The 72,089-nt window shown below is 41.2% G+C and overlaps 1 long non-coding RNA gene across 1 annotated transcript; it reads left to right on the top strand.

Moving 5' to 3' along the window:
* The first annotated feature begins 32,250 nt into the window (after window positions 1-32,250).
* On the top strand, window positions 32,251-70,254 carry LOC137096716 (uncharacterized). The gene is made up of 2 exons (XR_010909646.1): window positions 32,251-32,343; window positions 65,479-70,254. It is a non-coding gene; the product is annotated as an uncharacterized lncRNA (long non-coding RNA).
* Window positions 70,255-72,089: the final 1,835 nt, after the last annotated feature.

The raw sequence follows: 72,089 nt of genomic DNA, 5'->3' as shown, positions 1-72,089 counted from the left end.
TAGCAGTTCATTTTTACCTGAGCCAATTAGGAAGAACAAAATTCTTCTCTCTCCTCTTTTTTGTCCCCTGCTGAAATAAGTGCAAACTGCCTTTACACTTTTGATTCAGTTTGAACAATAGTAGTAAGGTGATGACAGGGGACATTTACCCACTGGGAGGCATCATATATCTGTGCCTTATGTCCTGTTGCATTAGATAACACATCATATCATTTCTTAGATCCCATTACACATTCTTTCTTGCATTTTCTCCCAAAATAATCTATTTTCAGATTTATTACACAAGTGAGTTCATTTCCTGCCAACTTTATTTATTTATTTATTTGTTTCAACTTTGGGCATTTAGACAGATCTCCTTTGAACAAGAAATGTCATTTACTTAACAGTGACTTTCTCTGATGGGAAACCAGTCTTTTGTGTCTATCTACATGATGAGAGTGTTGACTCATAGTTCACTGAGTAATTAGATAGAACCATGTGCAAACCTTCCTGTATATAAAGATAAACATTCTGTGTGAATTTATTGTTCCTAACTGAATTAAGGGTTAATACATCATATTAACCCTTAATTGAGTTAATACATCATATTAACCCTTAATTCAGTTTTAGACTTGCTGCGACTCTTAACCTCCGCAGGGGTGGAGGACAGATTAAAATGGAGACTGATGGATCCGGATGGATTCCTGAGGAATCTTGGGGTTCTTCCTGCCCTGGAGCCTGGCGATTCCATCGACGCCTTGGTGACTCTCTATAATGGGGAGATGTCCAGGGCGTTAGATGCGATCGCACCCGAACACCCCATCTCGTTGCGTCGCGACAGGCCATCTCCCTGGTTCACCAGGGAGCTGACTGTGATGAAGCATGCGAGAAGGGGGCTAGAGCGCAAATGGAGGAAATCTCGGGTCGTGTCTGATCGAGCACGGGCTAAAGCCTCTCTGAAGGCATACTCCGTGGCTATACGGGTGGCCAGGAAATCATTCACGACCACCCGTATAGCGTCTGCAGCAAATAGACCGTCGGAGCTGTTTCGGGTCGTGGGGGAACTCCTCCACCCACCTGTGGTGGAGGAGGTCACTGATGACCCAGCAGCTCGGTGTTGCGATTTCGCACACCATTTTGCGGATAAAGTCGCTCAGATACGCCTTGAGCTTGACTCCAATTCCATCACAGTGCCTGAAGAGGTGACAGAGGCATCTGCTTGTCCAATTTTGTGGGATTCTTTTAGGCTTGTTCTTCCTGAAACCGTAGAGGAGGTTCTTGGGGCTGTGAGGGCGACCACCTCACCTCTAGACCCATGCCCATCTTGGCTCATTAAATCAGCCAGGGAAGGGTTGGTTGACTGGTTTGTATTGATTGTCAATGCATCATTGGAGCAAGGGATTTTTCCATCTGGTTTGAAACAGGCAGTGGTTCGTCCACTCCTCAAAAAAGCTTCCCTTGACTCCACGGTGCTGAATAACTACAGGCTAGTCTCCAACCTCCCTTTCTTGGGTAAGGTGCTGGAGCGGGTGGTCGCCTCGCAGCTCCAGGGCTTCCTAGACGATACCAACTACCTAGATCAGGCACAGTCTGGTTTCAGGCCTGGTCATGGCACCGAGACAGCCTTGGTCGCCTTGGTGGATGACCTCCGCAGAGAGCTGGACAGGGGGAGTGTGACCCTGCTGGTTCTCCTGGATATCTCAGCGGCTTTCGATACCATCGATCATGGTATCCTTCTGGGTCGTCTCTCCGGGATGGGCCTTGGGGGCACGGTTTTGTCGTGGCTCCGGTCCTTCCTGGAGGGACGCACCCAGATGGTGAAGCTGGGAGACGCCTGCTCGGACCCCTGGCCTTTGACCTGTGGGGTCCCGCAAGGCTCTATCTTGTCGCCCATGCTCTTCAACATCTACATGAAACCGCTGGGAGAGGTCATCCGGAGTTTTGGAGTTGGGTGCCATCTTTATGCGGATGACGCACAACTCTACTACTCCTTTCCACCTAATTCCAAGGCGGCTCCTCGGGTGCTGGACGAGTGCCTGGCCGCTGTGTCGATCTGGATGAGGAAGAACAAGCTGAAGATCAATCCCGACAAGACAGAGGTCCTCCTGGTCGATCGTAAACCGGATCGGGGTATAGGGTGGCAACCTGTGTTGGACGGGGTTACACTCCCCCTGAAGCCACAGGTCCGCAGTTTGGGTGTCCTCTTGGATTCTTCGCTTACACTTGAGGCTCAGGTGTCGGCGGTATCCGGGAGGGCCTTTGCACAACTGAGACTTGTGCGCCAGCTGCGACCGTACCTCGTGAAGGCGGATCTGGCCGGGGTGGTCCACGCCTTGGTCACCTCTAGAATGGATTACTGCAATGCGTTCTACGTGGGGCTGCCCTTGAAGACGGCTCGGAAACTACAATTGGTCCAGCGGGCAGCAGCCAGGATGCTAACTGGAGCTCATTATCAAGAGAGGTCAACCCTCTTGTTCAAGGAGCTCCACTGGCTGCCATTTATTTTCCGAGCCCAATTCAAGGTGCAGGTGCTCACCTACAAACCCCTGAACGGTTTGGGACCACCCTACCTGCGTGACCGCATCTCCATCTACGAACCCACACGCTCGCTCCGGTCATCTGGGGAGGCCCTGCTCGTGATCGCAAGCGCGTTTGGTGGGGACGCGGGACAGGGCCTTCTCTGTGGCGGCCCCCCGACTTTGGAATGCCCTTCCAAAAGAGCTTCGTCAGGCCCCTACTCTGGCAGTTTTCAGAAGGAACCTAAAAACTTGGCTGTTCCGATGTGCATTCGCAGATTAGGAATCCCCATCCCAAGTCCTAGAAGCACTTTAACATAACTAATGTTGCTGCACACCGCACTTAATCCTACCTTCCTCCTGCCATCTCAGCACTTTTAACTCTGTACCCCATTGCGCTGGCCGAACCAGTTTTAATAGTGTCTTGAGGTATTGTCATTGTGGTATTTTGCTTAACTGTTTTGATTTGCTCTGTTTATTGTTGTGTTATGTTTTTATTGTATTGTGTTTTAAGGCTTCGGCCCGTGTAAGCCGCATCGAGTCCTACGGGAGATGTTAGAGGGGTACAAATAAAGTTAATATATATATAATATAATAATAATATAATATATAGTCATCATTTGAGAACACTCTAAAATATTCCAGAATTATACCATGATAAAACATGTGCTTTACAAAGAGGTCCCATGAACAATATGTATTACATTAAAACAGTAGTGATGCATTCCACTTGGACTCTTGCTATTATATCTAAATTTGATCTGCATATGGTTTGAGCATGAAACTAAAGGTCACCATAGATCAGAAATTATTTGAAGGTACACAATAACAATATGAACATCAAGAAAGTACAGAATGAGATGGGGAAGATGGTTGAGTTGATTGAGTTGGAAGCTGTGGAGTGGATGGCAAGGTGTCTGAAGGGAGAGGAGGTATTAGATTATGTATGCAAGGGTTGTTGCATGAAGGAGGAGCTGGATACTTCCTCCTGAAACAAGTATTAAAGAAGATCCATTAGTGTAATATTTAAATGTGTTAGCAGTAGGATTCCAGGGTCCATCTCTCCTGTAGTTTGACAATACTTTGTCATGGCTCAGTATTATCAAATCATAGGTGTTGTAATTTTACAAGGTCTTTAGCCTTATTTGCCAAAGAGTGTTGCTTCTCATCAAACTACAAAACTCATGATTCCATAGCACTGAGGTATGGCAGTTAAAGTGGCGTCAATCTGCATTAATTCTACACTGTAGAGTTGGCCCAGATTTATGTCTCATCTTTCCCCTAGGACTGGGATTTAATATGTCAAAACATTCTTAGAGTAGAAACACTAGATGCATCTACAGAATTAATGGAATTTCATACCACTTTAGCTGCTATGGCTCCATGCTATGAAGTAATGGGAACTGTAGCTTTGTTGAGTTATTTCAGCTACCAGCTAAAATGAGGGTCCAGAGTCCAGCACGCTTCACTTCTTCAAAGGCCAAATTAAAACATGAGTCAGGTTTGAAGGTAAAACAAACAGAGGTTTATTATTTCTGGCCAGAGAAAGAATCTGCATTCTCAAAACAACCAAAATAAAGCATGCATGGACACTACATAGCATTTTATCTAATTTGATAGCTATTCCTATACCTGTGCCCTCCCCTGATTGGTCGAAGAGTCCAGTTTGGATCTGGGTTCCTGTTGGCTGGGGTTCCTCCTGGTGTCACTGGTTTTAGGACTTTCCCCTGTGGTGGGAAAAAAACAGCTGAAGTTGGATGGTGTAAAATCCAAATCCATGTAAAGGTCTGTCCCTGTGAGTGGCGCAAAACCAGGAATGTGTTGCATCAAATGCAAATGGTCGCATGATTGACCTAATGTCCACTCCAGGTAAACACAAAGGGATAGTCCAGAATACACAGAAGTGTGATTGAGATCACTTGATGAAATAATGGGCTGGTCTTTTCCCACAGTCAATAACGTTGATCTCATCAATGGAAGGCAGGGAGTGCCCCAACACATGTAGGATGATTAATCAATGGGAAAGAGGTTTGTCAAGGGGAAGGAGTTCTGGTTCACAGAAGCACAATGGATATCTGATCAATGTGATTTGGGTGCCTTCAGGCTTGCATACCTTACGAAGCTTTAGCCCATTTCCTGTCCCAAAGCATAGGATTAAGCAAGGCAACTTTACAGATCTGGAGTTTTAGTAACACTTTAAAGTTTAATTTCATTTAATAGAGTTTATACAATTTCATAAAGATGGATTTCATAAACAATGGGAGATATAGCTGGCTGGACATTCCTGAAGTTGTGAAGGAGCAATCTTTTGACAGTTAAATGAAAATAAAATCAATTCAATTTTAATTCATATCTGTCCATTTGTGTCTAATTATGAGGGGAATCAATTTCTCGATAGCAGTTTTAGAAGTTCCTTATCCTTCTTTGCCAAAGAGTGATAATGATTTACCAAATTACAACACCCATTTTTTCAATCTGCATTAATTCTACAGTGTAGAGACATCCTTTGTTTTCAGTGGAAATTAAATTAGTCATGACTAATGATGATTTATGTTTGATTTCAATGGTTCTTCTCAATTCATGGATCACTTACTCAAACTCCTCTCCCATTTGTTTTGCTTGTGTTTTAAAATCATGCTACATAAAACCAGGAAAATAAGGCATAATATCCTGTACACAGAATTTAAAATAAGAAAAAAAAATTCAATGAGGAATGGCAGCACTCTTTCACCACATCACCTGTTGAAGATTGGTTAGGACACTTTGCTCTGGTTGCCTGGCAACAGGCTCCACTATTACCTTTATTTGAAGTTGGTCACAAGCTTATTGCTGCTGATAGTTTATCGGCCCTGGAGATTTTGCTTATACCAAGCAAAAGTGTTTTATAAAGAAATGTTATTTCAGTATGGAACTACTAACATCTATACAATATAGTACTTAATCCTATGTTATATTTTAAACAAACTTTGCATAGACCACAGTAAGAAACTATTGATCTAACAACATTAATCTTCCGAGGAAAAAAACAAATAGAAAGTTAGACCAGTTGTGACTCTTAAAATGGCCAGCTTTTTTTTAAAAAAAGTAGAAATCATACGCTATTTGATGGATAAATATTTATCCTGTATATTTAGCAGTGGTCCCTTCTTGTTTTCTTAGCAACATCAGCACTGGCAGTATGGTATAAAAAGACTGGGAAGCACATCCTTTATGTGTCAATTGCAAAAGCATGTCTGCAGTAAATAACACAATGTCAATCCTATTGTTGTGGCAGGATTCAGGCTACAGTTTCTGTCTACAGTTTCTGCCTACAGTAAATAAACATCAGCAGTTTTCAGAATCCCTACTGAACTTGTAGGAACAAGAAAATGGAGAAAATATCTACCTGAACTTGCATATTGAGTGCCTCTACAGAGAAAGATACCTTTTTGATGGCCTCCATGGTTAAATGTCAGGGTTTGTTGTGTGTGGCAAAGAGCATCAGGATGCAGCTCATAACTCTTTGGTGAAGAGTAACAACAACAACAACAACTACTACTACTACTACTACTACTACTACTTTATTTTTGTGTCCCACCACCATCTCCCCAAAGGGACTCGGGGCGACTGACATGGGGACTAAGCCCAATCAAACAGAGTTAAAATATACACATATACAACACCATAAAACATAATTTAAAATATAATTCATCATACAACAATCAATAGCTGAGCATAATGGACATTCCCAAATTAAGGGGTGTGGGAAGGCTTGTGCAATACAACTGCCTGAACAAGGGCTTATGGTAAATTGTGAGAGGAAGATAATAAATTAAGGCTAAAAGGGCCAAGTCAGATGAATACATTACAGCTCCATGGCAGGGACAATAGTAAATTGCAAGAGTCAAGAATGAGGTTATGGCTAAAGGACTAGAAATTATGTCTAAAAAGGCCAATTCATTTAGTGAACCAATTAATCAAAAGCACATTGGAACAATCAGGTTTTTATGTTTTTAGGGAAAGTGGACAGGGTGGGCACTAATCTAATCTCCCTAGGGAGAGACTTCCAGAGCTGGAGAGCCACCACAGAGAAGGCCCTCTCCCTCATCCCCACCAATCACACTTGAGAAGGAGTTTGGAGTGAGAGAACGGCCTCCCCAGTAGATCTTAGAGGTAATGCAGATTTGTAGGGAAAGATGTGATTGTGAAAATAGGCTGGACCCAAAATGTTTAGGGCTCTGGAACCTGGAGGGTGGGGCTGGAGTCAACTTTGAAGATTTTGCTCTTAACCCTAAGGTTTTGGTTTACTTTGGTTTACCTTTCAGTAAGCGGCTGATTAAGCAGAAATCCAATTATTGCAGTGGTTCTCAACCTGTGGGTCCCCATACATTGTGTGACCTAAATACCAAGAGGAACTACCATTGGGTCATGAAAGAAATAACAACAACAACAACAACAACAACAACTTTAGGAGAAAAATTGCCTCCAGAACATGGCCATATAGCCTGGAAAAACCTACAACAACCACACACGGCACATGGTGCCTAAAAACAGAACATAAAATGAAAACAATTTTAAAATACAATTAAATAAAACATATGGAAATTTAAAACAACAACTAACACTAAATTAAAAACAGCACTCATCAACCAATGATGGTAAGTTACTATAAACATGACCAGGCAGTAAGCAATCGAACTGGGAATAGGATAAGTGCAAAGCTGTAGCCATGGGAAGAGGACATGGGATAAAGTGCAAGGTTGCATACCAATTGCTTAGATAGTATGGACTAGGCATTCTCAAAAACTTGTTTGACAGCTAGGTCTTCAGGTCCTCATGGAAGGAGGACAGTATGGAGGCTTGCCCAATCTCCCAGGGAAGGGTGTTCCAGAGTTGGGGGGCCACTACCAAGACATCCCTCTCCTTTGTCCCCACCAATTACGCTTGTGACGATGGTGGGACCATGAGGAAAACCTTCCTAGCAGATCTTAGAGCCTGCACCAGTTCAATGGGGGGTATGCAGTCATGAAGGTAGGTGTGAGCTGAACCGTTTGTAGCATAAGCTTTCATAGGCAGAAGCGAATACATGTCCAATCTTCTTGGACATCAGACTTCAGAACAGTAGTCTCTGAACAAAAACCTTAAGGGAGGACTGAAAAAGGAAACAACAAAACTGGGATATATCCATAAATTTCAGTCCATTGAAAGTTGGCTGAAGAGAGACAATAAATTCTTTGTACACTGCACACACTAGAACACTAGTTAATAACCCAGCTTCATAAGGCTGGATGGAATTACTAAGTTTAAAGTCCAACAAGAGCTAGAGAGCAAAGTACCACTTCCACTGAAAAAAAGCAGCATGGGAGACAAGTCTGATTTTTTATGAAGTGTTGATTTTGCATCTTCTCAATATAAGCACATGGACTCTCTTCCTGTTATCACAGATGCTTCCATTCACATTCTTATTTCTGCACTAGATTTGTTAGACTGGTGATTTCAAAAGCCTGTGTTGTGCTGTGTAAAAATTAATTGTGTCTCTCAAAATTAATTCATTGTGAATATTTAATGAAATGAAACAATCTTTCATTCATTTTTAATTAACTTCTCCACTATCAAACACACAGTCCATATCTCACAGTTCCCAAAACAATATATTTATAGACTATTTAAAAAACCTAACCAGCAAACTTCTTTGCTTAAAGTTTAATCCAATGACCTAATGCACAGGGGCCATGGGTCATTGAAAAGTGTGTGCATAACCCAGTACTGACCCAAGAAGTATTTCAAGCAGATTCAAAAATGTTAATTTTTATTTTAACTAATACTTTTGTTTCCACAGAAATGCTCATCTGTAGTAATGTGTTAATGAGGGTCTAATGATATGCCAATCAGCTGCAAATTAAGTATATTTCTCCAATAGCCTCTTGTAGATCCAAAAGGCATAATGCTGCAGAAGCATTCTGCAGAATATTAGCATGGTACCTTTTCAAAAGTTGACTTGCTTTCCTCCAGGACTAAAAGTTAAAATGCGTTTTCCTCCAGTTCCAGAATGAGGAGCAGCAGCTCAGTTCTCTCACTATCTTTTCAAAATTACCATGTCAGAGGGACCAGGGAATCCCTTCTCTTCCACTGACTAAATTATTCTGTTCCACTGAAAGGCCAAGTAAAAAAAATAGTCCCTGGTTTTGTTTTCATTGCCTGTTCCTATTCTAAAGCTATCTGCTGAAGCCATTCTCCTGGTTTCTTCAGATTTTCCTATGGAATGAACCACATTGTTTGCTATAATTGAGGCATCTTTTTCATTGATGGCACCTCATCTGTGTGTTTTCTCTCACAGAAAGATTGGCTGGGATTAATGTTTTAGTATTTTTCCATGCTGGATGAAGTCTTTTTTTTATTCTTCTAGGTGTTTTATTCTCTCAGAAGAAAAGAGATGTCAACCCAACTAGCATGCCCCAAATCTAGTTAAAACAAAAGAATAAAACCCAGAACTTTAAGAATTTGAATATTTCTCTTTCTAGTCTTCCTTGGTAATTTTCTTATTTAAGGAAACATAAATACTTGATGAATACACAGGCATTTTGTTATCTTTAGCACTTTAAGTCGTCTGTCTGGATAGATAATTTTGCCAGTTCACTTTCTCATACGTTCATACCCCCTACGCCCAAGGGTAGTTTCCATAATATGTATGAAGATATATACTAACTTTTAACCAATTCCTTATTATTAGTAATAGTAATAAATCTGTGCTAAGTTGAAGTAGATTCTAGAACTTGTATTTTTGGACTCTCTTTTGGGACATAGCTATGAGAACACTCATTAAAAGCACATTGCAAACTTTTCTGTTGCAGTATTAATGCTGATGCACATGCCTGCTTTCCAGGATATAGCAACAGATAGAAAAGGATGGCATTTGGTCACAAAAGATCCAGCTTTCAATTCACAATTCTACTTCCGTTCTTAGTTATGAACTGCCAAACCTGCTTAGGCTGCAATCTGGAATCAATCACAATTGCCCCTGTCTTGGTAAGATATATGTGGCAGCCACCTTGATGTAAAACAGAAACATTTCACCAAGGTTTTTGACCCCATTTTCCAGGCAAGCATGCTTTACTTTGAATCTTGATAATGTTTTACCCTAGAGTTTTTGCTGCTCTGGGTAGCACTTTCCATCAATGTTAATGAATATTTTTACAATGCCACTTTCACAGAAGTGCTCCAATTCATTAAATTAGACAAGTGAGACTTTTACCATCATTTTGAAGAAGAGACATTTCAGCTGTTTCTAATCACAAGATGAAGCTTACATTCTGAAGACATGAAATTACATATACAAAGCCACCACCTTCATATATTTTATGAGTAAGTATATAAAATATAGAATATTTTTATAATGACTTCTATTGGAGCCATCCTCATACAAGTTATACTTTTTTCCACCAATTGAATTAATCCTTTTTATACCAGTGGTCATTTAATAATAATAAACAATAATAATAAACTTTATTTATACCCTGCTACCATCTCCCCAAAAGGACTCAGGGCAGCTCACAAAAACACCCCAGAGTGCTGCATATAAAATAAGCAATGCATAAGCATAAAAGAATAACATAAAATTATAGCAGGAATGACAAGGAACACACATAACATCACTTAATAATAAAATTATTAAAATTTATAAAATGCAGTAGTAGCTGCGAATAACTGACTGTCATAAGTTAATTTCTATTCCCATGGTCAGAATGACTGATAAACTCCAAAGACTATACCAAGAAAATGATTATTCTGTTATTTAAATTATTTATATTAACCAATACACTTGTTAATATTTCCTATTTTTATTCTTTTGGGCAATGATTTGAAGTTTAGAGACACTATTCTGTCACATTATCTTGTTTTGCTAGAATAGATATTGGCATGCTTTGAGATACATCCAGGGACATGTATATGAATAGCTTTAAGGGCTTCAGTAATCTAAGCAACAGTATATTTGGAGGAAGTAACCAAGGGATTTTCTACAATGACCATGTAGTTTGGTGTGTTTTTGGATCAGTCCCATGTAACTAAATGCTGCATGGGGTTGATTCAACTTAATGAGGCCTTGTCCCAAGTTAAGCAAAGTTGAGGGAAAGGCCAAGTCCTGATCCAGGATTCAGGCTTTTGTGCAGCTGTCAAAGCAGCTGAGCTGGTTTCTACCCAGAACTGGCCACAGCTGTTTTGAAAGCCATGATGCTAGTTTCCTGTCACCCCCCCCCCCCCCCCCCGTGTCATGGTTGTTGCCAGCCATAACAACCCATCTGTATTGCTCTTCAGTGCTCTGGATACCATTAATCAGAGTACCCATGCACTGATGAAGGGGGTGGGGGGAGAGGGGCACCCCCCCTTCCCATTCCATCAGTGTGTAGGTGCTCTGGCTGACATCAACCAGAGCAACAAAAACCAGGTAGATGTGCTCTTGTGGCCTGTAGTAGTCATGACACAGGATTTGGTGGGGATCCCGAAGGTAACTGTCCAGCAGTGTCAAAGTATGTTTGGCATGGCTAGGCAGTCAGGACTCCCTTCAATGTGCTCAGACAATCACTATCTGGCATGTTATGTTTAAGAAACAGGATTGGCCCTGTAATAGCAGTCAGTGTAGAACAGCCCCAAGAGGGATAAACACACAAGGCCACTTTTTTTCCTGAAAGATGTTGTTCTTGTTAAAGTAGAAGGCAGGAGGCAAGCCAAATTATTGGAAGTTTGTCCCAGATAGGGGATGGGGCAAGGAGTGACAGAAGCAAGCTAGCCAATAGCTTTGGATAGCTGTACAGCTGTTCTAGCTTTTCAGGAAAAGAAAGAAGCTGGTAAAGTAGTAGAGAAAAAATAAGTATTTTTAATAATCCAAAAATTTGGATTAATCCTCATGAACAGAAGTAAATATGATTTTTAAATGTTCCCCTCCACTAGATGGAGGAGGAGGGATAACATAAAGCAAAACAATTTAAGATTACAGTTTGATGAAGATGTTCTTGATACAGTCCCATTGCAGCCACAGGTTTGTCTCTGACAGTTGTTTCATGCTTTCAAGCAAACTAAAATGCTATCTCAATAAAACTCTTGCCATTTTCCTGGCTTAAGACAAACACTTGAGATTGATATAGATGTAGTCATATGCTTTTGAAAAAAAGAAAAAGAGCATATTTGGTGTTAATCTGAATATTCTGTGTTTGAACCAATTCCAGTTTTGTCACGTACCTTTGAGACGTCAGGCTATTCTGCACATACTAATAGTGGTGGTTTCCATGGACACAAAAGATGCATTGTAGTATTTGTGGTAATATGAATTAAAACCTACTGATTTGCTGGCTGCTTATTAAACCTATATGAGAATCATGTTGCTGTTTTCATTTTGTTAGACAGACATACATTGCCTGCCTTTATTTTTGAGAAAAGTAGGCAAAGGCTGAAGTAAGAAAATAATGAGGGCAACAAAATACCAGTGGGAGAATAGACATGATAAGATTGCTCAGCAATTTGCCCTTTCGTTGTCTTCTCTCCTGGGTTTAGTAAGCATCCAAATGAGGCTTGTAAAGGAGCTGTGTGCAGCAAGAGTCAAGACATTTTCCTTCTGCTGTGTTTTCCACTTTAAATGTGCATTAATTCAGCCTGGTTATTACTTTTTAAAAAATGACAGAAGAATTTAGTGGTCAAACTGTGCTCGGCCAATGTGCACAGGCTGGGTAGCAATTTTTTTCACCCCTTCCTTAGGTTTCTATCATGCTTTATGGAAATTGCTGCTCAGTTGCAAAAAGATGTGCCTCAATGGAAGCTCAACAGGAGCTCTAGACCAGGTGGAATACCACCCTCTCTATGCTTGAGAAACTCTCTGTGTGAAAAAGTCATTAATCAGCATGGTGATGGGAGTTAAGGGGGCACTTAATGTCTGACACCTGCTCAGATGAGTCTTACGTTTAGAGTGTTTATATCCGGAGACCTTTTGAGGAGGTTAACAGAAGTAGCAAAAAGCAATTATGTTAATTTGGACTTCAGCTGGGTAAAAAGTTTACTTGTCAAGTAGAAAGGCAAGCACTTCTTTGTGATAAACTGTGAAATGGGAAGTCTGATAGACTAGCCATGCTCAATGGAAACTCTTTTCTGGGTCATTTGGGTCATTTAGAACACGTTCATTTAGGGAAAATGGTGAATAGGGCCACATAGTTACAATTACTTAGTTTTAATGCTGTATCCACCAGTATAACCGGTCCATAAATTACAACATAACAGGCCACACTGCAAGAGACCATGTAGATGCATTTGAAACACAAGCTGCAAGATGAAGCTGCTGAACTGACCTCCTTTAGCAAAATGAATTGATACTGAGGGCCTTTCCACACAGCCATATAATCCAGAATATCAAGGCAGAAAATCCCACAATATCTGCTTTGAACTGGGTTATCTGAGTCCACATATATCCTGTCATATATCCTAGTTCAAAACAGAAAATGTGGGATTTTATTCAGCTGTGTGGAAGGGGCCTGATTATCACCATCGCACTGAAGTGAGTTTCTGTCCCACTTCAGTACTTGCATATATATGTTTGAAATTGCTATAGCCTATTTATTACCAGTGAGGAGCAGTGATGGTACAGAGTCTCTGCTAACTAAATTCTATTTTCTGAAAATTACAGATACTTTACTGCTGCAAAAGATGCCTGAGTGATTGGTGAGTAAACAAAGATGGCACAGGAGAACCATGATTACAAACCTCAAGATTTTAGTCCCCCTGGGTCCATATCTAGCAGATTTAACCTGCACCCATGGTAAGTGCAGATTAAAGTGCAGATTAAGTGTTTGCTTTGTGTCATTTTTCTGGCACTGCTATTAAATATGAAGAGAGGAATTAAAATGGGAATCATGTGAATATCTTCTCATGGTGGAATTATGTATCTTCTTTGGATGTAGACAAAGAAGGGCAATTCAGAAAACTATTGGGGCACCACCAGGGTGAGACAGCCAATGTCTTTAGCTGGGCATTGCCCTAAATGTCTCCCTTTCCATGTCCCAGAAGGACATCCTACATGGGGAATGAGGATTTTGAAGCCCTACATTTCAATTCTTTCTCCATGGCATATCACTTAAAGCTGTTACAAATGATAACATAAACGGACAACAAGATTGAATCCAAAACCGTGGACAGCGAGTGGAGAGGAGAGGCCTGGTCTCTGAGAGGTCCCCTCTACCTTGTGGGGTTCCTCAGGGGGCCATTCTCTCCCCTCTGTTATTTAACATCTATATGCAACCACTTGTTGAGCTGGTTCGAGATTTTGGGCTTGAGTGTTACCAGTATGCTGATGACACTCCGCTTATGTTGAAGATGGAAGGCCGGCCAGACTCTGTACCCAATAATTTTCATCAAAACCTTGAGGCCGTTACTGAATGGCTGCGTGCCAGCAGGTTGAGGGTAAACCTGGCAAAGACAGAGATCCTATGGCTGGGTCGACCGGGCAGTGGGGATATCCAGCTGCCTACCCTGGATGGCGAGACGCTATGCCCGTTGTCATTGGTAAAGAGTCTAGGAGTCCTTTTGGACCCTCTGCTGACGATGGAGGCTCAGGTCTCCGCCGTTAGCAGAACTGCCTTTTTTCATCTGCGGCAGGCTAGACTGGCTGGCTCCCTATCTGTCCAGGGACGACCTAGCTACGGTGATCCAGGCCTCGGTCATCTCAAGACTGGACTACTATAACACCCTCTACATTGACCTTCCTCTATTGGTGATCTGGAAGCTCAAGTTGGGGAAAAAATGCAGCTGCTCGGCTTCTTGCGAGAGCTCCAATGAGATGCCACATAACACCAATCTTAATGCAGCTGCATTGGTTACCAATTGAGCACCGGATCACTTTTAAAGTGATGGTACTTACCTTTAAGGCTTTATATGGTTTGGGGCCGATGTACCTGAGGGACCGCCTCACCCCCTACCAACCCCAGAGATCTCTCCATTCTGAGGACCAAGATTTAGTGGAAGTTCAGCAACTAGATGCAGAGCCTTTACAGTAGTGGCACCATCGCTCTGGAACACTCTGCCACCAGAAGTTCGTGCTTTGCGGGACTTATCAGACTTCCACAGGGCTTGTAAGACATATTTGTTTCGACAGGCTTTTGACCTTTGATCTGTTGTTTTAATTTGTGTTAGATTCCAGTTTGTTTTGTAAGCCGCTCCGAGCCCTAGGGGAGTGGCGGCATATAAGTTTGAATAAATAAATAAATAAATAAAATAAAACAAACCAAATACAGACAAAAGCCTTCTAAAATTCAGCTTATGTAAATTGTTATTACCCAGACAGATAGCTGAAGGTTGAAGTTTCAATGTCCAGCATTTTGGAAGCATGCCCAAGTGTAGCCACAGACTGGCTGTTTTTTCCTACATCTGTGAAATGTTTCAAGGGATTCTAAAAAGATGTTGTCACATTGGAGGGAAGACAGTGCCTCCATTCAATTCTGTCTATGGCTGCAGCCCACACATCTTCCCCAGGTAGGCTTGGTTCTCATGCCCTAATGCTTGCAAGTTCTGAAAACAATTAAACTATATTTTCTCTTAAGAAACACCCCCTTGTTCTTGCGTTTTATATAATAATACTTTCCTTTAAAAATAAATGTGGAACTGTAACTTTCTTTACAGGGAGCCCCTGAACAGCTTCTAGTGATGACTCACTTCTCCATGAGGTATTAAATGAAGGAACGGAGTCAAGCAGATTCTGAAATAGAATCCTCTAGAGAAGCACTTAGGTCAACAAAATACACTGGAGATAAAAGTTGCTAACACAGGAAGAAGTAAATTGAAACTTTTCTGGCAATTAAGTCAATAAGTCTGAATAGAACAATCGCAATTCACTCATACTGAAAGAAATATAAGAAAAATATAATACTGTAAATGTTCCCCTATGCCTTCCATGGGATACATTATTTCCAGTTTGTGCGTGTATAGTCACAACACCCTGGTAACTGATTATTTGTTATAAATTTAAAAATAATCATTTGGTGGGTGTTTCTATATGGTCAGAATGACACCTTGAATTCTTGTTTTATATATAAGGGATCATATAATAAGACTAAAAAAATATTCCTACAATTTGCATGGTTGCTAAACAGTTACTGGCCTGAGTTAGGAAGCAAAGCAACATTTTAGAATAGGAAGTGCATATTGTCTTGGACTTTATCATTTTAAACTGTAAGTTTTTGAATAACATAAATCCAACAAATCAAAAATAAAACTGATCTATTTATTATTTATTTATTAACTATATTTATACCCCACTCTTCTCACCTGAAGGGGACAAAGAGCGGCTTACAAATTATGGCAAAATTCAATGCCTCATTATACATACAAATAATATATCAAATTATAAAACAGTTAAAACATCCAAATGCAATAAAACAGATTAAAACATAGTTTCCCAATCACTCTCCTCCCACAGGCCAAACAAAAACCTGCTAGTAAAAGTGGTCTTATGCATTATTACCATGGGGTAAGGAGATATAAGGTGCTAGTCTAGAAGACTAAAGGATTAGGGTACAGGTGCCACAATTAGTCTGTCTTCAAGGCATAACAGCTCTGAATGAGCACTGTTTTATTAATAAAGTATTTACCATATTAAAATCTGACTACTTACAATCTAAAGAGATAAGAATTAGCTATCCTATGTATTTGTTGCAAATTAATAGGGAAGAAAACCTATAATTTTTCTATTTCCATTTCAGTCATGATTAGTCTTTCTTACCTTATTTAACTTCACAGAATATTACGTGTCTTCATATGAGCTTGAAATGTGCTCCCTTCTCCTTTTAAGATGTAACATTCATAATTTATACCAATAGTTGTTTGGGAGGTTTTAATTTTAGTTTCAGAATGAGATAGCAGTACTATGACTCTTCCTTCAGTATTCTTTATTTTGAAAAATGCTGAATAGTGTAAACTCTTCAGTACCTACTGTATTATTGCAAAGCTGCTTTGTTAAAACAATGGTTTATGCTTTCATTAAAATAGCTGTTTCTGCATTTTCATTAGTGCGTTTTTTTGAAGCAGCTACTGATGAATTTCAAAATGTTTTTCATATAAGCAAATCTTCTAGTTTCCTAAATAATTTGATTTTGTTGTGTGATACAGCTGTGGTAGATTTGTTTGACCTATATAGAATAGAGATTCTATATGTGCAAATTTATTTAAGTCATCTTCCCTGCTTTATAAGCCAAATTATGGTGAATTTTCACATGTATACATGGTGAAACATGATAAATGTAAACATTCTGTAAGATAGGTGAAATACATGCATCCCATGTTGTTGGTCAGGAACTACCACCCACCCTAAATAGTATGTTGAATGGTAAGGATGATGGGAGTTGTAGTCCGATAAAATCTAGAGAGCCACATTTCCCCATGCTTTTTCTTAATCAATATTATAAATCAAACTATATGCTATTCTAATGCTAAATATTTCTATTTATTTATTTATTTATTTATTTATTTAAATTAGAATTGTATTAATTTTTATATAGATTACAACAAAAGAGTGAGAACAATAAAGTATAGGAAAGTGAGGAAATGAAGAAAAAAAGAGAAAAAAAGAAGAAACAAAAAGGTATACTAAAATCCCAAATAACCCCTTTAAAAAAATCTACAAAAATACACACACAAAAAAGAAAAACAAAAAAATGACTTCCATTCCATCTTCTTGGATCATATCTTCTTATTATTCAAAAATATAAAATAAGTTCAAAAAGAAATTGTCTCTCTTGTTTCTTATTTTCCCAAATTGTCCAGATATTCATGGAGATTATCCCAATTCGTTCTTCTTAGTATCATACCTGTATTTTTCTTCAACAAAAAAGTCAATTCATCCATGTCCTTTATTTCTCTGATTTTTTCCACCCATTCTTGTATGGGTGGGACTGAGTCATTCTTCCATTCTCTAGCAAAAACAATTCTAGCGGCAGTTGTCATATATGTAAAAAGTTTATCCTCTTGTTCCGTCAGTTGTAGATCTAAATCTGTAAAACCTAACAAATAATACTCAGGTTTTCTTATGAATGTTCTTTTTAAAATCTTTTGTGTCTCTTCATGAATTACCCTCCAAAACTTTACTGCTTCTTTGCAAGTCCACCACATATGGTAGAAGGAGCCAACCTGTTCCAGGCATTTCCAACACTTATCAGAAACTGTTTTATACATTTTAGCCAGTTGTTTCGGTGTGGTATACCATCTGTGGAACATTTTTATCCAATTTTCTTTTAAATCCATTGTGTATGTATATTTTAATTTTTTGTTCCACATCTGTTCCCACTCCCTCATTTGAATTGGTCTTCTTAAATTTTGAGCCCACTTTATCATACAGTTTTTAACCTGTTCTTTTTCAGTCAGTCAGGTAAGTAATATGTTATAAATATTCGATATTACTTTCTTTTCTAGTTTTAAAATTTTATCCCACACTGTTTCCTCCCAAGAGAAGCCAATTTTTTTATCTTGATTGTAATATTCTTTAATTTGCATATAATGTAACCAAGTGATATTAGAATTTTTTTGTTTTAATTCCTCATAAGTCTTAACATTGTTTGTATCTTTATTTAACAAATCTTTGTAGGTTGGCCATTTTCTCCATCCTAAAAGTCATTGCTGATTTGCCTCCATAGGAGAGACCCATAAAGGTGTTTTAGAATACAAATGTCTTTTATATTTTTGCCATACTCTTAATAGGGATGCTCTCACAAAGTGGTTGCCAAAACTCTTTTCTTTCTTTTCCCTTTCGTATCATAAGTAAGCATGCCATCCTACTCTTAAGTCATTTCCTTCTATATTTAAAAAGTCTTCTTTGTTCAACAATATCCAATCCTTTATCCATATCAACGCACATGCGTCATGATATGCTTTAAAATCTGGGAGGCCCAGACGTCCTCTATTCTTCTTATCAATCAAATTATCATACTTTATTCTTGGTCTTCTTCCGGCCCATATAAATTTCAATATTTCTTTTTTCCATTTTATAAAAAGTGTTTGGCTTCTAATTATCGGGAGGTTTTGAAAAAGGAACATCAATTTTGGTAATACATTCATCTTAATCAAAGATATACGGCCTAAAAGTGACAACTTCAGATGTATCCACTTTTGTAAGTCCTTTTGTATTTTTTTCAAGACTTCTTCATAGTTATTCTTTAGTAATTGTCCATTTTTTGTCATGATCCATACTCCTAAATATTTAAATTTCTTGACTATTTCCAGAGCTGCTTGCTCTTTAATCATATCTTGTTTTTTTCTTTTCTACATTTATCGTTAATAACTTTGTTTTTGACATATTGATTTTAAATCCTGCAACTGACCCAAACTCTTTTATCTTCTGCATCCATCTTAATATATTTTTACTTGGTTCTTCCATTATCCCAAGTACATCGTCCGCAAAGGCTCTTATTTTGTATTCATATTTGCCAACTTTGGATCCCTGTATCATTTGGTCTTCTCTTATTGCCTTCATTAATGGTTCTAATGCCATTATAAATATAAGTGGGGACAGGGGACATCCCTGTCTAGTTCCCTTCAGTATATCAAACTCTTCCGTCGTTTGACCATTTATTCTTAATTTAGCCTTTTGTAAATCATATATCGCTTTTTTGCATTAGTAAATTTATCTCCCATGTCCAGTTCTTGTATTAATATCTTAAAGAAATCCCAGTTTAGGTTATCAAAAGCCTTCTCTGCATACAAGGCTAGTATGGCAAATTCTTTTTGATGATTCTGTTCATAATATTCTATTAGATCCAATACTAGCCTTATGTTATCCTTCATAAATCTATTTGGTAGAAATCCTGTTTGGTCTTTTTCAATCCAGTTTCTTAAGAATTTTTTTACTCTCTCTGCCAATATGTTCGCCAAAATCTTATAGTCCGTATTTAATAAAGAAATTGGTTTGTAATTTTTAATCTCCGTCTCACAGGTTCCTTCTTTACGAATCAGTACTATTTCTGCCTTCATCCAAGTTTCTGGAATTTTCTGTTCAGTCATCACTTCATTTGATACCTTTTTAAATAAAGGTATCAATTCTTGTTTAAATGTTCTATACAATCCAGCTGTATATCCATCTGGACCCGGAGCTTTGTCTGGGTCCATCTTTTGAATTGCCTTCTCAATTTCCTCCTCTGATATCTCTTTATTCAATTGATCCCTTGTTTCCTCATCCACTTTCTGAAACTTAAATGTATTTATATAGGCATGCCATCCTACTCTTAAGTCATCTTTTGAGTATAATTGTTTGTAATATTTCCTAAACTCCTCCATTATTTCTTTATATGTTGAGATGATTTTATTTTCCACTTTAATCTTCATGATTTGTCTAGATTGTTGTTTTTTTCGCACTTGTCTGGCTAGCCATTTTCCAGGTTTATTCGCATTTTCAAACGTTTGTTGTTTCAAAAATTTAATTTGATTAGCTTGAAATTCAAATTCCAAATGATTTTCCTTTTGTTTTAATATCTTCAGTTTCTTTTCCAGTTGTGCCTTCTCAGGCATCTTTTTAAATTCCTTCTCCATATTCATTATATCATTTGTTAAGTCTTTAATTTCTTTATTCCTTTCCCTATTCTTTTTGGAGTTATGTTGAATAAAATGTCCTCTCTGGACTGCTTTCATTGCATCCCGTGTTATTTGTGCATTTGTCAGCTTCGTATCATTAATTTCCAAGTAATTTTGAATTATTCTTTTGTAATTAGATCTATCCACTTCTGTTTTTATCAGGTTTTCATTCAGTCTCCATCTTCTAACTCCCTCTCTTTGAAATATAATTAACTCCATTGGGCAATGGTCCGATAGATCTCTAGGGAGGATGAGAGCATCCTGCACTTTTGTCATTAATTTTTTTGTAATCCATATCATGTCAGTTCTTGACCAAGACTGGTGCCTGTGAGAATAAAATGTATAATCCTTCTTTTCCTCATTTCTTATCCTCCAAATATCTTCCAAGTCCAGCTCTTTTTTTAAGTCCAAAATTTTTTGGGGTAGGGTACTTGTTTCTACTCCCCCCTTTTTCTTTACTTTTGTCTTATCCAATTGAGCACTCCATTAAAGTCTCCAAGCAATAAAAGTTCATCATACTCAGCCTGTTCCAGGTTGTTTTTCAAAAATTCAACAAAGGATGACTTAGGTCCATTTGGTGCATATATATTACATATCAATAGTTTTGTGTTTCCAATAAGAATTTAAACTGCGAGGCATCTGCCTTCTTGATCCTTGAATAGTAATTCCGATACCAAGTTATCTTTTATATATAATACTACTTGTTTTTTCTTTTCAAATGAAGACTGATACATTTTCCCTAATTTTTCTCAGTGAGATGGGATATATGCTTATGACATATATGTGTTTCCTGGAGAGCTATTATGTCGTATTTCTGCCTTTTCAACTTGTTAAAGATTTTTTTCCTTTTCTGGGGTGAGTTCAAGCCATTAATGTTGTTCGAAAAACATTTTATTTGCCGCTCCATCATGCTACTCATTATTATCTAAGTCCAAACCGCCTACGCCAAGATCCATTTCCGAAATCGCTGTTGCCGTTGCCTCAATTCCAGCTAAATCTCTTTCCGATTAACTAATTGCCGCAATTTTTCTTTCTCTAGATGACAGCTGGGCTTTCCACAGAAGTTGAGGAAGCAGGAACCCATTTTGTTTCCTTCTGCTTCAGGGTAAACTTTGTTTAAATTTAACTGCTTTCAGCACTGCTCTGTTTGAGAGGAGGGGCTTCCTGAGTTTAAAAATTAACTGCTTTGATTGAGAGGAGGGGCTTCCTGAGTTTAAAATTAACTGCTTTGTTTGAGAGGAAGGGCTTCCTTAGTTTAAAATTAACTGCTTTGTTTTAGAGGAGGGGCTTCCTGAGTTTAAAATTAACTGCTTTGTTTGAGAGGAGGGACTTCCTGAGTTTAAAATTAACTGCTTTGTTTGAGAGGTGGTGCATCCTGGTTATCCTATATAAACCAGAACTCGTACACTCAGTAACCTATACTTTCACCCCTGCATACAGACAACATCAAACACACACCAAGAGGAGGTCATTAGCAACCTCCAGATGGAACAATCACGAAAACTTCCCGTCTCATGCACAAGCTGTGGCATGTTCAGCTTTTTCACACTACAATTACTCAATTACATCTGCCCCAAGTGTACACAGATCACTCGCATGGAACACAGGATACGACAACTAGAGGACCATATTAACACCCTTAAGGACATTCAGGAACTTGAGCTGTTCTTAGATACCACACACCACACTGTCCTAGACACGCAGCCCATATCACACCAACATTACGGGGAGGCTCAACAGAACAGCACCTCAGATGTGGACAACCCTCAGGCTTGGAGAAATGTCACCCTTAGAAGGACACATAGGACCCGGAAGCCTCCTCAGAATACTTCCACTCAGCTGCAGTTACACAATAGATTCCAAATTCTCACACAACTAGCACCTGACCAAGAAACACAACATATTGGGGAAGACCAGAATGGCTTAGATACTGATCAGTGGCTCATCCTTGATCAGTGCGCGGGGGATAGCCCTGACTGGGACAACACTTCACAACATTCACACTTGCACAATCCTGCAGGTGTACCATCCCCAACCATAGACCAGGAGCAACAGGAACACATACAGGAGAACCATACGCTCTTGGACGAATCTCAATGGATTGTCCTTGACGAATAAACCGGGGATGTCGAGGAGGAGGACAACACTTTTCACCTACACAATTCACACCAACAGGATCACTTTTCTGGAGACCTACACACTACATTGCACAAAAGGGGCCCTGTCATTCTTGAAAGTAAACAGGTCTTGGTAGTAGGCGACTCCCTCCTTAGAGGAACGGAAGCTGTCATTTCCAGACCGGATGGGATGGCTCGAGAAATATGCTGCCTACCGGGGGCAAAAATACACCATATCACTCAGAGGCTCACCAGGCTCCTCAAGCCCTATCACCGTCCTCCCCTCATGTTGATTCATGTAGGAACCAATGATACTGCAAGGCATACGTTTCAAAAGATCACAAATGATTTTCGAGCTCTAGGAGCAAAGCTAAAAGAAGGTAATGTACAGGTGGTCTTTTCATCCCTCCTCCCTGTTGTAAGACACGGACCCACAAGAGCCAGAAAAATAGTACAGGTCAATGACTGGCTTAGAAAATGGTGTCAGGAGGAACGCTTTGGCTTCCTCGACCATGGCCTGCTTTTCCAAGAGGATGGCCTACTGGCAAGGGATGGGGTGCATCTCACACAAGAAGGAAAACACCTTTTTGCTCACAGACTCGCAAACCTCATTAGACGCACTTTAAACTAGGTCCACCGGGGGAGGGGGACAACAGCCTTGCAAACACTACTTTACCCATAATGTCTGGGAATCGCCAGAAGGCTAAACGGAGGGCTGCACAAACACAACAAAGACCAAGTACCAAAAGCACAATAATCCCAATTAAACAGCTCAAGGGAAGATCCCAGGGGCTCACATGTCTTTACACTAATGCACAGAGCATGGGAAATAAACAAGACGAACTCCAACTTTTAGCACAACACCACAAATATGATATCATAGGGATCACTGAAACCTGGTGGGATGACTCCTATCGCTGGAATGTAGATATCGAGGGGTATAACCTCTTTCACAGAAACCGAACAAAGGGGAGAGGAGCGGAGTAGCCTTATATGTCAAAAACTCTTATGCTGCAGAAGAGATTCAAGACAGCAATCTGGGAAACCAGCTTGAAATCATCTGGATAAGAATCAAGGGAACTGGGACTCAAAAAGATGTCGTTGTAGGCGTCTACTACAGACCCCCAAGCCAGGAGGAAGAACTTGATGAAGTCTTCTGCCAACAGTTGACCAAACAGGCACAGAAAAGAGATGTAGTAGTCATGGGCGATTTCAACTATCCCGATATTTGCTGGAAATCAAACTCGGCCAAGAGTACAAGGTCCAACAAATTCCTTGCTTGCCTTGCAGACAATTTCATGGTCCAGAAGGTAGAAGAGGCAACAAGGGGATTGGCTACTCTTGATCTCATCCTAACAAATGCAGAGGACCTGATCGATGCGGTCGAAGTGGTAGGATCCTTAGGGGCAAGTGACCATGTGCTCCTGCAATTTGAGGTACAAAGGAAGGCCGAAACTAAGACAAGTCAAACCCGCATTTTGGACTTTAGGAGAGCTGATTTCCAAAAAATGAAGGAAACACTGAGCAGCATTCCGTGGACACAGATACTAAAAGACAAGGGAGTTACAGATGGATGGGAATTTCTCAAGAGTGAAATACTCAAGACGCAATTGCAAACCGTGCCAACAAAGAGAAAAAATAGGACAAGTGCAAAGAAGCCAGAATGGATGTCCAAAGAACTTCTAACTGTGCTAAGACACAAAAGAGACATGCACAAGAAGTGGAAAAAGGGAGAAATCACCAAAGAAGAATTCAAACAAATAGCCAACACCTGTAGGGAAAAGGTCCGCAAGGCTAAAGCAAAAAACAAGCTCAGACTTGCCAGGGACATTAAAAACAATAAAAAGGGCTTCTATTCTTATGTCAGTAGAAAAAGGAAAAACAAGGAGGCGATAGGACCTCTTCGAGGAGAAGATGGGGCAATGCTGACAGGGGATAGGGAAAAGGCAGAACTACTTAATGCCTTCTTTGCCTCGGTCTTCTCACAAAAAGAGAGTCTTCAACCTCAGCAAGATGGAGTGGATGAGGGATTGGAGGACATCCAACCCCAAATTGGGAAAGAAGTCGTCCAGGAATACCTGGCCGCTCTTAATGAGTTCAAGTCCCCAGGGCCAGATCAACTACACCCCAGAGTATTGAAGGAACTAGCGGAAGTCATTTCAGAACCATTGGCAACCATCTTTGAGAGTTCTTGGAGAACGGGAGAAGTTCCAGCAGATTGGAGGAGGGCCAATGTGGTCCCAATCTTCAAGAAGGGAAAAAAGGATGACCCAAACAACTACCGTCCGGTCAGCCTCACGTTGATACCGGGCAAGATTCTGGAAAAGATTGTTAAGGAAGCGGTCTGCAAACACTTAGAAACAAATGCAGTCATCGCTAATAGTCAACATGGATTTATCAAAAACAAGTCATGCCAGACTAATCTGATCTCTTTCTTCGATAGAGCTACAAGCTGGGTAGATGCGGGGAATGCTGTGGATGTAGCGTACCTGGATTTCAGTAAGGCCTTCGACAAGGTCCCCCATGACCTTCTGGCAAGGAAACTAGTCCAATGTGGGCTAGGCAAAACTACGGTGAGGTGGATCTGTAATTGGTTAAGTGGACAAACACAGAGAGTGCTCACTAATGCTTCCTCTTCATCTTGGAAAGAAGTAACAAGTGGAGTGCCGCAGGGTTCCGTCCTGGGCCCTGTCCTGTTCAACATCTTTATTAATGACTTAGATGAAGGGCTAGAAGGCATGATCATCAAGTTTGCAGACGACACCAAATTGGGAGGGATAGCCAATACTCCAGAGGACAGGAGCAGAATTCAAAACGATCTTGACAGATTAGAGAGATGGGCCAAAACTAACAAAATGAAGTTCAACAGTGACAAATGCAAGATACTCCACTTTGGCAGAAAAAATGAAATGCAAAGATACAGAATGGGGGACGCCTGGCTCGAGAGCAGTACGTGTGAAAAAGATCTTGGAGTCCTCGTGGACAACAAGTTAAACATGAGCCAACAATGTGACGTGGCGGCAAAAAAAGCCAATGGGATTTTGGCCTGCATCAATAGGAGCATAGTGTCTAGATCTAAGGAAGTAATGCTACCCCTCTATTCTGCTTTGGTTAGACCACATCTGGAATATTGTGTCCAATTCTGGGCACCACAATTCAAGAGAGATATTGACAAGCTGGAATGTGTCCAGAGGAGGGCGACTAAAATGATCAAGGGTCTGGAGAACAAGCCCTATGAGGAGCGGCTTAGGGAACTGGGCATGTTTAGCCTGAAGAAGAGAAGGCTGAGAGGAGATATGATAGCCATGTATAAATATGTGAGAGGAAGCCACAGGGAGGAGGGAGCAAGCTTGTTTTCTGCTTCCTTGGAGACTAGGACGCGGAACAATGGCTTCAAACTACAAGAGAGGAGATTCCATCTGAACATTAGGAAGAACTTCCTGACTGTGAGAGCCGTTCAGCAGTGGAACTCTCTGCCCCGGAGTGTGGTGGAGGCTCCTTCTTTGGAAGCTTTTAAGCAGAGGCTGGATGGCCATCCGTCGGGGGTGATTTGAATGCAATATTCCTGCTTCTTGGCAGGGGGTTGGACTGGATGGCCCATGAGGTCTCTTCCAACTCTTTGCTTCTATGATTCTACAGTAATTTATATTCTTCTGGTGAGACATATCTTGCCTTCTTACTTCTATTTCCATTTCCATTTCTTGGTGATGATTGTTTCTTCTCTCATTTCTCCCCCTTCTCACTTTTTTCTCCATTGCCTCCTTCTTCCTCTTGCCCCTTAACCCCTGAAATAACGAGACAGACAACAAAGGTATGGATTCAAATTGGGCAACTTTTATTGAATGTTACCTATTTAACTTTACCTGAACTAAACTAAGTGTCAAGGAACTTGGTGGCAAGCTGAGGCAGCGTCCCCAGCTACTGAGTGTGTGATGTCAGTGTGCCCTGGATCCCCAACCAGGCAACCTGAAGGTAAAAGTCTGGAGAAGCCTGTGTCCGATTATTGATACCAGCTTCTCTCTTTACTGGGCCAATTGATGTCCCCTCACCCATTTGTTGACTTCTAGGTGAGTGTTTGTTGTATAGTGCCCCCCACCCTTAATGGGTGCCATGTGTATACCTCCATGTCAGTGTTTTCCTGATCTATTTATGCCACAGATTGGGGGCAAATGTCTATTTCGCCCCCATCCCCCACCAAGCCCCTTACAACTTCCTGAATGCCTAACTGCAAATCAGCCCAAATTGTGCGTTGCCCAAATGTGCTAAATGTACCCAAATCTGTGGGGTGTACACCACCTTAACGGTAAAACTGTGTTTTGTCATGTGTAATGTCTCCATGGTGTATCCAAAATCCCCTACCCCATGCCAAAACCGTGCGCATGGCCTGGTTCACGCGCTTTCCGACCTTCTCAAGCTTCCTGACGTCACCGCCTCCTGGCCACCGAAGGCGTGAATAATGGCCGACCAAGCGATGTGAACCCGGGGCCATGCCCACCAGATCTTAGGAATGTCAGCACGGGCTTGTAGATACAGGGCCCTGCCATTAAGCAGGCCCAGATCGTTACCTCCGATATGGAGCACCAGCACAATGAAGGCCACGAACACCCTTCCACTCGCCAATGCAGTGGAAGCGCAACCTGGCCCTACGAAGGCCACGAACACCCTTCCACTCGCCAATGCAGTGGAAGCGCAACCCAGACGCTGGCCAAAGGACGAGTTCCTGGCGTATCTCTCCGCCCAGTGGACATAACTATGCCCACAAACAAGGAGACTCCATCTATGCACCAGCCTGGCAGTCTCTGCAAAATAAACAACAAACAAATGCCGAGCAAACATATCGCCTGTAAACATCCTATTTCCCCCCACCAATTGATTTAATGGCCACCCCCTTATAACCCGGGTGAGCTGCCGAATATGCCACCCCTGTACGAAAGGAATGAGTGCCAAAATTTATGGGCACCCAAACCCCCATCCTCTTCTGCGCCCTATCTGTGATGGCCCAAACTGACATTTAATTTGAAAGGATTGAAGGAAACATGGGCCAAAGTATGTCGGTCCAAGTATGAGCACCGGTTGTTACATGGATCTCAAATTATAGGACAATGTGGAAAAACCGGAGACCCAGCACAGGAATGTGAACACCCTCTGAAAAAACCTTCCCATAGGTACTTAACTGCCCCCCTATCCGGGTACTGATCCAGCCAAACCTTCAACTGATGTTGGGCTGGGGCCCTTGTGAAACTGCGGCCTGTCCAGAAGGTTTCTTAATGAATTGGGTGTCCCTAGTATTACCTCTCGCGGCTCTCCCCTTGGGGCAATTTTTGGATGGGTGAGTCCCATAACAAATAGAGCACGAGTGCGCGTATCGACAGTCCTTCCGTGAACAGGCTCCCTGAGCCACAAATTCCCAGCATAAAGGCTTTTGACTCTGGGACTGCAGCTGGGGAGCCCCCTGCCGAGAGGGCTGTCCCGCTGTGTTCTGAATAGTGTGCCTACTGTCTGCCTTCAAGGCAGAGGAAGCCCTAGATGGATTCATCACTTCAATCCAAATTTGATCATCAATTAAATCCCAACGCTTGTCCGGATGGGAAGCCGCCTCGGTTCTAAACCGCCTATCATATTCCAGCCAAGCATTAGGAGGGCCACTGACATAGGCTTTATTAATGATATTCTGATACTGCCACAAAGCCGTAGCCCTTTCTGGGGCAGCATCAGAAAGCAGGTTTGCATACATTGTGAAACAAGGGAGCCAGTTCTCCCAATTCTGCTCAACCTTGCGTTTCTTAATTTTTTCTTTACTGTCCTCATCTAGCTCCTCCTTCTCCTTCTTATCCATATCCCTAAAGTATAGAGAAAAGATATCAACATATTCGTCCCTCAATATCTTCTCCAATGTTTTGGATGCCAGATGGGAACCCAAACCAGAGAGACTAACAGTAGGGGTCGCCCGAGGAGGCCATTTTGCAGTTCCCCAAAATTTGCTTGCTTCCCCAGTTCGGGCCGACTCTAAGGTGACAGCAACTGGCTTAACCGCTTGAGTGGTGGCATCATCCTTATTTTCCCCTATCTTGGGGTCCAAACCACCCTCAGACTGAACCCCAGCTGCGGCATGTGACTGCGCCCCCACCACCGACTGCGCCCGTCCCTGGCCCCACGGCCATGTAAGTGAAGCGGCAGTACTAACTGATGTGAGTGCGGGACTTGCTGATGTGAGTGTGGTACAAGTACCTGCTGGGACGGCCGTCACCAATTGCTCGCGCCCTGCTACATCGGAGGAAGCAGCCATCGACCCAACCGCCTGAGTGGACCCGGCCGCGGCACTGGACACAGAGGCCAATGCCGCGGGCTGACTGGGTCCGGCCACAGCAGCCGCCAAAGACCCAGATGAAGCCTGCACATCTGGATGTGCTTCAGTGCTAGTGATGGTCTGCACAGCCGAAGACACCAAATTAGAGCCCTCAACAGCCCCCGGAGCAGCCGATTGGTCAGGAAGCCGGACCGCCCTTTCAGCCCCCACGGTCGAAGCCGACTCTAAAATAGAAACCCGGGACAACAAAGATTTAAACAATTGCTTCTTACTTGCCCGGCGAGTAGACGAACTAGCCCCAACCAAACCAAACCCCCTATTCCTTTCAACTTGATTAACACGCTGCAACAGGGCCTCTAAGTCTTCCATAGAGACGCCATCTTCCTCCGATGATGACCCATCCTGACGCAAAGGTCGCTTGTGACCCGACTTCTCCGCGGGACCCTTTCCCTTAGGGCCCCCTCTGTTCTTCCTTGAAGGCATTCTAAAGAAGAAAGAGTAAAAGGCACCAATAAGAGCCAGCCCCACTGTACCCTTGCCTCGGTGACATTCACTCCAGCAAACCTAATGCTGAGTAGGAGCTCCAACAGCCCACATGATCATAGAATCAAAGAATTGAAAAAACACCCCCTGTGCCATTCCACATCTCTCCCTATGCTGCCTTAGCATCATAGAATCAAAGAGTTGGAAAAGACCCAAAAGATTAGCAGCAGGAGGAGAAGGTAACATTACCCTCACCCCTCCCGCATAATAGAATCAAAGAGTTGCAAAAGACATTGTACAATTAGCCACCACACAAGCCACACACAAACCATTAGCAGCATACAGCCTATCCTAACTATACAATCACTTTGTATGGATTAGGAACTCAGCTCTTGAATGAGCAAAGGATTATTCCTTTACTATCTCTTTTCCCTATATTATTATATCATCATTATTATAATATTATTGTATATTTTACTCTTTTATCTTTTTTTTCTTTTCTTTTTATTATTATTTATCTATTTATTTTATTTATTTTTGTTTTTTAATTTTTATAACTTTTCATCATTTTAAACAAATTCCCTACATCAGGCCCCGCTGCCAGCTGCAGGCCTCAGCCGCCTTTAACATGGCGGCCGTAAAAACTGCCGAAAACGGCCCCAAAATGGCAGCCGTTGCAGCCAAAATGCAAAAACAAAATGGCGGCCGCAACCCTCCGCAGATTGCAAAATAATATAAAAACTACTGCCAGGGCACCATCAAAGACGTAACTGATTCCCTGAAACCACCGGCCCCGCTAACAGCTGCAGGCCTCATTATTGCTTAGGTTCCACACAATCCCCAAACTAATAGCGCGGCAGGCGCTCCCAAATGGCGTCGTCGAAAAATGAAAAAACGGCCATAAAATGGTGGCCATTGCCGCCAAATCCCCATTGCGTCACTACAAAATGGCGGCCGCAGACGCTGCGCCCGACGCAAGCACCAGGCCGTGGGCCCGCCGTGAGCGCCCTGGAGCGAACATCGCGCTCCCCAAAAAACCGCGCTGCACGCCTCCCCGCTCGTGGCCACAGGCACGGCGCTGAAAACAAATGAAGGTGACAGAGCGCACGGCAGCTGCGGCTGCGCGCCTCCGCGCCCACCGCGCGCCCCCCGGCACACGGCTGGTAAACGGCAGCCGCGGGCCCGCAATGAGCGCCATGGATCAAAGATCGCGCTCCGTAAAAAGCTGCACCGCGCGCCTCTCAGCTCGCGGCCCCAATTTTCGGCGCTAAAACAAAATGAAGGCGCCGGATCGAGCAGCAGCCGCGGCGGCGCGCCTCTGCGCCCCCCGCGCGCCTCCCGGCGCACGGCGCCATTCTCGCCGGCGCGAGAACGGCGAGGGAAACGGCGGCCGCCGTTCCCCCGCCAGCCAGTTCACCAGTGACTGAAGCTTCCCGGCGACTCCACAAGGGAAGGAGCAGAGGCACCCTCCTTCCCCCGACTGCTCCAAGACCGACCTGGAGCCGCACGATGTACGTCTTGTCCCTCGGAAAGTCTGACAAGACTGAAGGTCAGGGGCTGGCTCACGTGATAAGCCAGCCCCCACCCTCTTCTAGGAGGTTCTAAATGGAACCTCCCATTCTCTCCATTCAGGGGGTGGGGCAAATCGCTCTCCCCACCAACTTCGTTGGTGTGGAGAGTCCCTTCTCTCATCAATTTATCGTAGAAGACTTTTGCTTTCTCTTCTGTTGTTAACCAGTAATGCTCCTCCTTATATGTCACCATTATACCCTCGTGTCTCTCCCATCTATATCTGATTCCTCTCTTCTTCAATTAGTCTGTTAGAAAGTAGTATTTCTTCCTTCTATTAAGTGTCATTTGTGGATATTCTTTAAGAACTGGAATTTTCACTCCTTTATATTGTAATGGATCTTTATTTGTCTTCCACAATATCTCATCCCGTAATTTCTTCTTTGTGAATTGGACTATCACGTCTCTTGGTGTTTTGTGTTTCCTAGAGTAGAATGAGGAGACTCAGTATATTTGATCCACCTTTTGCTCAAGCTCATCCTCCTCCACCTCCAAGACCCTGGCCAGGAGATTTAACACTGTTGACCTTATGTCTTCCTTTGAATCTTCTTGCATATTTCTTAGCCTTAATTGATAATCCATTTGTTTTTGTAGTAATTTTTCTTGTTCTAATTCCATTCTTTCTTTTTGTTTCTCCAGTGACTTAATTTTCTTCATAATTTTTGCCTGTGTCTCATCTGTTTCAATTTTTCCCGCTTTTAAAACTTCCACCTCGCCTGCCAGATTGTTTAGTTCTTTCTTCAACTCTCCAAACTCTTCCTTCATTTCTTTTTTCATATCTTTAAGATCCTTATCTAATTTCTTGTAATGTTCTTCTTGTTTTTTGTAGTATTCTTCTTGTTTGTCTGTCATATCCTTCTTCATGGCATCTTGTTTTTCAGAAAGCTTCTTAATCTCCTTTAGAATATTCTCCATATTCACCCCTCTATCTAAAGATCCTCTTCTCAGCTGTGTCTGTGTCTGTAATTCCTTATCCTTTTCTTTCTCTGCTTTCCCCTTTGTTGACATTTAAAAGCCAATTCACTTCCTTTAACTGCTTGTAATTGCTTATAACTTGTTTAGCTTATTGTTGTAATTTCTATATGAATAGATTTTTATTTTATTCTTAATTAAATTCCAGTTCATTCAAAATTTATATATATATATATATATATATATATATATATATATATATTCAATTATTCAGTTAATCAATTATTTTAAAATCAATTAATTTGAAAACAATTTAATTATTTTCCTCCCATCCATTAATCAATTGATCAATTATTCATTAATTTCCCTTCAATTAATTCATCAATCAACTTTGGGGTAAGATCTGAGTATACTTTAAAAGATTTTAAATGCCTCTAATTAATTTTATTAATTTTATTATCGTCTGCTTCTCAGCCTGGTTTTATTTTGCATCTGCTTCTCGTCCATCGATCATCTACTTCTCCTCCTCGTCCATCGCCCGTCTGCTTCTCTTCCTCATCTTTATTCTTTAAATTCCTCCTTTATTGCCCTCAGAGAATGATCTGTGTTTTAATTATTAGACCTCTACCTGCCTCCGTTTGCCTCTTCCGCCCTTCTTTCCTTTGCTATCTTCTTCACTTCTGCCCTTGTGCTCTTATGCTCTTCTCTGCCCTTTAAAACCTTTTTGGACCTTTGGACTACCACTCCCAGCCTGCACTGCTCTCTTCTTCCTGTGTTGCTCCACAGCAGCCTTCTGTTTCGTCAGTTCCTATCTTGCTTTTCTTCAATTGTTTATAAAGAAGGCCAGCGTAGACCAAACAACAATGGAGCCAAGGTCGTTTCTCCTCACACTGTAAGCTAATTCAATTTCTTATAGTTCCTATTAAAGTCCCTAATTTAGATAACAGTGCGGGGGTGTAGCCTAATGTTTAGAGGAGAGTACAAGGGTCCCGTTATTTATAAATTTCTATTTTCTTTGATACTTTTAAAAATACTTATACCAAATCCTTTAGACTTTAAAGTTCATCCAATTTAAAATCAACTTATAAAAACACTCTTCTTATTATAGATTCTCTCCTTTACTAGCTTCTTCTCTTCTCCTTATAAAAGTACTTGATTAAATCCTTCTTTGCCTAGATTCCGGGGGGTAGGTCCCTCCCCCCTCTTATATTACCTTGAAGATGAAATTTCTTCTTTCAGGAACACAGTCCCTTTAGCCCCCTAACGTGGGGGTTCATTCTTCTTTACAATTCTTACAATTCTGGGGTGGAGGTGGTTGGATGAGCTCAGCCGAGCCCGATCCTGTAGAGCAGCCCGCTCCCCTTTTGGTGCTCTCAGATCCTTCAATCTCCCCTTAATAGGGGGGGGGGGGCTTGGGGTTTTCAAAGTACCCAGGGGATTTACGATCACCTTCGCCTTCGATCCAGTCAAAGGTGGGGAGCTATAGCTTGACCTCGCCACTCAAAACAGGTCCTCCCTGAGAGAGCTTTCCCTCAGCGAGGCTTCCCTGTCGCTATTCCCACTGGAAGTCCATGCTAAATATTTCTATGAACCCTATTCAATGGCATTCAAGTTCTGTCCATTAAGCACATAAAGGAGGAAATGCACAATCCCCATAATCTTTCATTCTAACACTTTTGCCCTCCTACCTGTGGTTTTCCAGTCTCTTTATAAAGGGTAATAGAAATGACAATAGAAAAGGTGGAACTGCAGTTAAGAAGCCTATATTCACTAGACTTGCATAAATAAAGACTAAATGGAACTATAAACTAATTATAGACTCACTTAGCAAGTATGAATACAAATACTGTATATACTCGAGTATAAGCTGACCTGAATATAAATTGAGGTATCTAATTTTACCACAAAAAACTGTGAAAACATGTTGACTTGAGTATAAGCCAAGGGTGGGAAATGCAGCAGCTACTGATGAATTTCAAAATGTTTTTGAATATTTATATAAAATTGGAATTTAAGATAAGATGGTCCAACTCTGATTAAATCATTACTCTAACCTTCTTCAATATACATATTCTTATGCATCCTTCCAATAATAACCATACTTTATTTTAACTATACATCTTGGGGGAAATGTTGTGTGCATATGAATAAGGAAAAGTGGGAAAGACTGGTTCCAAGGAAGGAGGAGAGGAAGGTACAACCTGTGTGAGAGAGGAGGAGAGGAAGGAGAGCTGAGTTGCTGTGTGGGGAGCTGAGGGTCCTGGCAGGAAGGTGTGGGACTGAAAGAAGCCCTTCTTTCAGTCCCATACCTTCCCGCCATAATCCTCACCCGAGTATAAGCCAAGGGCTGAAAAACTAAGCTAAGTATATACAGTAATTTATTTATCATATTTGTATCCTGCCTTTCTCAACCCTGAAGGGTATTCAGGACAGACTTACAAAGGCAACAATTCAATGCCACATGTATATACATCAATGAATAAACAAAAATATTAAAACCATCCAATTAAAACATATCATTAAAACAACAATTAAAATCACATAATCCAGTTCATATTGCTCCCGTTATTGACCAAAAGCCTGAACCTAGAGCCAAGGTGTTTTTTTTTTGGGGGGGGGGGGTTGGAAGGACAGGAGAGAGGGGGATGATCTAAGTTCCATAGATGGAGGGCCACTACTGATAAGGCCTTGTCTCTTGTCCCCACATGTCGCACTTGCGAGGGTGTCAGGACTGAGAACAGGGCCTCCCGTGATGATCTTAGCCTTCAAGGTGGATCATAGAGGGAGATACATTAGGAAAACCAAAAGGATACCATAGATATAAGCAGGAAGGTTGTATCCATATAATGAAGAAAGTGAGACATCCAGCAATGTAGCAGGAATCTTTAAGAAGAAGAAGTAAACAGATATGAGAAGGGTTTAAAACAGTGTTATGAGATCTGAGCATGTTTTTTCAACAATTCTTGATTCAGTGGAAAGAGAAAACAATATAGGGAGGAAATGAATTAGAGCCTTTCGAAGAGAGGCCTGACTTCCTAAACATAATTATTTAGAGGGGAAGTGGTTTGTTTGTTGTATATGATGTTTACAACATCATATTATTTATGTTAAATTCTCCTATTACAATACCAACAACTGTCCACATGTGTTTCATTATACATGAGAACCATACATATGCATCTGAAAAATTCATCATTCTTGATTTGATGAATCACCTAATTTAAGAAGGAAGGAAAATTTGATTCAGGTTCATCTTCTTTGATTCATCTTCTTTCTCCTTAAACCCCTTGGATGATCAAAGTTGGCCATGCCTACCATCTGTGAGAAGACATTAACTGTTGTTTGACATACAGCCTGTTGTTTTATAGGAGTTTCTGGACAAAAGCCATTAATTTGTTATTGAAACATATGCTATAACTGGGAATGCCTTTACAATAAACATAAAAAAATAATTGGTAATAAGCAGCCTCTACATCAGAGAAGAAACAGAACAAATAGTTTGGAAGCATATAAAGATACCCGACAAAGACCTAAAGTGAGATGAAGTGATTTTGGCCAGAACCACACAAGAAGATAAATGGAGCAACCAAGAAGAGAATCTAAGCTGGTTATTAGACAAACACTGGCTTTACATCACATAGATATTCCAGGTGTTAATTGGATACCACCAAAATTCCTCTGAGTTATCCTATAAAATGTTTAGTTGGGTGGACAGAGTGCCAGTTGAGTCATTTTAGCATAAGGAGGAGAGAAAGCTGCATTAGAATCACATTTAAACTTTTCCCCCTCTCTAATACTGATCAATCTGTTCATGCGTAAGTGGTAATTTTTAATTCCCCTCTAGTAGATGGTGAATTTGCAGGTGTTATTTTGTGTTCAAATCTCTGTTGCCTGCCAAAATGGGATCGGAAAAGCACAAATCATGTCTAATATCACCTAACAGGCTCATATCTGAACTCATTTTTACATACCTTTGAAGTGTATGTGCTGAGCTTTGATGTCAACATAACAGCTGCTACTTCACCCACATTCCAATTTTCCCCCCTAATTAAGTTTTCTATTGATTTTCAGGATAAATTTATAGCTCTTCAGAGAAAAAGAAGAAGAGCAATTTTAATATCTTGAAGGAAAATTATTTACTCTTATGGTACTAAGGAAGAGAACTTTTCCCCATGCCTTTTCTTCTTTCAGAACTAAATGCAGGATGATATGTATCTAAATAGGATTGTAGGTAAATAATAAGTAATAATTACATTGGAAATACTCAATTTGGGGAGATTTCAATTTGTTGTTGTTCATTCGTTCAGTCGTCTCCGACTCTTCGTGACCTCATGGACCAGCCCACGCCAGAGCTCCCTGTCGGCCGTCACCACCCCCAGCTCCCTCAAGGTCAGTCCAGTCACTTCAAGGATGCCATCCATCCATCTTGCCCTTGGTCGGCCCCTCTTCCTTTTGCCTTCCACTTTCCCCAGCATAATTGTCTTCTCTAGGCTTTCCTGTCTCCTCATGATGTGGCCAAAGTACTTCAACTTTGTCTCTAGTATCTTTCCCTCCAGTGAGCAGTCGGGCTTTATTTCCTGGAGGATGGACTGGTTGGATCTTCTCGCAGTCCAAGGCAATTTCAATTTCAATTTCAATTTAGTATGGCATTTTATAAACTACAGTTAGGTGCACTTTTAAATATGTAATACATATTTCATATGTAGTATTTTAATTGGATTGATGATTTAATGGTTATATAACTTTTGCACCACACATTGATTAGCTGTTTTGTTTTAACTTATGTTGTCAGTTGCTCTGAGTCCCGCAAAGGTAGAAAACAAATCAGATCAATCAATCAATCAAGAATCGATCTGTTCGCTTATAAATAGCAAACATAATTATAATTCTGCCCTTTAATGCATTTGAAAAGAATTTAAAAATGTATACAAATAATCAAGATATTTTCCATTTGTGGAATAAAAGAGGAAGGTGCTACATATTTTTGAAAGACATTTCACTACTTAGTTACACATTTGAAATTAACAATTCATGGCCCAAACTCAGTAGGATGTAGGAAAAGGATGTTTCCAGCTTCATTCTACCAGCAAACAAGGCTGTGATGAAGAATTGTGACAGGACTCCTGCTTTTCGATGTCATTGTTCCCATCTACACTGACACTGTAATGCTGCTTCAAGAAGATTCAAAACTGTACTAGCCACAAAATGTATGCTGCTAATGTGCTCTGTCACTTTCCCTTTTTTTTCTTCACCCTATGTGTCTCCTGAAAATGGGAAAAGACAATTCCTGCAAAGTGGTTTGAGACCAGATTCCATGGTTAATGCCATGCTCACACACCTGGCTTCAAACCAGTTCCAGACCTTTAGTCTAATCACCCATACAGTGAAACCATTGGGAAGATTGTTGAGAGGAATCATAGGATCATAGAATAATAAAATTTGGAAGAGACCACATGGGCCATCTAGTCCAACCCCCTGCCATGCAGAAAAAGCATAAAATACCCCTGACAGATGGCCATCCAGCCTCAGTTTAAAGGCTTCCAAGGAAGGAGCTTCCACCACACTCTGAGGCAGACAGTTCCACCGTTGAACAGCTCATATAGTCAGGAAGTTCTTCCTAACGTTCAGGTGGAATCTCCTTTCCTGTAATTTGAACCCATTTCTCCAAGTTCTAGTTTCTGGGGCAGCAGAAAACAAGCCTGTTCCTTTTTCCATATGATATCCTTTCACATATTTATACATGGTATCATATCTCCTCTCAACTTTATCTTCTGCAGGCTAAACATACCCAGCTCTTTAAGATGCTCCTCATAGGCACTCCACTAGTCACTTTTTTCCAGGAAAAATAAGGGCATAGCAGTAATCCACTCCCATCTTTATATAAAGCTACTAATACGCTTTTTTGATGTTAATAATTCCTAATATATTGTTTGTGGAATAAGGGAGAATGTGACCAATATGAGCCATTTATCACTTTTAACGCTTCAATATTTTAGTTAATATTTATGTATTCATTTTTATTTTTCATCATTCCACTGTCATAATGCTACGTAGAAATCAAAAATACTGAACCAAGAATGTTTCTGATTTTGGCATTCAATGATATGTTGTTACACATAAATATCCCATTTATTCCTTCATTGTTGCTTTAACAATTATCAGTCTTTTTCAGATTTCATTATTTCATTTTGATTAATAAGTGAGCCAACTTGAACTTTTTGATATCTTCATTACTAGCTTTAAATTTATTAAAATTTTCTGCAGTCATATTTTTTTGCAATTCTCAATGGATAGGCCAGTTTTCCCACAACTAATGCATTTTAAACCCTGTTATATATTCACCTCTTTTAATGCAAGTTATTGCTTTCCATTTTAAATAATATCCAGCCTACTTGCAATTAATACAAAGTAAACAGATCTTTGTGCAATGTGGCTTATGAAAATGCTAATCTACAGAAGTCAACTACTACTTGTGAGCATATTTTAAAGCATTTTTGAAATGATAACAGAAATGGAATGCATAATTGACAAATTGCTATGCCATGTGTTTTTTTAGCTTGTCCTGTCTTTGCAATCATAGCAGTGATGGTATTTCTCCCTTCCACTCTGTATATCAGTCTGTAGAAAGCTACACAGCCTTCCATTTTCTGAATTGACAATATTTAGTCAAGTGATAAGGTGGGAAGAAGTAGAAAATGAATATGCAAGGGAAAATTGGAGACATGAGTTATAATTCAGTATTTACACCAGATCACTCTAGTTGCATTTCTCAGCATATCTACAAGGCACAAAACTGGGAAAGGCAACGGTAAACAAACTAATATCTGGGCTGACTTTTTAGTAACTTTAAACTGAAAAGGAAGAGTCAGAAAGTGGTAAGAAAGTCTAAAAGATCAATCCATCTTGAATAAACAGTTTGCTTAGGCATATAAAATGCTATTGCAGGGGTTCTTAACCCTTGCTCCTTACTGGTAAGTTTGTATGTATTTGCAGTCACTTTTTCCTCAGTTGCAAAATTTATATTTGCAATAATTCTATATGAAGTTGCCTAATAGCTTGTTCAGGGTGCAATCCTGACCTACCAAGCTAGCATCCATCAAGCCAGCACCCACTTTTGTCATTAAATAAACTGCCGTGTTCACTCTATAGTCAGATTCAATTCGTGAACCTTAAAGGATTCAAAACTCCCTTCAGGTTCGGCTGAATTTGGACAATGCAATGTTTTTCACATGATGAATTAAACTTAGTGCAGCAATCCAACATCATTTGTTGTGATGTTAATTCCAGACTATTTTCATTTTATTCCACAAAAAATGTCCTGATGGCTTCCACTGTATTTTGCTAGAACATGTCAGTCATTACAAAAGTGCAGCTATCAAAATCAGTGCCAATGTCTGCCACAAGCAGCAGCAAGAGAAATAGCAAAGGAGAAGCAAAACAATTATAGAATGAGTAAGAAAATGAATACAATGTGAAGTGATTAATAACAGAGTGAATTATGTATTTAACAAAATTCATTGCAATTACAAAACAGACAAGCAAACAATGTTCTAGTACAACCCTGTGTTTCAGATTTCATTGCTAGTGTTTCAGGGATAAATGTCACTCAGCAAATACTTAGATAGCATACATTTGTAATGAAAAGAAACTAGTGGAAATTACAAAGAAAAAGCATTTTGTTTTGCTTGCATCTTATATGAGCATATTATAAAGAGATAATACTGTTCAATGGTGGCTTGATTTTGCATAGATTTGTAGCACTTTTACTGTATAAATAGTGCAAAATAATGTTAATGATAAGTGCTAATTATTGTTCATGATGGCAGCATACTGATGCTTTATCTTCAACATGTGCATTTCAGTGCTTCCTTAGTGGCCCTGTTACTGTCATCTTTCAATTCAAAGGTAACAAATATCATTCAGGACCCTTCTACATAGGTCCCAAATTAGAGAGAAAAAGGGATAAAGGGGAGGGGGGAATGGCTAGATGATGGGTTGTTGTAGGTTTTTTCGAGCTATATGGCCATGTTCTAGAGGCATTCTCTCCTGACATTTCGCCTGCATCTATGGCAAGCATCCTCAGAGATAGTGAGGTCTGTTGGAACTAGGAAAGTGGGTTTATATATATGTGGAATGACCCGGTGGGGCAAAGAACTCTTGTCTGTTGGAGCTAGGTGTGAATGGCTAGATGATGCTTGCCAAAAATGTGCACTGAATCACATCACTGGCTGAAAAATATAGGTTATAAAAGTCTAAAATCCAAGATCAGACAAAAATGTGCATAATTGCATCACTGTATATCCCTGCACTTACAAAAGCATGGGAGTTCATTTTGATGTGCTGGTGTGGACTGCTTCAGTGCATGTGCATATTTTTAAATCCCGAAACTGCTGATGAGGACTATAAACAGATGGAGCCATGGACACACATGCACATTTTTTTTGGCTGATCTCAGATTGAGCATATTATTTATTTGTTTGTTTGTTTGTTTATTATTTACTGTATTTATATACCACATTTATCACTCCTGGGGGGCCTCAAGGTGGTTTACAACAATACTATACAGATTCTAAAGTCACTCCACTGTTTGCCAATTAGTTTCTGGGCAAAGTACAAAGTATTGGTTTTCACCTTTAAAACTCGACGTTGTTTGGGTCCAGGTTACATACAAGATTGCCTTTTCTCATACAATCTGCCCTGCACACCTAGGACGTCTGGGGGCATCTACTCCACCCTGCCAAAATATGACTGGCGACCATCACCCAGACAAAATAGCGAGTTGCAAATTCTTTGGCTGGAATCCTGATCTGTATTTTATTTTATTCACTTATTATGTTTATTTATATCTCACTTTATCTCTCTATATGGAGACTCAAAGTATAATAAAATTAAAGGCTATCTGAGGCAGGGGGGACAAACAATCAATCCCCTGCCACCAATATAGCGAAGTTAAAGGCTGACCCTATGTTAGATATACAACTGACCGAATGTTCTTGGTAGTATTAGCCGCCACCACCTCAGAATTCTTGGCCTGAGGAACCAAAGGGTGTGAATGTGTTATAGGTAAGGGGTGTTTGAGCTCTTGATTCTTCTATGGCTTCCTCACTGGCTGACTGGTCTTTAAAATGGATTTGACAGAGTGAGTTCTGAGGAAATAGATAGATTGAGGCATAAACCAGTTAAAAGTTAACTAGAAAGAGTTTACTGAACTTAATATTAACAACAACTCATAGAAATGAGTGGTACATAAGCGTGATTCATTTGCAGAAACTGGGTTACTTAAACAAACAGTTCCCCTGACAGAAAAGCTTTTAACAACTGTGAGACTCCTTGAACATACTGTTCTATCTTTAGACACAGTATCAGTTAAGAACAGACTCCTGTCTGCACAGGGCAATAAGCTCCCCTATACTGTCCCTAGTATAAGGAGACAAGTCTTTCTTTTATTGGCCCTAACAACACAGTAAAATCTTCGCCTTTGCCTCAGCCTATTCCCTAAACTCAAGGCTCACTAAAAGCTCTTCTTTTTTCTGTCAGATCCCTGCTCTATCTAGCTTCCTCTTCTAAAAATCACTTCTTTCCCTCTCTGGTGTTAAGAGACTTCTCTCTCTCTGTCAAAAGATGACAGCTTATTTTCCCTCTCACAACCGACTCCTCCCCTCATTGCTCTACCCAATCAGGAGTCAGCTTGACTCCTCCTCCTGCTCTGCTTGCCTTCCAAGATGACAGCCACTGTCATCCAGGCTTCGGCCTAGTCGACTGAAAGGTAGATTTCATGACACAAAGCAGCTCACAACTAAAACATTTCAAAACAACTTAAATATACAAATATACAAATATTAAAACAGCATCAAACAACATTGGTATTAAAACCTGGTTAAAGCCATGAAAGCATATAAAATCACATCACAAAATAACAGCAGCCCTTGATGGTGCTAAACACATTCATCTTTAAAAGCCTAGCTGAATAAAATGGTTTTCGCCTGCTGGCAGAAGGACAACAGGGAGGGGCCATTCTGGCTTCCTTGGCAGGGAGTTCCAGAGTCGAGGGACAGCCACCAAAATGCCAGCTCTCTCGTTCCCACCAACTGAGCTTGAGATAGAAGTGGGACTGAGAGAAGGGCCTATACTGATGATCTCAAGACCTGGGCAGGTTTATACAAGGGGATGCAATCAGCCAAATAACCTAGACCCAAACAGTCTGGGACTTTAAAGGTCATAACCTGTACTTTGAATTGTGCCCAGTAACAGACTGGAAGCCAGTGGACCTGCTACAACAGAGGGGGTTGTCCGCTCCGTGTAGCCAGTTCCCGTTAGCAACCTGACTGCAGTTCTTTGGACCAATAGAACTCATTACAGTAATCCAGACGGAATGTAACTAAGGCATGTACCACCGTGGCCAGATCTGGCTTCTCAAGGAACGGGCACAGTTGGTACATGTTGCACCCACTAGAATCCACTAGAAAAGCCAGGAAGTCTTGGAGACCAGGCCACAGGAATATCCAAAAGACTTGACTTGAAACCAAATGATGCCTGGTCTGAAGGAAATTCCCTAAGAGTTCAATTTAAGTCCCAGAAACTGATTTCTACTCCCCCCAGTCTTTGACCTTAATTGCCGAATTCTTTCTCACCTGCATAAACATTGGGCCTCTCTACGGTTCTGGCTAATTTCCAGCTGGTGTCTAATCTTATCTATCTCTTCATTAACAGCAGACTGGAGCCTGGAGAAGGAATTGAACTTTCCTGCAAACTAGAGCATGGAATTTTCTCATGAGAATTTAGCCTTTCCCCTGACCCTTCTTGATCAAGTCTGTAGTAACCTTATTGTCCAAAGTGTCTCCATTTTGCACCTCATCCTCATTGACATCCAAGACAGGCTCAAAAACATTAGAAGGGGTAAACACTATAACAGATTCAGGGTGAAGCACAGGCTGAGTCCCAACAGTACACAAGTTTTAATTGTGCAAAGACCCTCCCAGCCACCACTAATACCTGGACCTCCAGGTTCAGCCCTGAGACCAGGAGGACCCCCAAACTGCAGACCTGTGTCTTCATGAGGAATGTGACCCTATCCAGCACAGATTGAATCCCTATTCCCTAGGGCAGGGGTCAGGAACCTTTTTGACTCAGAGAGCCATCCCTTAACCCTCCCTCGCGGCTCGGCCCACATACCTGGCGGGGGGCGGGGCCTAGCCCAGGCAGGGGGCGTGTCTCAGCCTAGCGAACAGGGGGCGGGGCTGATGGAGCTGCAGGTTGCCAGGGGAGGGCGCGCGCTCCTGGCACTGGGCTCGGGAAGCAACTGAGGCGAAGTCCAGCCGGCGACTTGGTGGTGCTGCAAAGAAAGCGCGGAGGGGAGGCCGAAAGGGGAAGGACCACGGCTGCTGCTGCTGCTGCTCCTGCTTCACAAAGCGGATTAGCTGGGCTGTTTGTGCCTCGGCTTATGGGAAGGGAGCCGAGTTGGGCAGGTAAGCGCGACAGGCTCTCCCCGCGCCCTTCACTTTCCCCGGATTCCCTTCCTCCTGATCGCATGGCCCATTTGCCCTGTTCCCCGACTGTTTCAGTCCCGCGTAGCTCTCTCTCTTTCTGGGAGCACGTCTTGGCTGACTTGGGAGGAGGCAAGAGTCCATGGGGAGCTGCCTTGGTGACCTTTACCAGCGTTGCCTCTCAAGGAAGCAGGCTCTCCCCGTTGCTTCCCTTCTCCCTTCCTTCCCTCCTCCCTTCCTTCGGGGCCTAATCAGCCAAAGGCGGGCTCAGTTCCTTTCCAAGGGAATACACGGGCGAGCCAGATGCACTCATCAAAAGAGCCACATCTGGCTCGCGAGCCATAGGTTCCCGACCCCTGCCCTAGGGTAAACCCATTGAATCAATCAATGTTGCATGATGAGTTGATACATCGGTAAATCTAACTAATGAGGAAAAAGAGTGCCTGATTCACTCATGTGAAAAAATAAGACCAAAGATGTTTCTATAATCCTACTATGCATGTGTGCAGTTCTTGTTGCATTGATCTTAAGGATGAAGTATCAGTTTTCTTCAGTGCATAAATTACTACCAACTTTGATGTTAAACTACCTTTCACTTTTCTGTTTGCTGCTCATTTGCTCCTACCTTTTACTCCATTTTTTTTAATTTGAGCATATGGTAAAAAAATTTCCAGTTGTTTTCAAGCCTCCATTGAGTCGAAATCTCTTCTGTAGACTGAAATTTAATTGAAAGGGAACATGTCTGATTGTACCAATCTCAGTTTGGCCCAGTGTCTAAAATGCAATGCTATTATGAGATTAAATAGATGAGAAAATATTTAATGCAAATAGATTGAATGACTTTTTAACGATCACCTATTAAATATTTAAGGATAATCTTGTAGCATTTTAAATTGTTATTATTCTCAGTGTGATCTTCAAAACATAATAGAAATGCTCAGGTAAGAGGGTTATTACACATAATAACTAGGAAGTGTTTCTCTTTATAATGCTTCCAATAATGTTATAATTGTTAGGCACTTAATAAGTATAATAGTAAGCTTCAGAAATGAATGTTTTCTTGGTTCTCCAACTTGGAAAGTAATTTGCTTTTCCTGTTTAATCTAGTGTGTTTCACAGCAGCAATTACTACTGCTGAATTATGCAATGGAAAATGGATCTATCTCTGTCATACAGTGGTGTGGTTTTTCTGTGTATAAAATTAGTTTGCTCTTTCATGATCTTATATAAATTATTTCAGGTGTACTAGGCTTTCTGCTTTTAATTTAAGAATAATACAGGGATAGCCTAATACAGTTCAAGCCTCAGTCCCTTGAGAATATTAATAAATCTTTGACAAAAATCTCCAGATGAAAATCTACCTACAACAACAACAACCGGGTGTTCTTAATCTCATTACCTGCATACATAGTACACCTATGGTGCAATAAGGTTCTTTGTTGCTGTTGTAGTAGTCATGCTTACGGTATTTGTTTCTTTTGTTTTATTTTTTGTGCACAAAATGGTAGCCCCTCCCCCACAGTATGAAAATAGACCCCAAAATGAAAGAAAGCATGATGGTTACTATAAAGGTTCCCACTACTAGGACCGTCTGGGCAGGGGGGCAAGCAATCCCACCGCTGCCACCAATTATAAAGTCTCCACTAGGACCGTCTGGACAGGGGGTAAACAGACCCCACCACTGTCCCTCCTTTAATAAGGAATTCACACTACTTTGGCACTTAGATAACACTTGAGGGGATGTCTCTTTATTTAATCCTTCGCTGCCACCATAAGAATAACTGAACAGGAACCCTCTAGCTATTGAAGATGTTAAAAAAAAAGGTTGTTTAAAACACCACCAAGTATTGTCTATTAAAAGGGCCGCTTTATAATAAAACAGATGAGGTTGATTTTAAAAGAAAAGGGACTAAATCCAAAAAATGGCACTTGACTCAGGCTTAAGTTTTAAAAATAACAAGAAAGGTTTATTGAAGTAGAAGTTACAGAATAAAGAGATTGCAGGTTCATAAGCTTGGCTGTTACATTTAAAGTGTTCTTGTTCTTAAAAAAACGTAACGGTTGCATGAGAGAATGGTTCTATCTTTGTTACAGTTCCTAAACAAAACCCAGCTATTTCTTCTCTAAAATAGCTGTAACCAGTCTGCCACAGCCTACTTTACTGTGCAAACTACAGGCAAGCTGCCTATTCCTAACAGGAACTCCTAAAAGCCTTCTATAATCTTGCTCCCACTCTAACATCCACCAGAACTGAACTCAACTAAAAGCAGCTTCTCACTTTCCCTCCAACAGTTTAACTCCGCCCCCCTTCTACAAACCAATCCTGGCTGTTTCAGGGCTGGCCCAGGCCTAGGCCACTCCCCCTCTCTGCACTGGAGCTTTTCCCTAAACCAAAATGGCTCCTGCCGCTCCCTGCCAGGCCTTCTAAGCTGAAACTATCTAGCCTGTCTCTTCTAGGCCCTGCCACCCCAGCTGGCAAGGTAAGGGATCTTCACAGTTACTATCTATTTGCCTTATTTTCGGGTCATGTGGTGCTCCTCACACAGCCCGCTGAGCATTGCTGTGAGATAGTATTTGCCTCTGAGCCCTGCCTGTTTGGCCAATAGGAGGATAATAATGCTGTCCACCTGCTGCCTGCCTTGCCTTGTCCACCGCTGCTCTGCAGACAGAAGGGAAAGCATCACAGAAATAATGTTATCTTAACCTGTGAATGAAGGTGTGGTGGGGAGGAGGGAGGAGGGAGAGAGGAGATGCTGGCAAGATCCAAAAAATCTAACCACGAGCGCAGTAGAACGCAATCGCTTGACTCTGGACAGCGGCATGGAGGGGGGGAGGTGTTCCACTAGCCGAGGGGCCCCCATAGAGGTCGTGGTGGGAAGGAGGAGATGCGGGAGAAGGAGACCTCGAATTCGGCTTAATTCGGACCGTCTATCTAAATTGACTATTCCCAACCGGTCTCCTAAGGTAAATTGGTGTAACCAGGTGAGCGGGCCCTCTGGCTTGAAGGTGGTGTTGTTGAACGCCAGGTCTGTCAACGGAAAAACAACTTGGATCCAGGATTTAATCCTGGAGGAGCGGGCAGACCTGGCGTGCATCACGGAGACCTGGCTGGATGAAGCGGGGGGCGTAAACCTCTCCCAGCTCTGTCCTCCAGGTTTCTCCGTGCAACACCAACCAAGAGCCGGAGGACGGGGAGGCGGTGTCGCAGTGGTCTATAGAGATTCCATCCATCTAACCAGGAGCCCCATCCCGCAGACCACAAATTTTGAATGCGTCTACTTGAGGGTGGGTGACCGGGACAGAATAGGGATTCTGCTAGTGTACCGTCCACCTCGCTGCACTACAGTCTCCCTACCTGAGCTAGCGGGGGTGGTCTCGAGCCTGGCGGTGGAGTCCCAACGGCTTCTTGTGCTGGGGGACTTCAACATCCACGCCGAGGCAACCCTCACAGGTGCGGCTCAGGACTTCATGTCCGCCATGGCAACCATGGGGCTGTCCCAACGAATAACTGGCCCCACCCACTGTGCTGGACACACATTGGACTTGGTTTTCTGCCAGGGATGGGAGCAGGGTGGCGGTGTGGAGGAGCTGTCTATCTCTCCGTTGCCGTGGACCGACCACTTCCTGATTAGATTTAGGCTCACTGCGCCCCCTAACCTCCGCAAGGGTGGAGGACCCATTAGGATGGTCCGCCCCAGGAGGCTAATGGATCCGAATGGATTCCTGACGGCTCTTGGGGAGTTTCCCGCCACCGCGGTAGGTGATCATGCCGAGGCCTTGGTCGCTCTCTGGAATGGGGAGATGACCAGGGCTATTGACAAGGTTGCTCCGGAACGTCCCCTCTCGAGTAACCGAGCTAAACCAGCCCCTTGGTTCACTGAGGAGCTGGCAGCGATGAAGCGAAAGAAGAGGGTTCTAGAGAGCGTGTGGCGCTCAGACCCAAGCGAGTCAAACCGAACACGGTTTGTGTCCTTTTTGAGGGCATACGCCGCGGCAATAAAAGCCGCAAAGAAAATTTTCTTTGCGGCCACTATTGCGTCTGCAAAAAACCGTCCGGCGGAGCTGTTCCGGGTTGTCAGAGGTCTTTTAACTCCCCCTACTCCAGGTGGGAGCCCTGACAATTCGGCAGCGCGCTGTGAAGCATTTGCTCGGTTCTTTGCAGACAAAGTCGCTTCGATCCGCGCTGGGCTGGACACCGCATTGGATGCAGTCTCTGTGGATGTGACACAAGCACCTGCTTGTCCGATTTTGTTGGATTCTTTTCAGTTTGTGAAACCCGAGGATGTGGACAAGGTACTTGGAGGAATGAGACCCACCACGTCCATCCTAGACCCCTGCCCATCCTGGCTTCTGAAGGAGGCCAGAGGGGGATTGGCCGAGTGGGTAACGGTGGTGGTTAATGCCTCCCTTCGGGAAGGCAAGATTCCAGCGAGCCTAAAACAGGCTGTTGTAAAGCCGCTGTTGAAGAAACCATCACTTGACCCCACTAAATTGGACAACTTTCGGCCTGTTTCCAATCTTCCCTTCTTGGGCAAAGTCATGGAAAGCGTGGTGGCCTCACAACTCCAGGTATTCTTGAGAGACACGGATTATCTGGATCCGGCACAGTCTGGTTTCAGACCGGGACATGGTACCGAGACGGTCTTGGTCGCCTTAGTGGATGATCTGCGCCGGGAGCTAGACAGGGGGAGTGTGTCCCTGTTGGTGCTCCTGGACCTCTCAGCGGCCTTCGATACCGTCGACCACGGTATTCTTCTGGGGCGCCTTGCAGAGATGGGTCTTGGGGGCACTGCTCTGCAGTGGCTCCGGTCATTTCTGGAGGGTCGTACTCAGAAGGTGTTGCTGGGGGACTCCTGTTCAACGCCACAGCCGTTGACCTGTGGCGTTCCTCAGGGTTCCATCTTGTCCCCCTTGCTGTTTAACATCTACATGAAGCCGCTGGGTGAGATCATCCGGAGTTTCGGGGTGCGGTGTCACCTGTACGCAGATGACGTCCAACTCTGTCACTCCTTCCCACCTGCTACTAAGGAGGCTGTCGAAGTCCTGAACCGGTGCCTGGCCGCTGTAATGGTCTGGATGAGGGCGAACAAACTGAAACTAAATCCAGACAAGACAGAGGTACTCCTGGTCAGTCGCAAGGCCGAACAGGGTATAGGGTTACAGCCTGTGCTGGACGGGGTCGCACTCCCCTTGAAGGCGCAGGTTCGCAGCTTGGGTGTGACCCTGGATTCATCGCTGAGCCTGGAGCCTCAGGTTTCAGCGGTGACCAGGGGAGCATTTGCACAGCTTCGGCTCGTGCGCCAGCTGCGCCCGTATCTTGGGAAGTCTGACTTGGCCACGGTGGTACACGCTTTGGTCACATCCCGCCTCGACTACTGCAACGCTCTCTACGTGGGGCTGCCCTTGAAGACGGCCCGGAAGCTTCAGCTAGTCCAACGCGCGGCAGCCATGTTGTTAACGGGAGCTGGACGCAGAGAGCATACAACGCCCCTGCTGTCTCAGCTCCACTGGCTGCCGATCCGCTACCGGGCCCAATTTAAGGTGCTGGTGTTATCCTACAAAGCCCTAAACGGTTCCGGCCCAAAATACCTTGCAGACCGCATCTTGGCCTACGAGCCCACGAGGGCCTTGAGATCATCCGGGGAGGCCCTTCTCTCGGTCCCGCCTGCCTCACAGGCACGTCTGGCGGGGACGAGAGAGCGGGCCTTCTCGGTGGTGGCCCCCCGGCTGTGGAACACTCTCCCTGTTGAAGTTAGACAGGCGCCCTCCTTGATGGCCTTTCGTAGGGGCCTGAAAACATGGCTCTTCGAGCAGGCCTTCAACTGAGTGTATCTTGGAATGACACTGGAATGAACTAGGACTATGAATTTTGGCTATGACCCCAGGACTTGACGAAGCGGATTTTTAGTATAAGTATATGTTATGTCGTATTGTCTGGTTTGTATTGTCCTGATTTATTGTACACTGTCTTTTTCTGTTGTTGTTCACCGCCCCGAGTCGCCCTCGGGCTGAGAGGGGCGGTCAATAAATGCAAAAAATAAATAAATAAATAAATAAGTCTTGTCTTTAAACTCGCAAGCGCAACTGGTGGAGATGAGAGACAGGGCCTTCTCAGTGGTGGCTCCTCGGTTGTAGAACTCCCTCCCAAATGATATCAGATCTACCCCCTCCCTCCTGGTATTCCAAAAAAACCCTAAAGATATGGCTCTGGGGTCAAGCCTTTGAGCAACAGATACAGTGATTGAATATAATTGACCATTGTGACCGGCAAATAGACTGATCATGGATAAAGTTTTTAAACTGGCAATATTTTAGAATTTTAAATCTCTGTTTGTTTAAATTGTTTTAATTATGTTTGTTAATTCAATGTCCAGCATCTAATGGTTGCCTATTGTAAGATGCCCTGAGTCCGCCCCCCCCCCAAGCCCCCGGGGGGTGAGAAAGATGGGGTATATATGCTTGAAATAAACAAAAAATAATAAATAAACTCAGTTCTCTTCTGCAGATGGAGTGGAAAACATCTCAGAATTAGTGGTGTCTTAAGTAAATCTGATGCTTTTAATCCAGGTAACAATGAAGGATATAAGGACAAACCATTCCATTGCCAAAAATGATGTGAAGGAGAAGTGAATTCCCCCATTGACACCAATTAAAGAAGTGAAATAGTGGGGTTGGGCACTGGGCAGTGTGTGTGGCGTGTGGAGCATCTTTGACATTTGGAAGGAAGAAATGCTGCCTCCATCCTGCTGCTCCTCCTGGAAAAGTTAGAGGGCAGGGGCAGCGGGGGGGGGGGGGGGGGGGAAGAGGGAATGTTATAAAAGATATTTGATTTCTAGAAAGAAAAAAATCACAAAAAATCAGGGGATAACCCAAACACTATAAATCTTGGTGGGCTAAATATGATAGCCCTAAAACTAAAAGAAAGGAGAGTCTAGGGAGCCTGCCTATGTTGACCAATGGTCCAAAAAAATTTGTTCTTTCAGACGTGGAATGAAAAAGCTCATTCGGTATAGGGGTCATTTTCAGGAGAGGTGCTCGAAAATGAATGAAACAAACAGAAATGGATAGCAATTCTATATAAATGCACAAGTCTATTTACCACATCATGGGTTACAAAAAGAGTATGAAACTTTATTTAAAAGTCTTATTCTAGTACATTTGAGACATTTTATTTTACATTGAATATGTTTTACCAGTTTACCAGTAATCTTCTACCTGTCTACTCAGAAATAACTTCCACTAAGTTTTAGGGAACATATTTCCATGTAAGCAGATACAGGATGGAATCAAAGAGTACAGTCTTAATCAGATTTTGCCTGGCAGAAGCCATACTAAACACTGAAGACATCTTAAGCTCTACCATTGATACTTATTAGAGGTTCATGAAACACCAAAAATCTGCTTTGTTTGTAGTTACAAAATCTGGGTGGCCCCATTTTGTTTCTAAAGTGTTTTGAAAAAAAATGTAAGGGATCTGTATCAATTCTAATAAGAAGTTCTGAAAGTTTAGTTAATTTTTGGTTTTTTTATTCGGCCATTTGTGCCAATGGGAGGACTTCTGGAGCTCCTTTCTCCCTCATTTTAGGACTATTGAGATGAAACTTGCTAGAATTGTAAAACACATTGACCACTGTAAGCCCCCCCCCCAAGTTTCAGAACATTTTGCTCATCCACTGATTTTTAGGAAAAAAAATTGAAGTTTTTACAAACAACATTTAATAAAAAACAAAACTACAGGAGCTATCCCTTTGAATTTCTCTACAATGGCACAACATAAAGCACACACTATTGAATTGTACTTTTAATACCCATGGAAAGGAAAGCAAGATACTTGGTAGTATTACAAATCATCCCATAATATGGGGAAGGAATGGAACAGGTTAATTTATTATTTATTTATTTATTTATTTGCTTTATTTCTATACCGCGTTTCTCAGCCTAGTTAGGCGACTCAATGCGGTTTACACAATGTAAATTATCACAACAATAACAGTTAAAACACATCATACACAATAACAAAATACACAATTATTATCAATACATGATGCCTCGATAACAAAGCAAAATCCATTCTCGTAATCCTTGTGCCATTCCTATGTTCAATTTTACCATCTTCCTATGTTCACTTGCACTGATTAGCCAAACGCTTGCTCAAAGAGCCAGGTCTTAACCTTCTTCCGAAACGCCAGCAGCGAAGGGGCCTGTCTGATGTCAATAGGTAGGGCATTCCATAGCCGAGGGGCCACCACCGAGAAGGCCCTGTCTCTCGTCCCCGCCAACCGTGCCTGTGACGCAGGCGGGACCGAGAGCAGGGCCTCCCCGGAAGATCTTAGTGTCAATGATACTAAGACTAGAATTCTTCTTCTCACTTACCCCAAAATTTATGTTTGTTTGTTTTTTGTATTAATATTGGTCTTGTAGCAATAGCAGCAACCCCCCCCCCCCTGACAACTTCAAAGGAAATGCCAGCAACATCTCCACGCTTCCCCCCTTCCTCAGCCCTGATAGGCTGAGGAGAGCAGATGACATACCTATTTTGCTTGTGCTGAAAAAGAAGCTGACTCACTGCAACTTACAAAAAATAATGAAGCTTTTATGAAAACTCCATAATTTTTTGTTTAAATGTGTTTGTGTTGGGGGGGGGGGGGCAGTTCTGTCTTTGTAAAGTAGGCTGTAACTATGGATTTTCCCAAACACTTATGTCTTATGATCCACATCCAAATTTTTTCACAGTCCCAAAATCTTGTTAAGACAATGAGCTTTTTAAAAATGCTCCATTAAATGTTATGGAGAAGTAGTCATTTAAAAAAAAACTTATTGTCTTAACAAGATTAAAAAAAAACAAATACTGAAAATGATGAGTCCAATTTATGAGGATAGTGAAGAAGATATATTAACTCTCAGTTAAGTAGTAAATAATAATAATAATAATAATAATAATAATAATAATGTTTATACTCTTTTTCTACTCACAAAGAAACCTCAAAGCAGCTTATGCTAAAAGTATTTGAATATATTTTAAATTCTACAAATATACAAATATTAAAACAAAATTAAATATCAATGTTATTAAAAACTTACAGTTAAAACCCATAAAAATGGAAAAAACATATTCAAAGCGAAAACCACTGTACTCCTGACTAGATTTTTATTTAAAACCTCCTTCTTTAAAAGCCTTTCTGAACAAAAAGGTGTCAGCCTGATGGGGGAAGGACAGTGGGGGGAGGGGGGCATTCTGGCTTCCCTGGGCAGGGAGTTCCAGAGTTAAAGGACACCCACATAAGAGACCCACTCTCTCATTCCCACCAACCAAGCTTGAGATGTAGGTGAGACTGAGATAAGGGTCTCTTCTGAAGATCGCAGGGTCCGAACATACTTATATGTGGTCAGCCAAATAGCCTGGACCTGAGCTATATAGGACTGTAAAGATAATAACCAGTGCTTGGGATTGTGCCTGGAAACAAACTGGCAGCCAGTGAGGCTGCTGCAACAGGGAGGTTGTCCACTCCCTGTAGTCAGCCCGAGTTAACAAGCTGGCCACAGTTCTTTGGATCAGCTGAAATTTCTGAACACTTTTTGAAGGCATCCCCACATAGAGTGTGTTACAGCAATACAGACAGGATGTACTATAGCACGTACTACTGCGACTAGATCTGGCTTCTCAAGAAATGGCTACAGTTGCTGCATCATAGATGCCTGGGCCTCCAGGTTCAACACTGAGTCCAGGAGAACCCCCAAACTGTAGACGCATGCCTTCAAGAGGAGTGTAACCCCATCCAGCACAGGCCAGATCCCCATTTCATGATCTGCCTTCCAACTGATTGGAGGCACCCCTGTCATGTCTGAATTAAATATCAATTTGTTTTCCCTCATCCAATCCATTACTAATGTCAGACACTAGTTTAAGATCATGACAGTTTCCTTGGCCTTAGGTGGGAAGGAGTTGGGTGTAAACAAAGTGATATTATTTATAAGACCTTTCCTGTTACTCTGTACCATGCAATCTGAAACAACTGTTTGTCATTGAGGTTAACAAGTGGAAGTTCTTGATTTGTGGCAATGGATTACAGTTTTTAGGGATCTTACTAAGCATATAGCATTATTTTTAAATCAGGGGTCAACATAAACTTTCTTTTTTTAAAAAAACAAAACACATAGCCACTTCATTTTCCAAACACATATTTAGGCCAAGAACTTGTATTTCACATTTTAATTAGATTTTTCAGTTTCTTAACCCATCAGGAAACTAATTTCATAAAAGAGTATCTTGCTGTGGCCTGACTTATAAGCTCGTGAATCTATTTCTTGTCTCCAAACCTTATTACAGAAAGTTACAATTAATGTCTTACAATATCCATAAACAATCATATGTCCATAAACTCTGCTTGGCATGCTAAAAATCACAAATTTCGCCTTCCCTTTTAGGGAATAGATGATCTCAGCACTTAAACCTGCCTTTAGTTAAGAAATAAATCTCATGCATAACTCTGTAGGATTTTAAATTGAATTTCTTTATTGAAGAATGTATTCCACAAATGTTTTCTATCTTTTGGTTTGTGTTAATATCCCCTCCCCTTAATTTATGCTATTGATAAATGAGAATCCTGTCTTTATTGAATCTTTACAGTACTAATACTCACCATTCTCTTACACTAGGGAATGGTGAAAACCAGGGATAGACTAGGGATTCTGTTAGTGTACCGTCCATCCCACTGCCTAACAGACTCGCTGGCTGAGCTCACTGAACTGGTCTCTGAGGTGTTGTTGGCATTACCCAGACTTTTATTTCTGAGTGACTTCAATATACCACTGGAGGCCAGTTTGTCCGGTGCAACTCGGGAGTTCATGGTATCCATGACAAACATGGGACTATCCCAGTTGGTTTCTGGACTGACATATTAGGCAGGTCATACCTTTGATGCAATTTTCAGCTCGGAACATACAGGTCTGTGGGTGGAGGTGATCAATACCTCCGAGTTACAATGGCAGATCATTTTCTGGTCAGGACTAGTATCACAGCTATCACCAACCCTTGCAGGAGTGGAGAACCTATTAAAATGGTCTGCCCTTGAAGGCTAATGGACTAATGGATCCTTTGAGATTCCAGGAGGCCTTGGAGGGTTCTATGGTTGGCATCACCAGTGATCCTGTTGAATCCCTGGTCAATAAATCTAGCCAGGTTTACATGATCACTTCCAAATATCCTCTCTGACCTGTGACAAAACAGGCTCCCTGGTATATAGGGATATGAAACAGGAAGGACGATGACTAAAGCACAAATGGCAGAAAACTTGACTTTTATATGACAAGAAATGGTAGAGAGGGCAGCTTTGCTCCTATGAAGTGACAATATGTGCAATGAAAAAACTTTCTTCTCTGCAGATTCACAAAATGTGTATCTCATGTAAAGACAAATAATGACAAGGCACTGAAAGTATCATATTTGGTTAGCTATGATCTGTCTTTTCCTTGCAAACCTCACAATCTTGCTGAAACTCTTATAAAACCACTATTAATGAAGACAGTGAAGTACATGGTGGACAAAAAGCTGCAAACTTTGTCTCCAGTGTGCCCTTGTCAAACACTACCGTGCATAATTGAATCCAGGATCTATCGAATGTTAAAGATACCATAATTTCCTTTATCAGTCAAACGAAAATTTTGCTACAACTGAACAAATCCATGGACATTGCTGGATAAGCTGTGCTCATGTGGTACAAATTTTCAGGTTCCTTTCATGAAGATATACTGTTATGCAAGCCACTTCCATCCTCTACAAGTGCTAGCCCCCCCCCCCCCCCCGCTTGATATCTTCTTTATTGAAAACACAATACCATGGAAGGATTGCATTGATGTGTGTACAGATGGTGCAAAAGTAATGGTAGGTTATGTTTTCGGCATTATTACAAGAATCAAGAAAGTTTAAAAAAACTGCACAAGCAGTCATTAGTCATTGTGTACTACACTGACGCTCCCTCACAATGAAAATATGGCAGCCTTATTAAAGCAGGTACTATACAATGCCATCAAAATTATCAACTTTGTTAAGGCATGACCTTTGCAGTGTAGGTTGTTCAAATTACTGTGTGAAGATATACACAAGTCATTGTTATTACACACAGAAGTACATTGGTTATCATGATGTAAAGTGTTATCCCTTTTATTTGAACTTCGAATGGAAGTTTCTTCATTTATGAATGATTAAACCAGTTTGCTAGCAGATTATTTGAATGATCATGAATGGTTGTGCAAATTATATTACTTGGCATACTTTTTTTGTAAAATGAACAAATTCAGCACATACATACAAGGGAAATGGAAGACAATATTCGATTCTAATGATAAAATTGTCATGCTGAAGCAAAAAATAACTATACATGGAAAGTGTTGAGAATAAGGCTCTGACATATTTCTCATTCATGCTTTTTAGAAGAAAATAGCATAACAATGAATGAATTATTACCAACAATATTAAAATAATATGTTAACAATTTGCTTTAAAACTGAATCAATACATTTCAAGGAACACTCAGGAATCGATTTGAACGAATTCTGAATGGATTCTAGATCTATTTTCAGTGATGTCAAAGCTAACAGCCCTTATTGAGACAGAATATGAGTTCTTTATAGATGTGTCTTTGGACAGCCACTTTTAGGCAAACCACTTTCCTAATTTTGGGCTCAGTTGAGGGATGATCTTTCAATATTAAGTACAAAAGCTAAATTGCTCTTACTGCCTTTTGGTTCTATGTACTTTGTGAAATGGCCTTTTTGAGGGACACAGCTACAAAAATAATATTGAGCTTGTTTGAATGCAGAAGACGATATGCATCTTCATCTGACTTCTGTGACACTAGACATTAACAAACTGTGCAAAAAATCAGGCACATAGTGCACATTAAATTTGGGTGTACATGTAACATTGTAATATTTTTCAAATGTCTTAGCTAGTTGTTATATCATTTTGTAGATTTAAATCATGAATAATATTATCTCTTTTTTATTGTTTCATATATATATATATATATATATATATATATATATATATATATATATCTTATTATTCATACTTCTTTATACATGGTGTGTAATATGCCTCATAGAACATAGACAGAGAGAACTAAATACTAAACATTTCTTGTGACTTCAAGGGAAACTTTTGCTTCAAAAAGGTCTCTGGCCAAAAAAAAGTTTGGGAACCCCCTGGTCTGCGCACTTCATTTGTAATTTTTCTTAATGAAAATATGCATTTTTAACCGTTCTATGTGCAGATAAATACAAACATTTTGCAGTTTAATAAACCTTTTCCATGTTTTTATGATAGAATTTATTTATTTATTTACTATATTTGTATACCACTCTTCTCAGCCCTCAGGGCGACTCAGAGTGGTTAACAAAGCAAATACAATACTCAAACATGATAAAAACAGTTAAAATGAAGTTAAAAGAATAACATTATAACAATCAATAAACCTCATAACATCTCATCTTGTCTCATAGTTAAAATCAAGATCCAGACTCATCATCCAAATGTTCCATATTTCTATATTAGTTACACTGCCTACACAGCAAGAATAGGGCTCCACAGCCACATGCGGACCCACAAGGAAACCCATGATGGAAGACCATCTTACTCGTCCAACGAGGGATCGCCTAAGTAAGTACACTGCCTATTCAAATGCCTGCTCAAACAACCGGTCTTCACTTTCCTCCAAAATGTGAACAGGGAGGGGGCCAATCTAATTTCTGTGGGAAAGGCGTTCCACAGTCGAGGGGCCACCACTGAGAAGGCCCTGTCTCTCATCCCTGCCAACCGTACTTGTGATGCAGGCGGGACCGAGAGCAGGGCCTCCCCAGATGATCTTAACGTCCTAGCTGGTTCATAGGAGGAGATATGTTCAGACAGGTAAATTGGGCCAGAACCATTTAGGGCTTTATAGGCTAAGGCCAGCACTTTGAATTGTGCCCGGTAGCAAACTGGCAGCCAGTGGAGCTGGTGCAACAGAGGAGTTGTATGCTCCCTGAGTGCTGCTCCTGTTAGTAACCTCGCTGCCGAGCATTGGACCATTTGAAGCTTCCAGACAGTCTTCAAAGGCAACCCCACGTAGAGAGTGTTGCAGTAGTCTATACGGGATGTAACCAGAGCATGGACTACCGTGGCCAAGTCAGACTTCCCAAGGTATGGGCGCAGCTGGCGCACAAGTTTCAATTCAGAAATGACATTTATAACATTTAACACAGGAATAAAAATCATGTTACATAGTGTTATTATTGTGGCATGCTTTCTCACTGAGTAGGCTCTCGTGGTTAGGGAATGGAAGAATCAGCCATTTTCAGTTTCTAATTTTTTACCTTACCGGGGGGGGGGGGGGGGTTGTATTACATGTCCTTATTAGCTATATTTATGTATTGTGAGGGGATTGTTTTGAATATGAAAAAGTATATTTTTGGTGCAATCTCTCTTGATATATGCATTCTGTATAGACATGTGTCCAAGATGCAGAATTCTTGTAAGTAGTTTGTCCAATGTAATCCATTTTTAACATTGCTATAACTTATGTAGAAATATGTGTACACTGCACATTCATCCCCAATATATTTTGTATGCATTTTATTGAAAAATAGCACTGCGACATTAGAAAAAGTTCAAATATGAACATTTTAGTTCGCATAATGTGAGCCTTTCCACACCTGAATGGCTAGTTCCCAATGTTACCCCAGAATTCCTAGAACTAGTGCTGCACAGGATGTGATAAAACAGAAAAAAATTATTCACACAACATGGGAAACAACAAATTATATATATCCCCTCTTAACATTTGCTCTATCTTTCCAAATTAAAGAATTACTGTATACATCTTAAGGATCCCAATTTGTTATTACTATGTTCTTGGCATTTGGTCAAGCTTCAAAATGTGTTTATTTCACAGCACTTTATTTCCATTTTCTCCCTTAGATGTTTCCTTGTAATTTTGATTCTTGGCTTTAACCACTATCTGCAGCAGACGTCAAAAATTTACATATAAAGTGCAGCCCCCAGAGTTCTTCTAGAGCATGTCCTGATCAAAGCATTTATTTTGTTATTGATTCCCATGTGAAATGACTGACAACTCTTTCCCAGTAGGTAAGCATTTGGTGCTATTTGAAATCATATATATTCAATCCCCTTGAGCAATACTAGACTACTCATAAATTTCATTTGCCCAAGTCTTGATCTTATTGAATGTGGCAGGTGTAGTGACCTGAGGTGACATGATTGAAAATGAGGGAGGTAATTGTTTTGGTGTTTCCCCCCGAAACACTTGCATACAATATTTGTGTAGGGCAACCCATCAGTCATGATTCATTTTCCTATATGCAGTGTAACGGATAATGCAGTTTTGTTACTAAATTGTAACAACTACTTCTCAATGGAGCATTTATTTAAAAAAAACTATGAAAAACCATGTATGTGTTAAAGAAACAATGATATAATCTAAGATACCAATTTTCAGAGCTATGCAAAGCAATATTATTGCATGTTTTAGACTAACTAGGAGAAAGAAGGTTGTAATCTCAATTTTCATTGACCAAGTTTATTTCATCAAATGCATGGAGTGACATGACTATGGATAGAAATATATACCATCCTGAAACAATAAGAGGTTATGTGGAAATAGTATTCAAAATGCAAAACTTGTGGGTATGATGAGGAGGAGATAAGTTTTGTTTTCATAATGATTGGTGGTTATTGGGGGGGGGGAGATGGGGGAAAAGGTATTGCTTAAAGCAAAGATGAGTAGATAATAATATGATTGATGGAATGTAATGTGATAGTGACTGGGGATTAGCAATAATAAAATGGGCAATTTATTTATTTATTTATTTATTTATTTACTACGCTTCTATACCACCATTCTCAGCCCGAGGGCAACTCATGGCGGTTTACAAAACGGCACAATTTGATGCCCACAACAGTACAAAAATAGTTTAAACATTAAAAACATTTAACATGGATAAAAATAATTCATTACAATTAACATCAATAAACATAATAAAAAACCGTAAGTCCTCCGCATTTCATTAATCAGTCATTGTCCAGTCACATTGTCCAAGATAGATTTGTGATAAAATGGGCACATCGTTATGAGGCTGGATGTTAACTAGTGTTATATTTATTTCTCGCACTTCTACCCCGCCCTTCTCAACCCCCGACATGTGGCGTGCCAAAACTTCCAGTTTGGGACTAGAATGGTAGACAGATTGTGGAATTTATTCAGCTATCATCTTGATATTCAGATATATGTATCTAGATGTTTCTTCCATTGACTAATACAGAAAGATGTTATTAGAGGTTGGATAAAGGTCAAGATAAAATAATGAAAATAGCAATTAATTAACCATTTGCAATAAGACACATACATTACTATAACTAAATTGCAATTCAACATCTGCATTGATAAAGGAAACACTATGCCTTTTGGAAGAAAAAGCATTCATCACTTTATTATCTATTTATCTATTTATTTATTTATTTATGGTATTTCTATGCCGCCTTTCTCAGCCCGAAGGCAACTCAAGGTGGCTTACAAATTGGCAGGACTTCAATGCCACACTATTCATAAAACACAATTAAAAACATTTAGCACACATTATAAAAACCATGTAAAAATCAGTAAAAACATATAATCACCAATGACTTACTGTTAACTCATTTTCCAAAAGCATTGTCTAATCCATTCCATGTTCACTTTACCTAGTTCCATATTTATCTATTGCACTGCATTTCCAAAGGCTTTTTCAAAGAGCCAGGTTTTTACTTTTTTGGGGATGTCAGGATGAAGGGGGTCGATCTAATATCCTTAGGGAGGGAGTTCCCTAGCCGAGGGGCCACCACTGAAAAGGCCCTGTCTCTCCCCACCAGGCATGCTTGCGATGAAGGCAGGATCGAGAGCAGGGCCTCCCCATTTATTCACTCATTTATTCACTCATCAGCTTGCATCCTGCCTTCCTCCCAGAGACTTCACCATGTTTGATTACCCTACTGGGCAAACAGGAGGACAGAGTTCAATTTGAAATCTGTCTGATTTTGTGGACTTCTGCTTCCTTTTTGTTCCTGGCAGCACCCCCTTGTGCAGTAGTTGCCTACTGAAAACACTCTGGTGGTCAGATAGTGAATAATGCAACCCCTCGGCATGCCATTGCAAAATATTGTCCCTTTTCTTTTTTAGTGACTGGGTGTAAGAGGTATAGAATGGAAGGTCCTGCCTAGAAGTTGAAAGGAACCTGTTTTTTTTTTTTTTAAAAAAAAACGGATGAAAGAACCAAAGATGCTGAATCAAACTTGTACCTAAACAGCTGTGGACTAATTGGAAGGAGAAGGCAGGAGTGGAGAAGGAGAGATAAAATGGAGAAATTCAGGAGAGGAGGAATCTCTGTGATATTTATTTTTTGAATAAAGAAGCTGCCGGGAGTGTTTCAAACAGCCTGTCTGTGTATTCAAGTCTTGTTTCCTGTAGCTAGTATCAAATAACAGACAGCAGGTTATCAGTTAAGGAATGGATGACCAGGTGTATGCTGTCCCATTACCCATGGATAAAGGACACACCCACACTGTCCCAATCATGTATTGTCTTTCTGAATGTGTACTGAAAAGGGGGAGCAGATCAGCAAAGAGTCAATATTCTCATTGGCTTCCAAAGACTCAGATGATTAATTATCTCCGGCATCATAAACAACAGATCATGCCCACATTAGTTGTCAATGTAGAAGGGCTCTAAGGCAGCAGATCTGAGTTTAGTGATATTCTCTCCTCCATATTAAGTCCCACTTCAGAGACAGTTATAGACAACAGAGGTTTAAACAAATTATGGCCTATATCAGAAGACACATGTCCAGAACAGATCAGTGTGAATTTGTAAGGTGATCCATGTTCAGAACTCATTTCCAAGGTGCTTTAATGGCTCTGGATTATTCAATTTGAGGGATTAAGAGATTTGTTTGGGTACATTTTAAGGCATTTCTGGCATCTACTAAACTAATACCGACATTGATTTTACTGTTTTAAGAGTTGCTGTTAAACTTGCTACAAAATGTGGAATCTTATGCAAGAATGAGAAAAGTTTCAAGTTACAAATCAGACTGTTTATTATTCTCCAAAGAGTTTTTTTCACAGACTGATTGTGCTTTCAAATGCCAATACTGTCAAATGATCAAATTTATTTTCAATCTCCATAAAACTCACCTTGTAGAGTGCTATTGGGTTCTTGCAATCTGTGCCACCATTTGGGGGGGGGGGGGGGGCAAGGAGAAGCAAATGCTAAGAGAGTGTTTTGAGATTTTCCTTCACTTATGGCAAAATGCCATAAAAGAAAATCTGTTTTATGAAGATTAGAATGTCAGGTAAGCAGCTTTTACAAGGGGAAAAGTGTGTTGATTGGTGCTTACTTATTTTTCTTTATGCAGGCACTTTATCATCTGCATGATAGAGGTGCTGCTGGCATTTAGCAGAAAATGATGATGTGCCCTGCATTGTGCAGTCAGTGTGATAAAATGAAAATGATAACCTTGGTTCTTTTAAAGTAATCTGAAATTTGCTATAAGAGTTTTAAAAGCAATGTTTTATTCCCATAGCATTTTTTCTCATTTTAGTTTTTTCTAAAGTTTTAGAAACTTTTGCTAATTTAGAATCCATACACATCTGTCCAGCCTGAGCTTTATCACAACTTTCATTATCTTCAAATACATTTCTGTTCTAAACTGGCCCTGGATTAAGCAGCCTGTGGAAATGAAATGTACATGTACATTTGTGTTTTGGATGTTTCCCTTTCAGCACTTACAGAACTGTCTCTATATGCTATACTGATCTGTTGACATGACATCTGACAACAGTACATGATACTGGAAGAAAGAACTTCAACTGAGGAAACTGTTGGTGGGTGGTTACTTTGCTGAAAACAGTAACCCAGGGTTGAAGGGAAAGAGATTAAGAAAACAGTGAAAGTCTAAATTTATTGACATTATAGAACATTACAAACTATGAGATTTGGGGACATATTCAGGTGTAGCCATGTTTGGGAATGCACCCAAACAAAACTGACAAAAGATGTAAACATTTATTGACCAACCAAAAATGTAGAAAATGTGATGCAAATGTTCAAATCTCAACTGGCTTCTCCATCAGACAAAATATGATAAAAATTACAGAACTGATGGTGTTTGCAGGCACAGGGTTACATTTTGTCTTCGATTCTTTTGTCTTGTTTGTTTTTTCAGTTGTGAGATTTTATGCAGGTTTATGCTTCCTTCTTAAAAATATTGAATTTCTCAATAATGCAATACATTTTGCTAGACATATGCTGGCAAAATGTGCTGCAGTGTGAATTACAGCTTTTAAAGGGCATCAAGCAAAGTTGGGGAAAGTCTGAGATAAGTCCCTAACTGTATTTCAGTGAACTCCTAATGTAAACCACTTGGCACAGTAAAACTGACTCTGCAGAATGTGTCATGTATTGTAGATAATCACCGGTTCCAGAATGCTGGTGCTCATTCTCCAGCAGTTCTCAAGCCATGGATACTGTGTATTCTGGAACTACTCAGAGCTTCCTGCACTAAAACCTGTTTCAGACCTGTTAACTGGATCATCCACACAGTGAAACTGGTTTCTGCCAAATCAGTTCCAAACTGACCTAAGTGGTCAGTGCAGATGAGCTCATAGTCTTAATGCTTTACTGAATTAAGAGCAGATACAGATCTGTAACTCTACAGATTATGAATCTGGAACTGCAATACAGAATGCCATGTTTATAGATGAGTTGGGAGGCAGATTATATTTCTAACAAGAGGAATAGATCAAATGATGAAATGGGAGGGGAATTTTGCACAGTCAGGTGAGAGAAAAGAAGCCCAGGGCGTGGTTGGAAAAGATTCAAACATTCTGTATGTTTTCTCACCAGGGACAATGATTCTGGAATAAAAGTCCAGTCATCACTAATCATAACTGACAATTCAGACATTACCAGACAATTATTTCTAGAGCCCAAATCTGGATATTCAAAGTATAGTTGGATTTTTTTCAGTGATTTGGTTTTGTATCTTCCTATCATTGTATAATGTTTCATCTTCTTTCACTCTAAGATATCAACTGGCACACCACCACATTCTGGCACAGAATGCACTATGAACAGTTTTGTTTTCTAGGTCGTGATTGCCAAGGATAATAGGAATTTTAAAAACTGGGTTAATCTTAAATTTAAAAGTTTAATTGCCATGAACAGTTTCTTTATTGCAAGGGTGAAAATGCAGGTGAGATAAAAGTGCCATTTCCAAATATTAAAAAGCCAGGATATTAGAATGTTTTGGCTGAAATGATTTCAAGCTTATCAGCAAGTAGCGGAACAGTTTCTATCACTTCTGAAACTCAGAGAACAACCTATTTTTCTATACAATCACTTTCTTTTATCCAAAAGCTCTCTGGTAGCAGCAATAAATCATGCATTTTGTGATATCATTTAATATCCTTTATGAAACAGGTATGGCAGAATGGTTAAAACAGGAGAAAGCTGTCCTCTTGGAGTGCTTACTGGGCACATTGCTATACAAGATATTGTGGTTTTTTTCCAGTAAGATCAAAACCACAGAAAGCTTCTGATCATATACACATATAAGTAAGTCTATGGCTTGTGTAGGCTGCACTCCTACACACTAGATGGGGCAGTATCTTTTTGGTTTGCAATTTCCATAAACCCTAGACAGCAGGATGAATAATCAAGAACAATGTAAGCAGCACTACAAGAAAATCTGGAATGTCCCATGATTCTCACCCCAAATTTATGAGTAAGAAAATCCAATCAAAGGAAAGAGGTTAGTGGTGCTTGCAAAAATTATACATTTCATTTAACAGGAGCACAATAATTCTGTGCAAACCACATGGCATCCTATGAGTGAAAACCTTACCACCTAGTTACAAAGACTCAATTGAAGCTCGTGCACCAGCTGCTACCATACCTCGTGAAGATGATTTGACCACGGTGGTCCACCTCTTAGTTACCTCCAGATTAGATTATTGCAATGTGCTCTACATGGGGTTGCCCTTGAAGACAGCTCAGAAATTTCAATTGGTCCAACGAGGGGCAGCCAGACTACTAACTGGTGCGAATTACAGGGAGCGCTCAACCCCCCTGTTTAAGGAGCTCCATTGGTTGCTGTTTATTTTCTGCCCCCAATTCAAGGTACAGGTTCTTATCTACATAGCCCTGAACGGTTTGGGACCTGCCTACCTTCACGACTGCATTTCCATCTACGAACCCACTCGATCTCTTTGATCTTCCGGAGAGGCCCTTCTCTCGCTCCTGCTCCCATCGCAAGTGCGACTTGATGGGACGTGGGAGAGGTCCTTCTTTGTGGTTGCCCCCCAGCAATGGAATTCGCTCCCCAGAGATATTAGGCAAGCACCCACCCCGGCAGTCTTCAGGATGAGCCTGAAAACCTGGCTGTTCCAGTGTGCCTTCAATGACTGAATGTATAATAATCCCTAATCAAACTCTGTACAAAATGCCCTCAGAAGCATGTTTGGGGGGTTTGTGCAATTAAATCCTACGTCATCTTTGGACCCCCTGTCCTAATACATTACATGGCCTTTTCACCCAGTGTTTTAAAATTTTAATGTTTTGCTATTGGCCCTGCCCACTGTGATATGTCTAATGTTTAATGTTCTGATTTTATATTCTTGCACTGTTATTTATTTTGGTATTTTGTATCTTATGTTATTTTTATTTTCTATTTTGTTGTGTTTTTGTGTTACATTGTTTTACTGTATTGCTGGGCATAGCCTCATGTAAGCCGCCCCGAGTCCCCTTGGGGAGATGATGGCAGGATAGAAATAATAATAATAATAATAATAATAATAATTATTATTATTATTATTATTTGAAACACAACAAGATGAGTCCACAGCAGACACTCTGCTGCCTGTTAAATTGGATCACACGTCGGACACTTCCCAAGTGTCTAGGACTGTGTAATGTATCAGTGAATAATGTATGCAGATCCCAGTAAGGTGGCCTTTTGCAGCTGGCAGATGGTAGTTTTGTCAGCACCGATTGTGTTTAAGTGCAGGCCAAGGTCTTTAGGCACTGCACCCAGTGTGCCAATCACCACTGGGACCACATTTATTGGTTTGTGCCAGAGTCTTTGCAGTTCGATTTTTAAATCCTCATATCATGTCAGCTTTTCCAGTTGTTTCTCTGAAATCCTGCTGTTACCTGGGATTGCAACATCGATGATCCATACTTTTTTTTTAACATGATTGTGAGGTCAGGAGTACTATGCTCCAAAACGCTGGCTGTCTGAATCCGGAAGTCCCAGAGGAGTTTGGCGTGCTCACTCTCTGTAACTTTTTCTGGCTTGTGATCCCACCAGTTAGTTGTTGCAGGCAGATGGTATTTGTGGCACAGTTCCAATGAATCATCTGAGCAATGGTGTTATGCCTCTGCTTGTAGTCTGTCTGCACGATCTTCTTGCAGCAGCTTAGGATGCGATCTATTGATTCATCTGCTTCCTTGCAGATGAAGGACAAGAAAGAAGGACAAGAGAACTCAAGAACAACTGGTGGACAAAGAAGGCTGAGGAAATCCAACACTTGGCAGATACCCATGATGCTCAGGTATTTTTCAAAGCCACAAAGGTCATCTATGGACCAAGAAACCATGGCATACAGCCTCTATGCTCATCAGATGGAACCAATCTCCTGAAGGACCAAAACGCAATTGCACTACGTTGGAAAGAACACTACCATAGCCTCCTGAACTGCAGCACCAATGTGACCGAAGAGGTTCTCTCACAAATCCCACAACAACAAACCAGAGATGAGCTTGCATCACTGCCTAGTTTGGAAGAAGTCAGCAATGCCATCAGCCAACAAAATATATGACAAAACCAGTGGACCTGATGGGATCCCTGCTGAAATCTTTAAAGAGGGAGGACCTGAGCTAACACAACAACTCCATCAGCTCATAGAAAAAGTGTGGGTGACCGAGAAAATTCCAGCAGATTACAAGGATGCTACTGTCATCACCCTCTTCAAAAAAGGGGAAAGAACAGACTGCGGAAACTATCGAGGTATCTTCCTTCTAACCTCAGCTGGGAAAGTCCTCGCAATAATCCTTGCAAACTGCCTTCTACCCCTCTCAAAAGACACCCTCCTGGAATCCCAGAATGGCTTCCACCCCTCCAGAGGAAACATGGACATGATCTTCACTGCATGACAGCTCCAAGAAAAATGCAGGGAACAAAATCAACCTCTGTACATGGCATTCATTGACCTTGCAAAGGCATTCAACACAGTGAATTGCAGCACTCTCTGGGCCATCCTCCAAAAAATTGGGTACCCTAACAAATTTGTGAACATCCTGCAGCTCCTCCATGATGACATGATGGCAACAGTCATGGACAGCAATGGCTCCCAAAGTGACCCATTTAAGGTGGAATCAGGCGTCAAACAGGGATGTGTTATTGCTCCAACTTTATTCTCCATCTTCATCGCTATGATACTTCACGTTGTTGATGGGAAGCTTCCCACCGGAGTGGAAATCATCTATCGGACAGATGGCAAGCTGTTTAACCTCAGCAGAGTGGAAGCCAAAACCAAGGTTACAACAACATCTGTTATAGAACTCCAGTATTCTGATGACAATGTCATCTGTGCGCATTCAGAAGATACAAGCCACTCTAAATACCTTTGCAGAAGCATGCAAGAAGCTCAGCCTGTCACTGAACATCGAGAAAACCAAAGTGCTGTTCAAGCAGTCACCAGCCAACCCCTCTCCAATGCCACAAATACAGCTTAATGGTGTAACATTAGAAAATGTTGACCATTTCTGCTACCTTGAAAGCCACCTCTTCAGCGAAGTCAACATCGACAGCGAAATACAACACCACCTGAGCTCTGCAAGTGCAGCATTTTTTCAAATGAAGCAGAGAGTGTTTGAGGACCGGGACATTCGTAGGGATACCAAGGTGCTTGTCTATACAACTATTGTCCTCCCAACCCTGCTATATGCCTGCGAAACGTGGACTGTCTACAGATGTCACATGCAACTCCTGGAATGATTCCGTCAGCGCTGCCTCCGGAAAATCCTGCAAATCTCTTGGGAAGACAAGCGGACAAACGTCAGTGTGGTGGAAGAAGCAAAGACTACCAGCATTGAAGCAATGGTCTTCCGCCATCAACTCTGCTGGACCGGCCATGTTGTCCGGATGCCTGACCACCGTCTCCCAAAGTAGTTGCTCTACTCTGAACTCAAAAACAGAAAACGGAATGCTGGTGGACAGAAAAAGAGATTTAAAGATGGGCTCCAGCTGGAGGTCAGCTGTGACCAGGAGTGCTGCAGAATTTGAAGAGGCATGAATGGAGGGTGAAAGAGAGAAATGTGCCAGGAGGAAGGCGTATCAAGCCAACCCCGACCGAGACTGCCTTCCACCTGGAAACCAATGCCCTCACTGTGGGAGAAGATGCAGGTCAAGAATAGGGCTCCACAGCCACCTACAGATCCACAAGAATACGGATCATGGAAGACTATCCTCCTCATCCAATGAGGGATCGCCTAAGTGAAAGTGAAGGTGCAGAGTCTACATTTGGGATCTGTCATTGACTTTTCAATTCTGGCTTTGATTGCATTGGTTCGAATGGCTTGTTCTTGGGCCACCAGAATTAGGCCCTCCATCTCCTTTTTCAAAGTTCCATTTGTGAGCCTTATTGTTATCGTTATTATTATTATTATTATTATTATTATTATTATGGAGATTTATAACCATATTTGTGTTGCAGACTCCCTGGAGAATAGTCAGGATGGCAAATATAAAGTAATGTGTTTTGGGGAATAAAATTCCAACCTCACATATATACTGATGTGAACTTTGCTGGCTATAACCAACAAAACAAAACAAAATGCAATCTTGCAGTTGGGACAGACTGCTCAATGGAAATGCATACCCCATTTGTGGCTAGTATTTTTTTTAAGTAAATTCTATGTTGGTCATGATTTGATAGGGAAAAACTGCCAGTGTCAAATTGCCCTGATGAATGGTATGGAATACTCTGAATCCTTCTGGTTAGCACATCCAGAGCAGAAAACAGTACATAATAGGGAAATCATAGTGGTTGAGTCCAAAAAAAATTTATTTATTTATTTACAGCATTTCTATACTGCTTTTCTCACCCCTAGTGATTGAGTCCTATCATATGAAGTGGTTGAGTCCTATCATATGAATTTACTTAGCATTTTAGATCTTGAGGAGAGGTCCTGTTTCATGTTCTTCCATCCTAGGAGGCCAGATTGATAAGTAAATGTGACAGCAGTTTCTTAGTAACAGCACTGTTTGTAGAACCCATTTCCAAGAGCAATCACACTAGCTCCACCTCTGAAGAACTTCCAGAAGAAAGAAAACATTCTACTGCTGTTGCTTTTTAAAATAGCATTTCATCTTTAAATCAAGATCAATATTGAGGTGTGTTTTAACTATGTGCTTTTTTCTTTTAAAAAATGAAAAACAAATACACTTAATGTGTCATATGAAATAACACATGTTCTCCTTCTCTTGAGAGATGCTTTTATCTGTGTTAAACATACCTCTAGTTCGATCTTTAGGCAAAAGGAATAAGATGTAAGTAGTGCATTGAGCTTTTCTGTAGAATATGCTCTTTCCTCAGATGAAGAAGCCAGAGTAGAAAAGTGATGGGAGGGTCTCAGTGGCTTCAGAAATGAAGGTCCAGTGAATTCAACAGGACCTTACAAAGAAAGTACTTGAGTTCAATGAAAAGTAATGCCTCTACCTTTGTTACTAGGGTTTGGATGGGAATATTTTAATAAATCAAATGCAGAAATAACCATTAGAATGTGCTCTTTAACTACCACTATTCACTTTTTGACATAATCATCAGACAATTGGATACATTTCTGCCAACAATGAACAAATTTTCTAAAGCCGTCACAGAAGAAGTTAACACACTGTTTCCACAACCCATCTTGCACAGATCGTCCAATAGCCAAGCAAAGCAATAATGTGACCCACACATTCTTGTGAAATGCCAATTATGCTTGAAATTTCTGATTGTCCTGAATCAATCTGTCAACCTTTTCTTTGTGAAACGCGGTGGTTGCTGTCACAGGACATCCAACTATTTGTTTGTCTCACAAGTCAGATGTTCCCACCTCAACATCTTTAAATGACACACGGTACTCAATGACACACGGTACTCACTTCAGCACAATCACCATAAACAGCTTGCATTCTCTGATGAATCTCCTTTAGGAGACACCTGCTGTCAAGAATTCAATGACAGCACATTGCTTAAGTCGCATTGACCGACCATCTGGACAGGGTTCCATACTTCACACTTTAACAACACAACTGGTCAATGCTAAGGCTTCCCACCAAAATGGAACTGTAGAGGAGAGTCTACTGGACAAGCCAGTATCTGCCACAAACCAGTACTGCCATCTGTTGAGGAGTTACGAAGATGGAGGCATTACTTTTCATTCAGCCCTCATTGAGAATGAAATCTCAAAATATTCTTCCAGTCTTTTGCCAATTTTGAGCGATTGTCATAGGAAGACCTATTCAGGAATAGCTATGTTGGCCATGTAGCAAAGAATTGAAAGAACAATTTGGATTGGAAAACAATATATTTAGAATGTGCTCTTAATCAGTTCAAAGTCCTCACCACAACACTCAAAAACCCAAGAAAAATCCATAGATATACAGATTGCCTCTGTTCTCTCTAGTTTGGCAAAGTTTCATTGTTTCAAGGCATGATGAACACATGATGGAACTCAATCCTTAAAATCATATGTAAGTTTTGTTTTGTTTTGTTTTGTTTTTTAAAAAAACTTTTTGCCTAATTTAAATGGGAAAGTGTTTTGGATCAATTTTATACAAACCAATAATATATTTCCATGTCTCTTTTGCCCTTTTCGAACATGCTCATCTTAGATAAGGTCTAATTAATTTTCTCAAACTGTTATAATTGCTCTTTTTTCTAAGGATATATCATTTTTGAAATTAGAAATGTCTTTTCCATCCTTTCTGCAATATATTGAAATATTTAATTTCATATAATTAGATTTTAAACACCATCATGTCCTTATTGAAATTTCCTCAGCTTGACAGATGAAGCCTCATTTGTAATATAATCTTTGGTTCCAAACTGGTTTTAACGTCCTTAACTATTTATTCCTGTTTCTGAGTTAACAAAAAAAAAAATCACAGTGCACAGTACAAATGAATAAAATGATTTCATTTCATAAAAATGTAGGAAAAATACAGCTGGATTTTAAAAAGCACCACTGTAGCACTTCCTTTGTTCATCTTGGTCATCTTTTAATTCAATATTTTATCAAATCAGAGAGAGACTTGAATTGTATGATTTAGATACAATGTAAGGAAACCACATGTTGTATATACTCGAGTATAAGCCAACCCGAATATAAGCTGAGGAACCTAATTTTATCATAAAAAACTGGGAAAACGTATTGACCCGAGTATAAGACAAACGTGGGAAATGCAGCAGCTACTGGTAAATTTCAAAATATAATAGATACAAATCAAATTACATTAATTGAAGCATTGGTAGGTTAAATGTTTTTGAATATTTACATAAAACTATAATTTAAGATAAAATTGTCAACGGTAGGGGAAGCATGGCGGATGCCACAGCTAGCTGAGCTCCAACGGGCGGCTCAGCCATCCGACCTTGCCAAACGCTAAGGAGGTAGGAACCCTCCCCACGAGGATTGGAGGTCAACGTGGTGCCAACCAAAGGGGCAAACCTCGCCAGTGGAACATCTCCCAACAGTGGGGGGTGAAACGCAGACAGGGGGAGAAGCCCAGAGGACGCGAGCATGGCAAGGTGCACCTGGAAAAGAGGAGGTGAGGACACCGTCCCCTATTTTATCTTGTAAAGAAGAGGGAAAGAAAAGAAGACAACCCAGAAATAACGGGGGTTAAGCGACAGGAAAGGACCAAAGAGAAAAAAGAAATAAGACTGGAAGGGAAAAAAGCGGTCGGGCTCCTTTAAGAATAAAGGGGAAGAAAAGGAAGGAAGTGAAGAAGTCGCGCATGGGGGCGTAGACACCAATGCCGGACGCAACCAAGAATAACACTTGCCAAAATTAAGAAAAGATTTCCGAAGATCTGTTACCCATCTCTGGAGAGCCGGGAAGTGTGATCACAGAATACAAAGAGCCAGAGAATACCACGAGCCCCTCTAATCCCAACCCGCAAGGAGGAAGCAGAGTGAAAGGGGAGAACCCCAGCGGATCTAGTCCCTTAGCCTCCGCAAACAAGCAGCTGACCCTTGAGGAGAGCTGAGATAACTGAACTGGAGAGAAGGAAGCGATCGAGAGGGGAGAAGAGGCGACTATACAGGTCCAGAATTGAGAGCGATGGGGAGAGGAGAAGGAAGAGAAACGATACGAGAGACGAGACGGGAGACGCACAGAGCGTGACGGAAGAGGCGGGGGGAGCAACTCAGGACGTAACATAGCGTGTGACATAAGACACAAGACGCAAGACGCGACGGACTCTACAACACAACGTGAGGAAGGGAGGGGAAATGAGAGGGAGAAGGAGAAGAAGTGAAGAAGGAAGAACTGAAAGAGGAGGAAAGAGGAGGAACCGCGAGACTGCAAAGCCACAGAACTACAGGCAGATGAAGAAAGAGAAGGGAATCATCAAAGGTGAAAGTAAGGTGACTGGAAAGGACAATCCCACTCCCCTTTCCCTTACCACCCCATAGAAGACCCTATACCCCGCCCCTGTTAATCTTCCCTCCCCACACATTAGCGAACTCATCACCCAGGCTCGCCAAATACTTTCCATAGTGTCTAGACGTGGACATTGCTAGAAACCCAAGAACTTGAGACCAGAAGCATAGGCAACAAAGGACAAGACTGAAAACATAAGAAAGACTGCCCTAAAAGACCAAACATTCTGTCAGTTATCATCCCCTCCCCCACCCCACCCCCTATCCACCCCCCTCACTCCCCCTTTTTTTCTTTCTCTCTCTCTCTCTCTCTCTCTGGGAGGGTGGGGGGAGGGAGGATATGTACTAAAAGATACTTGTACATAGTAATATGTTTGACTGTAAAAGAGAAAGGTCTATAGAAATGTCTATGTA

Source organism: Anolis sagrei, chromosome 3, assembly GCF_037176765.1.
Source record: "Anolis sagrei isolate rAnoSag1 chromosome 3, rAnoSag1.mat, whole genome shotgun sequence".
Classification (NCBI taxonomy): domain Eukaryota; kingdom Metazoa; phylum Chordata; class Lepidosauria; order Squamata; family Dactyloidae; genus Anolis; species Anolis sagrei.
The sequence above is the reverse complement of the archived record's forward strand: the minus strand, read 5'-3'. Positions and strand labels throughout refer to the sequence as shown.